General features: G+C 33.2%; 1 non-coding gene across 1 annotated transcript; it reads right to left on the bottom strand.

Moving 5' to 3' along the window:
* Positions 1-18,398: 18,398 nt before the first annotated feature.
* Positions 18,399-18,505, bottom strand: LOC139879141 (small nucleolar RNA R71). The gene has a single exon (XR_011769994.1). It is a non-coding gene; the product is annotated as a small nucleolar RNA R71 (small nucleolar RNA).
* Positions 18,506-60,948: the final 42,443 nt, after the last annotated feature.

The raw sequence follows: 60,948 nt of genomic DNA, 5'->3' as shown, positions 1-60,948 counted from the left end.
AACCGATTTGTTTTCTGAAAACCCATTTTCAATGCGTTCATTACCATTGAACGTAAAATCCTAGGAATTCACCTGGAATTCATTAGGTCACCTGAACCAAATCGGGTGTCAACTGTAAGAACGGTGGTTGCATAGCATGGTCAAAGACAGGACATTGTGTCAGACCGAAAAACTATAGGGTGAGCTTTACTATTGCTCCTACAAAGGATAGTAATTGCATCCGACACGTTATAGACCATAATTAAATGCATGTCATTAGACATTGCCTTAACAGTTGCTTGTTCAACGCTTTCCTTTACAACCGGACGGTAGTTTGCCGAAAGGTAGTATACGGGACAAGTAAACTGGACGTGTTGCTTTCCTAATACAAGGTTAGCAAGTGTGTAACTCAAAACCGCAAATGTTGAGCTAAAATTTTCAAATCTGAAACCCACAAAACCCACAAAAAAAATCATTTTGCAAACACCGGTGAAGGGTTATTCCGGAAAACTTATCTAGGGTAAAAGCTAGATTGAATTTTCAAAAGATCAAATGTTTTCATAAAGATCCAATTTCCTTAAGGATCTACATTTTCATAGTCATGTGGGACTGTAAACCGCCTTTCAAATGTGCACTTTGCTTTGGAAACTGAAAGTAAATCGGCTATTTGATTGCAAGTGTCGTTGACCTAAACCCGAGGCAACTATGGATGACACACCCACCTTTAACCATGGTTCTATCATTACTATCATTATTTATTCCGCCATATCAAAATCACTGATGTACAAAGTGTGAAGAATAAAGAAGTGATTCGTATGATGTATTATATTATTTCAAGTTATGCATTGCTTGAGGACAAGCAACGTTCAAGTGTGGGGATATTTAATAGTGCTCCAAATGAACATATATTTAGTAGCAATATCCTCCCAATATGTAAATTATTTAGTTGTAATTGTCCTATTTTAAGTTGTAATCGTTTATATTAAATAAGTGCGAAGACAAAAGGCGAAAACGAAGATTTGAAGACGCAAATGACCAAAAAGCTCAAATGTACAAGATACAATCCAAGTGGTTCAATTTATTGATAAGAAACGTCTAAAAATGACAAAAGTACAAGTTGCGGAACGCAATGCACAAGATATTAAATGATACGAAAGGACGTTCGAAAAACCGGAACCGGGACATGAGTCAACTCTCAACGCTCGACGCAACGGACTAAAAATTACAAGTTAACTATGTATATAAATATAATATAATATATAATTAATTATATATATTATATATATATTATATTTATATAATAAACCGTCGGCAAAGAAGATCCAAACTTGTGTGAGCTGTAAAAGCAAACTCCGTGAGTTGCGGAGTTTGTAGTGCAAAAGTGCCGCGAGTTGCGGAGCAGCCAAATTCGAAAATGCCTATAAAAGGCAACGCATTCTGAACGTTTTAAATATCCATATATCCATCCTCTCTATCTATATACGTAAATATATATATATATATATATATATATATATATATATATATATATATATATATATATATATATATATAATTTATATTTTAATTTTAATTTTAATTTAAATTTCTAATAATAAGGGTATGTTAGCGAATGTTGTAAGGGTGTAAGTCGAAATTATGTCCGTGTAACGCTACGCTATTTTTAATCATTGTAAGTTATGTTCAAAAAAAAATGATAGTTTGTTAATTTTAATATAAAGATTTATAATTGGACTTTGTACCATAATTGGGGTTTGGACAAAAGAACGACACTTGTGGAAATTAGACTATGGGCTATTAATGGGCTTTATATTTGTTTAACTAAATGATAGTTTGTTAATTTTAATATAAAGATTTACAATTGGACGTCCCTATAAATAACCATATACACTCGATCGGACACGATGGGCGGGGTATTTATATGTACGAATAATAGTTCATTTAACCGGACACGGGAATGGATTAATAGTCACTAGAATTATTAAAACAGGGGTGAAATTATGTACAAGGACACTTGGCATAATTGATAACAAAGTATTAAAACCTTGGGTTACACGCAGTCGACATCCTGGTGTAATTATTAAACAAAGTATTAAAACCTTGTTACAGTTTAAGTCCCCAATTAGTTGGAATATTTGACTTCGGGTATAAGGATAATTTGACGAGGACACTCGCACTTTAAATTTATGACCGATGGACTGTTATGGACAAAAACCAGACGGACATATTAAATAATCCAGGACAAAGGACAATTAACCCATGGGAATAAACTAAAAATCAACACGTCAAACATCATGATTACGGAAGTTTAAATAAGCATAATATATTTTATTTCATATTTCCTCGTACTTTAATTTATTGTCATTTTAATTATTGTTATTTATTTTATATTGTTATTTAAATATCGTCATTTACTATACACTTCGCTTAAAATATAAATCGACAAACCGATCATTAAACGGTAAACCCCCTTTTATATATTATTATATATAATTATATATATTTTGTACAAATATAGTTGTTTAAAAATATAGTGTGCAATAAGCCCGCTCCCTGTGGAACGAACCCGACTTACTAAAAACTATACTACTCTACGATTAGGTACACTGCCTATAGTGTTGTAGCAAGGTTTAGGTATATCCCATTTGTAAATAAATAATTAAAACTTGTCATATTTTGTGTAAAATTGTATCGTATTTAATAGTATTCCTTGTAAAAATATATAGCTATTTCATATATTTGTCAAATGTGGTCCTCCACACTGCTCACAACTAATTCGTATTGAGCTAACAATGGAACAAAGAGAGAATATTTCATACATAAACCAAAGGCCTGGAAATAATTATCAGAATAATTATCAACCGCCAAGACCGATTTACAATCAAAACCAGAATTATAACCGAAATGTTCCATACAACAACCAATAAGGTCCTAGCAATCAACAAGTATCCAACAATACTTACAACCAGCAAAGACCTAATTTTCAAAACAAATCACCACAAACCGATAATAAAAAGCCAAATTTAGAAGATATGATGATGAAGCTAGTTGAAACCCAAACGCAGTTTTTCACATCTCAGAAACAAACCAATGAACAAAATGCTCAAGCATTTAGAAATCAACAAGCTTCTATTCAAAATTTGGAACAAGAAGTAAGTAACCTAGCAAGGTTAATAGGAGAAAGAAAACCGGGAAGTCTACCTAGTGATACAAATGCTAACCCCCGGAATGAAACAGCTAAAGCCATTACCACAAGAAGTGGTACAACACTTAAACCACCCGAAATAGCTGTAATTTTTGATGAAGCTATTCCTACTCCACAAGAACCACAACCTGAACAAGATAAGGAAAAAGAACCGGTAGTTGAAAAGGTTAATAAAGATAACACAGTTAAGGCTAAACCTTATGTTAAACCATACCAACCACCACTTCCTTACCCGAGTAAAATGAAAAAAGAAAGACTTGAAGCCAAGCAATCTAAATTTTTGGATATGTTTAAACAGATAAATGTAAATCTTCCTTTCATTGATGTGATTTCAGGAATGCCTAGATATGCTAAATTTCTGAAAGATCTAATATCGAATAGAAAGAAAATGGAAGAACTCTCGGCCGTTACTATGAATGCTAATTGTTCAGCAGTGCTGTTGAATAAGATACCAGACAAATTATCTAATCCAGGAAGTTTCACAATTCCATGTTTTCTGGGTAGTCTTAGTTCAATAGAAGCATTGGCAGACTTAGGTGCTAGTATAAATTTAATGCCATATTCACTATACACTAAACTAGACCTTGGAGAATTGAAACCAACACGAATAAGTATACAACTAGCCGATCGATCAATAAAATATCCTAGAGGGATAATGAAGAACATGCTAGTTAAAGTTGGTACTTTAGGATTTCCAGTAGATTTTGTTGTTCTTGACATTGAAGAAGATTCTCAAGTTCCTCTCATATTAGGAAGACCATTCTTAAACACGGCTAAAGCAATGATAGACGTGTTCGGTAAGAAATTGACCCTAAGTATAGAGGACGAGAGTGTTACCTTTTCAGTTGATAGAGCAATGCAACAACCGCAATCTGCAGATGATACATGTTATTATATTCAAACTATAGATTCACATGCAGAATTGTTAGAAGAATTTCCAGAATTACAAGGAACAGGAGAATGTTCTTTAGGAGAAGGTACTGAACCAATTGATGAAACTGAAATGTTAGCTACACTAATGGCTAATGTATATGAACTAACAACAGAAGAAATTCAAATGCTAAAAGAAAAAGACAGATATCGATATAAATCATCGATAGAAGAACCACCAACATTAGAGTTAAAGCCACTTCCAAACCATTTGGAATACGCTTATTTACATGGTGAATCTGAATTACCTGTAATAATATCGTCTTCTCTTACTGAAAATGAGAAATCACAACTCATTTCTGTGTTGAAAGCTCATAAACCAGCCATTGCATGGAAGATTCATGATATTAAAGGAATAAGTCCTTCGTATTGCACACATAAAATCCTTATGGAAGAAGGTCATAAAACGTATGTGCAACGCCAACGAAGACTTAATCCTAATATGCAAGATGTTGTTAAAAAAGAAATTATTAAACTGCTAGATGCAGGTTTAATTTATCCAATTTCTGATAATCCATGGGTAAGCCCAGTTCAATGCGTGCCTAAGAAGGGTGGCATGACTGTTATTACAAATGAGAAAAATGAGCTTATTCCTACTAGGACTGTAACAGGATGGCGTGTATGTATTGATTATAGAAAATTAAATGATGCCACCAAAAAAGATCACTTTCCCTTACCTTTCATTGATCAAATGTTGGAAAGGTTAGCCGGAAACAGTTACTATTGTTTTGTAGATGGTTTTTCCGGATATTTTCAAATTCCAATTGCACCCGAAGACCAAGAGAAAACCACATTCACATGCCCTTATGGTACTTTTGCTTACAAACGCATGCCATTTGGACTTTGCAACGCCCCTGCAACCTTTCAAAGGTGCATGATGGCGATTTTTCACGACATGATAGAAGAATGCATGGAAGTTTTCATGGATGACTTTTCAGTCTTCGGTGATACATTTGAATCATGTCTAGTTAATCTGGAACGAATGCTTATTAGATGCGAACAATCAAATCTAGTTCTTAATTGTGAGAAATGCCATTTCATGGTTAAAGAAGGCATCGTTCTTGGTCATAAAATTTCAAAGGAAGGAATTGAAGTGGATAGAGCTAAAGTAGATGTAATTGCTAAACTTCCACATCCCACCAATGTTAGAGGAGTTAGGAGTTTTCTAGGGCATGCCGGTTTTTATCGACGTTTCATAAAAGATTTTTCTAAAATTGCCACTCCTATGAATAAACTCCTAGAAAAGGATGCTCCATTCATCTTTTCAGATGAATGCATCAAATCTTTTAATATTCTTAAAGAGAAACTCACTAATGCGCCGATCATGATAACACCAAATTGGAATCTACCGTTTGAACTTATGTGCGATGCAAGTGATTTTGCAATGGGAGCCGTTTTAGGACAAAGGATTGAAAAACGATTTCAACCTATTTATTACGCTAGTAAGATGTTACAAGGAGCACAAACAAATTACACAAATACTGGAAAAGAACTCCTTGCTATTTTCTTTGCTTTTGACAAATTTTGATCATATATCGTTCTAGCTAAAACGGTGGTCTATACCGACCATTCTGCTCTTAGATACCTATTTTCGAAACAAGATGCTAAACCAAGATTAATCCGTTAGATCTTACTCTTACAAGAGTTCGATATTGAAATCCGAGATAAAAGAGGAGCAGAAAATCTCGCAGCCGATCATCTTTCTCGTCTTGAAAATCCTGAATTAGAAGTTCTAAATGAATCGGCCATACAAGACAACTTTCCTGATGAATATCTATTAAAGATAGATTATAATGAAATTCCATGGTTTGCAGAATATGCAAACTACTTAGTTTGTGGATTCTTTGAAAAAGGATTATCGTACCAAAAATGAAAGAAATTCTTTAGTGATATAAAACACTATTTCTGGGAAGATCCACATCTGTTTAAAAGTTTTCCCGATGGAATAATACGCCGATGTGTATTCGGAGATGAAGCTAGTAAAATTTAAACCATTGTCACACAGGACCAACAGGAGGGCATTATGGGCTTCAACTAACAGCAAGAAAAGTTTATGATGCTGGATTCTATTGGCCTATAATTTACAAAGACGCACAGCTTCTTTGCAAATCATGTGATGCTTGTCAAAGGGCCGGAAAAATAAGTCAATGTGATGAAATGCCACAAAATGTCATTCAAGTATGTGAAGTATTTGACATTTGGGGTATTGACTTTATGGGTCCATTTCCAAAATCTCATAATAATCTCTATATTCTCGTAGCCATTGATTATGTATCTAAATGGGCAGAATCACAAGCTCTCCCAACTAACGATGCACGAGTTGCAGTCAACTTTTTAAAACGTCTTTTTCAAGGTTTGGAACACCAAAAGCTTTAATAAGTGATCGGGGTACTCATTTTTGTAATAATCAACATGAGAAAGTTCTTAAAAGATATGGAGTAACTCATAAAATCTCCACTGCATATCATCCACAAACAAGTGGACAAGTTGAAAATACCAACCGAGCTTTAAAACGTATTCTAGAGAAAACCGTTGGATCAAATCCGAAGGAATGGTCCACAAAATTGGAGGATGCACTCTGGGCTTTTAGAACAGCCTACAAAACTCCAATTGGAACCACACCTTTCAGACTCGTTTACGGAAAAGCATGTCATCTTCCAGTAGAAATTAAACACAAAGCATTTTGGGCTTTGAAGACATGTAATCTTGACTTACATGAAGCTGGACGTCTACGGTTAAGTCAATTAAACGAATTAGAAGAATTAAGACATGAAGCATACGAAAATTCGTTAATCTATAAGGAAAGAACGAAGAAATGGCATGATAAAAGAATCAGAAGTTCAAAAGAATTTAAAGAAGGAGACATAGTTCTTCTTTTCAATTCACGATTCAAGCTATTTCCTGGAAAATTGAAATCAAGATGGTCTGGACCATTCATAGTCAAAAGAGTTTTCCTATACGGAACAGTAGAATTAATAAATTCAAATGTGATTGAATTTAAAGTTAATGGTCACAGAGTTAAACATTACATACATGGTCCGATGGAAGTTGACAATGAAGTTAATCATAATTTCATCACCCAAGAAAACCTTCAAAATGAAAACATAAATATGTTATCAACAACATATGAAAAATCAAAATTGGAATATAGGGAGGAGTCAAATTTGAGTGATGAAAGAAGAATTCTTATACAAACCTCCCATTCCAAGAAACGAAGAAAAATGTGAACAAGAAGTTCAAATAGAAGTGAAAGAACCAAGAAAAGAACACCCGAAAAAGGTTTACAAACCAACTCGACTTACTAAAGCAGGAGACCCGGGTGAATTTATCATTTCTTGCTTGCTTAATGATGGTGCTGTATATAATGGACTCGCAGATTTAGGAGCAAATGCAAATATTATGCCTCTTTCCTTATGCAAAAGATTAGGCATGGGTAAATTAAAACCAACCAAAATAGGTGTTCAATCATTTGACCAAACCATTAAACACCCGGTTAGAATAGCAAATAATTTACTTGTTAACGTGGGAAGTTTGACCTTTGTTGCAAACTTCATAGTGATTAATATGGAGGAAAACCTTGATATTCCTCTAATTCTAGGTCGCCCATTTTTAGCAACCACCGAGGCATTCATTGATGTAAGAGAAGGTAGAATGACACTTAGGGATGGTGATACATCGATCACCTTTGTGAACCGAATGTTTAGATCTCCACCAACTAAAACTGTTAGACCAATAAAAACGCATAAGTGTGGGGAAGATGAAGAAACACTTAATGATGATCCAATCACAAAGAATGCCGTTGATGATACGAAATTAGATGAACCCATTTTTAACAGTTCAACGAAGAAACTTTATAAACGGATTCACGATGCTAAGATTAAAGGAAACTTTAAGTTATGTAACTGATTAGTATCCAATTTATCGCCAAAAGAAAAGGCGATGTTAGTTGAATTTGTGAAAGTTACGGAGGAAATCAACAAATGGATTGAAGTAAAAGTCAAAGATATACAAGTTGTTGATGATTCAATTGAGAATAATGTTAATCACAATTTCAACTAAGTGTAGGGAGGTTTATGTATTTCTGTTAGAGTTAGATTTTCTGTTTTCGTGTAGTTCTCGAAAATGGAACCCGAATGGTCTTTCCCTAGCAGACCCTAAAGAACTAGTCTTCTCCCCCCATTCTGAATTTTTATTTTTTTAGGATTTACTAGATGAAGAATTCCTGCGAACTAAACCATGGTCTAATGCTACACGCTTTGATCACTAAACGTAATAATGACACACTTCCAAGTGAAATAGTATCATTAATCAGAGGTAAATTGGACGGAGTAAGAAAAGAATCCAGATGCGAAGATAATAAGTTACAATTTGGTAAATAAAAATCAAAATCCGCAGCAAAAAGAAGAGCACGACACCTTGAAAAATGTCACAAATGCGGAAAATGGTCACACGAAGGTAAATGTTCAAATAATCAAACCTATTCAAATACCGAATTTGTTACTTTATGCAAAGACGGACCGTTCATATGTTTAGAAGAAAAAACATTAAATGCTTGAGGTTACGCCTATGTAGCCATGGAAAACCAATTAGTCCGACTATCTTATGAGTGGACTAGAGCATATCACTAAGAAATATATTTCACAGGTAAGTTTGTACAGTTTTCATTTTTTTAACCTTTTCATAATAAACGCTAATTTATTCGCTATAAAGTATTAAATTGGTATTCAATAAAATTAGGTCTTGCGACCGAAATTATTGATATCATACAAAAATTTATTACATCACTGCGAAATTTACCGTTTATTCTTAAGGTATAAATATCTTTAATCAATCAACCCAAAATATTTCAAAAATTCGTCATGAGTTAAATTAGGTAATGGAACAGAAATTACTTTACCGAAAAGAGGGGCGCATATTTTTGATAATATTTGATTGATTAAAGTGGGATAAAAGCCAAAAAGATTTTTAATTTTAGTTTTACCATGTTTTTAAAAAAATTAATAAATTAATATTAAATAAATATTGTAAACTTTTAAAATTGTAAATATTTGGAAAATTAATATTTATAATATAAGTTTGTATGTATAAAAACAAAAATATAATATAAGTTTGGTGTAAATTTATAATATGAATTTTTAATTAAGTTTGGTGTGAATTTTTAATTTTATGCATTTTAAATTTAAAGTTTGGTGTGAATTTAAAAACAAAAATTTACTTTATTTCGTTAAGTTAAAAATATGACTTTTAAAATTCGTCGTGAGTTGAAGACTAGGTCGTTGAACCGAAATTGCTTTACCCGAGGGAGGGACGAGAAATTTTATTATCATTATTTTTAATCTTATTAAATTAAAGTATGCCAAAAACATTAAAAAAAAACCAAAAATCTTTGCTTTTAAAACCGCGCTTTAAATTGACAAATTTTAAAATTTTGTCGAGGGACGGACTAGGACATTGTTCCGAAACGACCTCGTCCTAAACAACAAGGGAAACAAAATTTTAAAATTAATTAATTCATTGTTTTATAAGTTAAGGGTTTTATATAAAAAAAAAAAAAAGGAACTCCGCGACTCGCGGAGTTAGAAGAGGAAATATACCGCGACTCGCGGAGCTTTCAAAATCCAGAAAAAAAAATAAAAGGGATCGAGACAGACTAGTAACCAACACAAAACACCCAAAAACTGCGAAAAACACCCAAAAAAACACACACAAATTCGCAATTTTTGGCCATTTTTTATCAAATCTTTCACAAAATCATGTTGAGAAGGATGCTATCAAGGAATTACTCAAGGAAAACGGTAAATTTCTACACCAAAACACCATTTAATTCGAAAATTAGTGTTCTTGAACAAATTTATACCCAATTCGATTTTGATGCTTTTTAGTGTAATTATGCTTAAATTGCTTATGTATTATGCTTGTATAACCTAGATTGATGCTATTTAACATGATTAGAAGCCTTAAACTTCAAATTTTGAGTAAACTAGGGTTTGTGTTCTTGAGCAATTTGGGGCTTTTTGATATAAACAGGTTATGGCTGATTTTTTTCATGAATTATTGCTAAATTAAGTAGTGTAACATGTTTAGGTAGTTAATTGATCCAAACTTTGAGCCTAAACATGATTTTTGCGAATTAAAGTGGACTTTTTCAAGTTTAAAATTCATGAACTTGATTTTTGAGAGATAATGCCATTTGAAACTTGTTTAACTGCTAATAATGATTATTTTGACATGTTATTTGAGTTGAATGCTTATGAACTTGGCGAACATTTTCGTATATGCTTATTTGAAAAAGTGTAGATTTGATAAAAATATGAAAATGAGCATAAGTTTGATATAAATTGAACATGTCATTGTAATTATTTTGATTGATGATTTTTCTGACACTAATGCATATTTGGATGCATAAAAATTGTGTTTGATGTGTTTTGCAGACTGAAAGGGGTGAATCTTCATCCCAAGCTCGCATTGCTCCTCCTGAAAATGCGGAACAACAGGATGTTGATAGCTATTACAAACAAGATATACCTCATCCAGTTATGACATTTTCAGATATGCACATGAAAGATTTGCACCCGAACTTGAGATTAGACAGACGTTGGATAGATTATCCAAAATACCAAAGGAGCTTGCACACTCTTCATTCTAAAGCTGTTGAAGTACCTAGGGTAATAGAATGGGAACCGTTAGAAGCCGTAGGATTGGCCGAACGGATTAGAGAATTACTTACACAGAGGTATGGTAATTCTACTTTTAACGATTGGGTACGATTATTCAACATGCATAGACCTGTATATAAAGTATGGTGTGAAGAATTATTGTGTAGTATAGAAATAAATGATCGGGTAGCTAGTTTAACCGATCGAACTTTTATTAGATTTTTATTAGGAGGTTCGATGCGCCACATGTCTCTACTAGACATGGCTCAGGCCTTACGTATATATACGCCTGAGGAGCTAGCATCTGCAGATTGTCGACGGTTGATATTAAATGGTAGGAAGATTGATGAAAATTTTGATAAGCATGGTGTATGGAGTCAAATGACTAGCCATCACCGATTTAAAGGGAGAAATTACTCTTATTTGGATATAGATAGAGCTGAGTTAAGAGTAATTCACAGGTTTTTAGCGAACTCGAATACACAGCGAGGTAAAAATAAGGAAAAGGTAAATGAGCAAGATTTATTTTACCACATGTGTATTCGAGACCCACAAAGTGCTGTAAGTATACCTTATTGTGTGGGTTATTATTTATCAGCTATGGTTAGGGGGATGAGACCGCACAGTATAATAGGAGGTGGTATATTTATTACATTAATTGCTGAGTATCTCGATGTGGATATAAGTCGGGGGGGATTATTAATCAAAGAACCAGAATCCCACGATACAATTGGTTTAAATGTATATCATGGTGCTAAGGTTTTGAACAGGCGAAATAACGCCGCAGTAGCATATAATGGAAGACATCCACGGGTTGAAAGAAATCAACAGCCAGGTAATGTGGGAGGGGGAAATGAAATGACAGAAATGCAAAGGTTTATAGCTTCACAAGAGTCTGAAAATGCTAGACATCGAGCATTTGAATATTGGCAAGTTCATCAAAACTACATCATAGCTCATTGCCAACATATAGGTAGAAACTATATTCCTACTCCAAAGCCCGTATTTCCTCCCTGGTCTATAGATATCCAACCACCGTATCCTACTTATAACCCAGCTGAAGCATTTTATAACACATACGGTTATGCATGGAACCCCTACTGGTATCAGTATCAACCCTAGTTTATTTAGTTTTATTTATTTTATTTTTGTAATGTTACTACATTTAACACTTATATTGATATTGTAATAGTTTTTATAATTTTCTAACTTTTATTATTAGATTTTAATAATTTTTGAATGTGGGGTAATATACCAAACTTCAAAAATATGTATATATGTTTGTAGTTTATCTTATGTACACAACAGGGTAAAACAACGCATTTTCAAAGACTGGCATTAAGTTCAGCAAAAGCAACTAATTTTGACGACAAGATGCAAAATATATGTGAAATAACAACAAGACGGAATGAACAAATGATGTGCACCATTTATCATTCAACACAAACAACAATATGTTTGGAAACTTTGGTAAAATTTAATCATTTTTCTACGCTAATCACCCTCAATAATTTAAATTGTTACTGATTTCTTGCAAATGAGGGCATTGCAAGATCTTAAGTGTGGGAAGGGGTTAAATTCTTTCGAATTTTAAAATTTTTACTTTATACACTTGGTTACCATTAGAAATACTAGTAAAGCAGTAGTTGTATTAGAATCTAGTGCTCTCTGATAATAAAGAACAGCCCTAGTCTTATATACTGACTACCCAATTCTAGTAAAAAAATTTCAAAATTTTCAATTAAATGAACTCAAAATCATGTTTATACATATTTATGAAGATAAAACTATGTGTTAACACCGAAATTATTGTTACCTCAGAAAGGACATAAATTGAGAAACAAACCAAAATGTTAGAATTCATTTAAAATAGAATAGAGGAGAACAAAAAGGAAAAATAAAAGCCAAGTGTGGGAAAATTCACCAAGTTATTTTAAAACATATGTCACATATTTCTGTAACAAATAACTGAAAATACTTTTGTTTTGGACTAAACTAAACAGTTTTATCCGATTTACTGTAAAAAAGATGGATCTACACGATGAATCAATTCCATCATTTAAAGAAAATAAAGTCTTCCGAAAGAGAAACACGCTTCTTGATTTAGGTCATGACGTTGTCGTCCAGACCAGCTGTAGGTTGACGAAAAATCTAGAAAAGTCATCACTAAAATCAGCAGGAAATGCACGGACCTCAGCATCAAACAGGGTCGCCAAGTGGTCAGACTTATCCTAACCATGAGAGGATTTGTCTCGTAAAATGGGGAGGACGCCGTGCAAATTAGCTTGATAAGACTAATGAATCAGATCCCCAGAAAGGATAATCTCCTAAAAGATCAAAAATCAGCTTTTAAGACTGATATTACTCAATCCTAGAGATTAACCTTAAAGATTGAGAATTATAAACTCATGGAATTCAATGATATCTAAACTCGAGCTTGAACGAGAAAATATTTTGATCAAAAATTACAAACCGATTTGTTTTCTAAAACCCATTTTCAATGCGTTCATTACTATTAAACGTAAAATCCTAGGAATTCACCTGGAATTCATTAGGTCACCTGAACCAAATCGGGTGTCAACCGTAAGAACGGTGGTTGCATAGCATGGTCGAAGACAGGACCTTGTGCCAGACCAAAAAATTATAAGGGTGAGCTTTACTATTGCTCCTACAAAGGATAGTAATTGCGTCCGACATGTTATAGACCATAATTAAAAGCATATCAGGGGACATTGCCTTAACAGTTGCTTGTTCAACGCTTTCCTTTACAACCGGACACTAGTTTATTGAAAGGTAATATACGGAGCAAGTATACTGGACGTGTTGCTTTCCTAATACAAGGTTAGCAAGTGGGTGACACAAAACCATAAGTTTTGAGCTAAAATTTTCAAATCTGAAACCCACCAAACCCACAAAAAGAATTTGCAAACACCGGTGAAGGGTTATTCCGGAAAACTTATCTAGGGTAAAAACTATATTTAATTTTCAAAAGATCAAATGTTTTCATAAAGATCCAATTTCCTTAACGGATCTAAATTTTTATAGTCATGTGGGACTGTAAACCACATCGTTACTACCATTGTTTATACCGCCGTATAGAAATCACTGATGTACAAAGTGTGAAGAATAAAGAAGTGATTCTAGTATATTTCAAGACTATATTGCTTGAGGACAAGCAACGCTCAAGTGTGGGAATATTTGATAATGCTAAAAACGAACATATATTTCATAGAATTATTCCTCAAGAAAGATAAGCTTTTAGTTGCAATTGTTCTATTTATAAGTGATATTCGTTTAAATATTAAAAGGTGAAGACAAAAGACAGATTCGACGAATTGAAGACGCAAACGACCAAAAAGCTCAAAAGTACAAAATACAATCAAAGAGGTTCCAATTATTGATAAGAAACGTCTCGAAATTACAAGAGTACAAGATTCAAAACGCAAAGTACAAGATATTAAATTGTACGCAAGGACGTTCGAAAATTCAGAACCGGGACATGAGTCAACTCTCAACGCTCGACGCAACGGACTTAAAATTACAAGTTAACTATGTATATAAATATAATATAATATATAATTAATTATATAAATTATATATATATTATATTTATATAATAAACCGTCGGCAAAGAAGATCCAAACTTGTGTGAGCTGTAAAAGCAAACTCCGCGAGTTGCGGAGTTTGTAGTGCAAAAGTGCCGCGAGTTGCGGAGCAGCCAAATTCGAAAATGCCTATAAAAGGCAACGCATTCTGAACGTTTTAAATATCCATATATCCATCCTCTCTATCTATATACGTAAATATATATATATAATTTATATTTTAATTTTAATTTCTAATAATAAGGGTATGTTAGCGAATGTTGTAAGGGTGTAAGTCGAAATTCTGTCCGTGTAACGCTACGCTATTTTTAATCATTGTAAGTTATGTTCAACCTTTTTAATTTAATGTCTCGTAGCTAAGTTATTATTATGCTTATTTAATACCGAAGTAACCATGATGTTGGGCTAAAAATATTAAAATTGGGTAATTGGGCTTTGTACCATAATTGGGGTTTGGATAAAAGAACGACACTTGTGGAAATTAGACTATGGGCTATTAATGGATTTTATATTAACTAAACAATACCTTGTTAATTTAATATACAAACTTATAATTTGACGTATTTATATATAACCACATACGCTTGACTGGGTACGGGGGCGGGATATCTATAAATACCAATAATTATTCATTTTACCGGACACGGAACTGGATTAATAGTTAATAGACTTGTTGAAACAGGGGTGAATTACATTCAAGGGTAATTGGTGTAATTGTTAACAAAGTAGTAAAACCTTGGTTTACACGCAGTCGATAACCTGGTGTATTCATTAAACAAAGTATTAAAACCGTGTTACAATTCGAATCCCCAATTAGTTGGAATATTTGACTTCGGGAATAAGAATAATTTGACGAAGGCTTTCGCTCTTTATATTTATGACTGATGGACTATTATGGACAAATCCATATGGATATATCGAATAATCCAGGACAAAGAACAATTAACCCATGGGAATAAACTAAAATCAACACGTCAAACATCATGATTACGGAAGTTTAAATAAGCATAATTCCTTTATTTTCATATTTAATTGCACTTCTAATTATCGCACTTTTATTTATTGTTATTGTATTTAATTGCACTTTTATTTATCGTCTTTGTATTTAATTGCACTTTTAATTTTCGTACTTTTTAATTATCGCAATTTTATTTTATCGCACTTTTATTTATCGCAATTTCATTATCGTTATTTACTTTACGCTTTAAATTAAGTTATATTTATTTTTATTATTTTACATTAGGTTTTAACTGCGACTAAAGTTTTTAAAATCGATAAACCGATCATTAAACGGTAAAAATCCCCCCTTTTATAATAATAATATTACTTATATATATTTTTATTTTTATAATATAAAACTAATATAGCGTTAAGCTTTGTTTAAAAGATCCCTGTGGAACGAACCGGACTTACTAAAAACTACACTACTGTACGATTAGGTACACTGCCTATAAGTGTTGTAGCAAGGTTTAGGTATATCCATTCTATAAATAAATAAATATCTTGTGTAAAATTGTATCGTAATTAATAGTATTTTCTTATAAATATAACTATTTCGTATACACTTCGCATAACATCAAGTATTTTTGGCGCCGCTGCCGGGGACTTAAAATCTAGCTTAAAAGCCGGAAGCGCAACGCTATATAAAAAAAAATTTATTTTTAGTTTACTTTTATAAAAATACGCTTTTGTAAAAATACGTTTTAAATATTCGAAAACATAAAAAGAAAACAAAAATATAAATATTTTTAAGAATTTGTTAAATATTTAAGTTTTATAAAGTTTCTTTATTTTTATTTTATAAAAATATAAGTCTTATTTAAATATTTTGTTTTTATATATATAAAAAATTATTAAAACCTAAATATATATATATATATATATATATATATATATATATATATATATATATATATATATATATATATATATATATATATATATATATATATATATATATATATATATATAAATTTTTAAGATTTTTATAAAAATTATAAAGTATTTCTATTTTTAATTTAGTTTTTAAAATATAAGTTTTTATTTAATTTTTATATTTTATTTAATTATTAAAACAGAAAATTAAAAACAGAAAAATAAAATAAAAATAAAATAAAATAAAACTGAACCTGTCAAACGATTTTGACCTGCACCCCCTGTTGAACCTGCTATCTCCGCGACTTGCGGAGAATTTGAACTAGGGTAACCGCGACTAGCGGAGCCGCCCTGACCTGCACGCCCAGAACCCTATTTCGGCATTAATTACGGAATAATATTAATTATTATTATTTTAAAACCCTAATTAGGTTTAATTAATTTAATATTTAATTTTTAGTTTTAATTAAATTTGTAATAATTACTTTTAATTAGTTTTATTATATATAAAAATTAATACTTTTATAAAATAAATAATATAAAAATAGTATTTTTATAAAAATTGTACTTTTTACAACTTTTAGTTTATTTTTATATTTTGTCCCTTTTTATTCGTTTTTAGCGTAATTTTTGTATTTTTCGCTCGTATTTAGTTTTAAATATAGTTTTTGCTATAGTTATTTTTACTTCTAGATTTTTAGGCTTTGCCGTAAAATCCCTTAAGTGCTTTTTCTTTAGACTAAGATTTAGGTGCTTTAGAATTTTGCGACGCCTTTTTAAGTTTTAGTACCTTTTTAAGATATTGTCATTTGGGATATAGTTTTTCTTTTAAGCTTTAATATTTTTAGACGCAACTTTTAATTTTTTAGTTTTTAGTTCTTTTTTAAGTTTTAACGCACTACTTTCTTATTTTTATTTTTCGACGCCTTTTACCTATGTATCAATTATCACTCCAATTAGTAATCTCAATTTGTAATTTTAATTTTAAGTTAGTGATAGTAATAAGGTTGGGTTAGTCGAGTGTTTTAAAGTTTTATAAGTCACTCTTTTTCTTTCTTATTTTTCGACGCCTTTTATTTTTCAACCCTTTTCTTTTTCGACCTTTTTCGACGCGCTCTTTTTCTTTCTTATTTCTCGTCATTCTAGTTTTTAGGACTTAGAATTTTCTCTATTTCTTATCTAAAACTTCTTAAAATTACGAAAATTTATTTTAAGTGGTTAAATTGATAGACTTCAAAATTTTCTGGTTCGTAGTAATAGTTGGATTTGTACGTGGACCGGGTTATTGGAGCCAAACAGTACTCAATTATATTGAGACCAAACGAATCCTGCCCCTCTGCTGCATCTTTTGGCTATTCGAAACGTGGGCAAAATCAAAAAAGTCTATTAATTGGATAACTTATATAATTTTTCTTTCCTTTTAAAAACTAATAGGATATTCAATGAATGCACCGAGCAACACGTTCACCACCTTTTGTACGTTCAACACCTGTAACTCGATCAAGACATCTAACAAATATTGCCGCCGTTGATTTTTCTTTAGAATCGTCATCCAGTCGACCAAGTACTCCAATTCAAATTTCCGATAATCCATTTTTTGAACCCGATCTCACAATTGAGAATCCGGAGAATATTTAGGGACGATTCATAGATCCTGAACCATTAATTTTTCCTCCGGAACCACCAATCATTCAAACAGAGATTGTTGAGGAACGAACCATTAAATCAGAATCCTCTAGTGATTCAGATTCAACACATTCAATTATGAAAAATCTGGAACCTCTAAGTATGGAAGACCGAATGAGAGCTAAACACACTGGCCAAGGTCACGCAATTACTCATCCAGACATTAATGCGCCAGATTATGAAATCAAAGGACAAATTCTACATATGGTGACTAATCAATGCCAATTTAGTGGTGCGCCGAAGGAAGATCCAAATGAACATCTTCGTACCTTTAATAGGATCTGCACACTATTTAAAATCCGAGAAGTTGAGGATGAACAGATATATCTCATGTTATTTCTCTGGACTTTAAAGGGAGAAGCCAAAGATTGGTTGGAATCGTTACCTGAAGGGGCGATTGATACATGGGACGTTTTAGTTGAAAAATTTCTTAAACAATTCTTTCCGGCATCTAAAGCCGTGAGACTTCAAGGAGAAATTGTTACGTTCACACAGAAACCAAATGAAACTCTATATGAGGCATGGACCAGATTTGAAAAGTTATTGAGAGGATGTCCGCAACATGGTTTAGACACCTGTCAAATAGTACAAATATTCTATCAAGGATGCGACATCACTACAAGGAAAGACATCGATATAGCAGCTGGTGGTTCTATTATGAAGAAAACCGAAACTGATGCTTACAAAATTATTGATAACACTGCTTCCCACTCACATGAGTGGCACCAAGAAAAAGATATCATTAGATCATCTAAAGCAGCTAGAGCCGATTCTAGCCATGACTTAGATTCCATTTCCGCAAAGATAGATGCTGTCGAGAGACGAATGGAAAAGATGACTAAAGATATTCACTCAATACGAAATAGTTATATATTTATAAGAAAATACTATTAAATACGATACAATTTTACACAAGATATTTATTTATTTATAGAATGGATATACCTAAACCTTGCTACAACACTTATAGGCAGTGTACCTAATCGTACAGTAGTGTAGTTTTTAGTAAGTCCGGTTCGTTCCACAGGGATCTTTTAAACAAAGCTTAACGCTATATTAGTTTTATTTTATAAAAATACAAATATATATAAGTAATATTATTATTATAAAATGGGGGATTTTTACCGTTTAATGACCGGTTTATCGATTTTAAAAACTTTAGTCGCAGTTAAAACCTAATGTAAAATAATAAAAATAAATATAAATTAATTTAAAGCGTAAAGTAAATAACGATAATGAAATTGTGATAAAAAAAAAGTGCGATAAAATAAAATTGCAATAATTAAAAAGTACGAAAATTAAAAGTGCAATTAAATACAAAGACAATAAATAAAAGTGCAATTAAATAAAATAACAATAAATAAAAGTGCGATAATTAGAAGTGCAATTAAATATGAAAATAAAGGAATTATGCTTATTTAAACTTCAGTAATCATGATGTTTGACGTGTTGATTTTAGTTTATTCCCATGGGTTAATTGTTCTTTGTCCTGGATTATTTAATATGTCCATACGGATTTGTCCATAATAGTCCATCAGTCATAAATATAAAGAGCGAAAGCCTTCGTCAAATTATTCTTATTTCCGAAGTCAAATATTCCAACTAATTGGGGATTCTAATTGTAACAAGGTTTTAATACTTTGTTTAATGAATACACCAGGTTATCGACTGCGTGTAAACCAAGGTTTTACTACTTTGTTAACAATTACACCAGTTAAAAACATCAAGAACACAAAATTTGGTGATTTTAGAAAGTTACCCAAATGTAATGAAATCGGTATGCAATCGAAGAGGAAGTTGCGAGGATTCCAAAAATGCAATTTGTTTTGATGGACACTTGCTAGAACGAAAATAGATGATGAATCTTTGTATTTGGGTGTTGAGAGAAAATGGAGGAAGTAACAAAGAAGGAGAAGATGAAGTGAATGGATGAGAAGAGTGTTGGGATTTAACAAGTTCAAAACACTTAAACCATTTTAAGAATCAAATTTAAAGCGGAAGCATGTGAATATTACCATTTTAAACTTGCTAATCTTTAACCAAATAAAGTTAAATCCCAATTAGGATCAAGTTATGAAGTATGCTTACAAACTACAAGCAAGTAAAGAGTTTATACCTACTCCAAGCTTGTAAGTGTATGATGAAGATGATGATGAAGAATGGAGCCTCAAATGGATGAAACCTCAAGTAGTTATACCCCAAGCTAACCACCAACACCTTGTACTTTGGTTAGGATTTAAATTACACTTGAAAATAAGCTTGCAAAAATGAAAATGTACTCCCTTTTACCCTTGGAAGCTCCCAGACTGCCCAAAAGAGTGCAGAATTTTTTTTCTATTTTGCTAGTTACTTGAAGTGTAGATGCATGTGTCTTTTCTAAGTCAAGGAGCATGCATGTATATGGAAATGAAAAAGCATAGGAATCTCTAGCATGCCTACTACACTTCCAATGCCACTTCCATGTTAATAAAATAGTTTTATAAGACTTGACATTATTTATAAACTTGCATATTTTATAAACTTGATTTTATAAAATTATATTTTATAAAATAAATTTTATAAACTTGCATTTTATAAATTATGTATACTTATTTATAAAACTCATTTTATTAATTCCATATTATTTGTTATGTTTATTTTATAAAACCAATTTTATAACATGTAACATAACTTTATTAATTATTAAACCTATAAATAATTAAGTCTTAATTTTATAAATTATTCCATAATTTATATACACATCAATTAATATAATTTTAGAAACCATTTTCTAAAATTCAAGTGTCGCGTATTTAATCAACGATCCAATCGCTAAGATCAAATAAGAATAAGGTCTCGATAAGCTTGTTATTAGGTATGACCCGACTTGGATCAAAACATATTAGCCACGTTAATTTAATATGTCTCTCGGGCATACGAAATACCTTCAATCTCCCACTTGCACGAGAAACATAAGAAATTAATGCAAGTGATGGATACCACCTAACGACTGTCCATCACCCCCAATATGTTATGACTTTGTGCCATTCAATAACATCATCCCTTTCGAGTTCCCATCTCGAATATGAATAGGTGAATCTTTCATTATTTCTTTTCGTCCTATATGTCATGTTAAATCCAAGAGACACAGAGTGATCACTCTCTTCTAGATTTAACTTTGTCAAACCTTAGACATCTGACTCTTAACGTATAAGCGGGAAAAATTCCATCTTGACTACATACGTCCTAAATATATACCTTGCATTATACCTGAGCTCTTCCTTATGAACTACCATATTTCAGAATAGCGAAGGAAAGAATCAAGGCACAATACTTGGTAAATATCCGAACCCAATATGTATCTCAGGTCAAAGGATACAATGATATTCGCCTTTACTCAAGACTACATGTGATCAACCACAAAGGCTCCATTTAGTAAATCTTGAGGGCGGGTCTTCCAATATTTGTATCCCACAAATATCTATGAACCTTGGTTGCAACATTGCCCCACATTCATCCCGTGAATGTATACCAATCCAAGTTCATAATAGTCTAAACCTCACACTTGTTCCCACAAATATGATCGACTACGGAATTTAGATTAATTATTTATTCATGGATAAAATATGCAAAATAGGAACATAACTCAAAATAAATTAATACCATAATTATATTAATGAGTTTGAACAATTTCGTTCCATTAAAATACTTAAAACAGATCATGACCAATCACTAGAATATCGAAACCCTAATGCACAAACATGTCCTGCATGTTTTCATCCATGTAGGGGCTTCGTGAGAGGATCCGCTATATTAAGATCTTTATGGACTTTGCGAATACATATGTTTCCCTTTTCAACTTCATCCCTTATGTAGTTGAATCTCCGCTCAATATGACGGGTCTTTTGGTGAGCACGAAGTTCCTTGATTTGAGCAATCGCACCCTCGTTGTCACAAAAGATCTCAAGAGGGTCCTGAATGGAAGGGACTACTCCTAAGTCGTCGATGAATTTCTTCATCAATGCAGCTTCCTGAGCTACCAATGAGGCGGCAATGTACTCTGAATCTGTAGTGGATAAGGCAACAACATCCTGTTTTGAACTCTTCCAAGAGACCGCACCTCCATTTAATGTGATGACATAACCGGATTGTGATCGAGAATCATCTCGATCAGTTTGGAAACTCGCATCCACATAACCTTTTACAGCGAGTTCCTCCTCACCAGACCCATATATTAGAAACATATCCTTAGTCCTCCTAAGGTATTTCAATATACTTTTAACAACAATCCAATGACTGTTCCCTGGGTTATTCTGGTATCTACTTGTCAGGCTAAGAGCGCATGACGCATCCGGTCTAGTGCATATCATTGCATACATGATTGAACCAATTGCAGATGCGTACGGGACTTTCTTCATTCTCTCTTGTTCATCTTTCATGGTAGGACACTGAGATGAACTAAGAAGCATTCCTCTTTGAATAGGTACCAAACCTTTCTTAGAGTTCTCCATCTTGAACCTTTTCAAGATCTTTTCAATGTATGCACTTTGATTCAAACCTATCAGTTTCTTGGATCTATCCCTGTAGATCCCAATCCCCAAAATGTATTGTGCTTCTCCAAGATCCTTAATGGAGAAGCATTTACTTAGCCAAGTTTTAACACCTTGCATTTCCAGAATATCATTTTCAAATAACAATATATCATCCACATATAGTACAAGGAACATGATAGTGCTCCCACTAGCTTTCTTGTATACACAAGCTTCTTCACCATTTTTAATGAAGCCAAATTTCTTGGCCTCCTCATTAAAACGATGATTCCACATTCTAGATGCTTGTTTCAATCCGTAGATTGACTTATTTAACTTGCATACCTTTTTAGGATATTTCGGATCAACAAAACCTTCAAGCTGAACCATATAAACATCTTCCTCAAGATGTCCATTTAGGAAAGCGGTCTTGATATCCATTTGCCATATTTCATAATCATAATGAGCAGCAATGGCAAGTAATATCCTAATAGACATTAGCATTGCCACAGGCGAAAAAGTTTCATCATAGTCAACCCCTTGAGTTTGAGTGAAACCTTTTGCTACAAGTCTAGCTTTACATGTATCCAAGTTTCCATGTATATCAGTTTTTATTTTGAAAAGCCATTTACAATCAACTAGCTTTGAGCCAGTAGGTTGTTCAACAAGTTCCTAAACTTGGTTATCATACATGGATTGCATCTCAGCGTTCATGGCTTCCTGCCATTTATCCTTATCAATCCTTGATAAAGCATCTTGGTAGTTTGTTGGTTCATCCAAATCAACCACATAGCAACCATCCATGAGAAACCCATATCTCTCAGGAGGATTACTAATCCTAACGAATCTGCGAACGTCTTGTGTATTTTGATCATCCATTTGATCACTCTCAACATTTTCATGTTGAGTGCTAATGTCAACCAATTGTGTATCATCTACTTGATCGTGAACCTCTTTAAGATCTATCTTCATTTCACTATTTCCTTCCATTAGGAACTTAGTTTCAAGAAATTCAGCCTTTCGAGCAACAAATACATTTTGCTCGGTTGGATCATAGAAATAGTATCCCATATCATCCTTGGGATATCCTATTAAGATACACTTCGTGGATCGAGCATTCAACTTATTAGGGACATAACGCTTAGGATAAGCTTCACATCCCCATACCTTTAAGTATGATAGAGATGGAGGTTTTCCAAACCACATCTCATGAGGAGTTCGTTCTACTTTCTTGGTTGGGGCCATATTTAGAATACGAGCCGCGGAGCATAGACAATAACCCCAAAATGATAGAGGCAACGAGCTTCTAGCCATCATAGATCGAACCATATCCATTTGGGTTCGGTTCCTCCTTTCGGAAACTCCATTAAGTTGGGGTGTTCCAGGAGGAGTGAGTTGCGAGATAATCCCACAACTTTTAAGATGATCTTGGAAAGCATCGCTTAGGTATTCACCTCCTCTATCGGTATGAAGTAGCTTGATTGTCTTATTGAGTTGATTTTGTATTTCGCTTTGATATTCCTTGAATGCTTCAAAAGTTTCGTCCTTATGTCTTAACAAGTAGACATATCCGAAACGACTAAAGTTATCAATGAAAGTGACGAAGTATCTTTCACCTTTCCTAGTCATGGGCTTAAAGGGTCCACATACATCCGAATGTATTAATCCCAATAAGTCTTTAGCCCTTTCATAGGTCCCTTTGAAAGGTGATTTAGTCATTTTGCCTTGTAAACAAGATTCACATACATCAAACGAGTCTAGTTCATTCGATTTCAAAATTCTATTCTTTTGAAGTGTATGCATTCGATTCTTGTTTATGTGACCAAGGCGACAATGCCATAAGTAGGAATCACTCAAATCCCTTTTGAGTTTCTTGGTGTTTGCATGGAACATTGAGCTATTGAATGATGTGTCATCATGAACCAATTCATAAATACCATTCAAAGGTGAAGCCTTAAAATAGAACACATTATCTAAATAAACATGGATATCATCATTAATGAAATTAAGATTAAAACCATATTGTTTCAAACGGGATACAGAAATAATGTTTCGTGATAAATCGGGTGCTTACAAAACATTTTTCAAAATAAGCTCCAAACCACTTGGAAGCTTTAAAACAAAGTCTCCTTGAGCTTTCACTTGCACCCTTGCTCCATTTCCCATGAAGAGACTTGTTGTTCCCGCATCTTGATTACTTCTTTTGAACCCCTGCAAAGAATTGCAAATATGAGTTCCACATCCTGTGTCTAATACCCATGTATTAGAAGAAGTAATACTAAGCTCAACGTATACCATATATATATTACCTAAGGTTTGCCCCGCATCCCTCTTTTCCTTCAACTCCTTAAGGTAGACCGAGCAGTTGCATTTCGAGTGACCCATTTCACCGCAACCAAAGCACGGATCTTCCTTGGGGTTAGCTTTTCCAGAAACCTTTTGCTTCTTGTTGTTGTTGGTTAGGGTAACCATCTTCTCTTTTCCCTTGCCCTTGCCTTGGTAGGCGGGTCCTTTCCTCTTAGCCACCTTTGGCTTAGAAGTGTTACTGGTTTTAGACCCGCCTTCATTGATCATAAACATGGGTGAAGCCCTTTTACCCATGCTCGCTTCGGCCATCTTAAGTATGGCATGTAATTCGCCAATGCTCTTATCCCAACCATTCATATTGTAATTCATTACAAATGTGTCAAACCTTTTTGACAATGAGTTGAGAATGAGGTCCGTGGCAAATTCATTAGACATGTTGCAATTTAGACGGTTCGATCGACAATAAGGCTTTTCATCTTAAGGACATAAGATGAAACGGATTGGGAGTCGTCCATCCGACATGCATGAAGCGCTCAAACCGTTTCGAAGCGCTCAACACGAGCTTCTTGAAGGAATATCTCCTTCAACTGTGTGATCATGTCATATGCACTATGATGCTCAAAATCCTTTTGGAGTTCGGGTATCATAGTCCCAAGCATGAGGCAAGAAACTTGCACCGAATCGGTGCAATATTTCTCCCAATAAGCCATGCCTTCCGTATCATCCTCGTCCGGTTGATTGGGAATGGGGTCTTCCAACACATACGCCCTATCCTCTAGTTTGAGGACAATTCTTAGATTGCGGAACCAATCCATGAAGTTCGTATGGTTGAGTTTTTCCTTTTCGAGGATTGACCTCAACGATAGGTTGTTAAAGTTAATTGGTGCGTTTGGAATGTTGTTGTTATTAGCGGCCATCTACAAAATTTAACAAAGTTGTTTAAGTATTAATTTTAATTTAACAATCAATACCCTTTAAATCCAATTGATATTTATTAAATTTTAGAATCCAACGGTAAACCAAATTTCGGTTAGGTGACCTTTATCCAGTCATTTGATTTAGCTAGGTAGTCATTATATGACAATTGCAATCCTTTTGCAACTTCCAAGTTATGGGATCATGCAATCCTTTTGCATGGCATATTTATCCCATCAACGCCTATTTGTTCCTCATGCTTCGGTGACCCTAAGTTCATGATTCTCAAATCAAGTCGTCCTACTTGTGTAAACTTGTAAATTTAACATACAAGTGGTTAGGTGACCTTTATCCCACAAGCATGAGAAATTCACCTTAATTATATTAGTTTGATCATAACGGTTAGGTGACCTTTATCCCATCATGAGTTCCCTAATATACCTAAGTGTCACACAATAAGGATGGCGTTTAACTTGTTTGCCTTGTTAATAAGGGATTTTCAGTTTTCATTAATTCTAGTTTAAGAAAACTTTTATGCCATACACCAACATGCATTTAGTGTATGGTACTTATGAAAAACCATTTTCATGTTTTGTAATTAAGCCAATTACTTGATATAAACCATTTTATATATATGATCCTTTTCATGTTCTTAATAGCCGTTTATTAATGTTCTTTTGCCACTTTTAATTTAACCAATTAAATTGTCGTTTTGCATGCCGATAATAATGTCTAATTTAACCAATTAAATTGCCATTTTAGTTTGTTGTTAACTTGTGATAATCTTGTAGCAACCAAACATACAAACACAATAAACAACCATGCATGCAAAACAAATATGTTCACAATCAAGCCAATTTGGTAGACATTTGTTTAGCCGAAAACAAATGCCACCGGCTAAGGGGTTATAACACAAAGTAAGAGATTTCAAAATCTCTCACTTAATCTTGCATCCTTCCTTGTGTTCTTCATAGTCACCTTCTTGTATCTTCATTTTTACAAAATATATCCTAATACATTTTTCTATAACAAATGAAAATACAACCTAATCTATTTTACATGCCAAATATAAAATAAATTACATGACTAAATGAATAATATTACAAACCAATTGAATAAATATTATTACAAAACAAATTGAATGAATAACAAATCAACCAAACATACAACCAAACACAAGGCCAAGGCTTAGATTGTAAACATTAACATACAACCAAAATATGACCAAATGGAAGAACCGAAAAACCCATTTTGGGTCTCCTAAAATTTGGCCAAAAAAATAAACCCACCCAAAACCTTTAAATTTTGCATTTTACTTTCATGCATGTACATAAAATGCAAAATATATAGTGAGTCTAATAACCATCTCGAAGCATATTTCAACAACTTCGGCTCTAGATATCATTGTTAGGATTTAACAAGTTCAAAACACTTAAACCATTTTAAGAATCAAATTTAAAGCGGAAGCATGTGAATATTACCATTTTAAACTTGTTAATCTTTAACCAAATAAAGTTAAATCCCAATTAGGATCAAGTTATGAAGTATGCTTACAAACTACAAGCAAGTAAAGAGTTTATACCTACTCCAAGCTTGTAAGTGTATGATGAAGATGATGATTGAAGAATGGAGCCTCAAATGGATGAAACCTCAAGTAGTTATACCCCAAGCTAACCACCAACACCTTGTACTTTGGTTAGGATTTAAATTACACTTGAAAATAAGCTTGTAAAAATGAAAATGAACTCCCTTTTACCCTTGGAAGCTCACGGCCAGACTGCCCAAAAGAGTGCAGAATTTTTTTTCTATTTTGCTAGTTACTTGAAGTGTAGATGCATGTGTCTTTTCTAAGTCAAGGAGCATGCATGTATATGGAAATGGAAAAGCATAGGAATCTTTAGCATGCCTACTACACTTCCAATGCCACTTCCATGTTAATAAAATAGTTTTATAAGACTTGACATTATTTATAAACTTGCATATTTTATAAACTTGATTTTATAAAATTAGATTTTATAAAACAAATTTTATAAACTTGCATTTTATAAATTATGTATACTTATTTATAAAACTCATTTTATTAATTCCATATTATTTGTTATGTTTATTTTATAAAACCAATTTTATAAAATGTAACATAACTTTATTAATTATTTAACCTATAAATAATTAAGTCTTAATTTTATAAATTATTCCATACTTTATATACACATCAAGTAATATAATTTTAGAAACCATTTTCTAAAATTCAAGTGTCGCGTATTTAATCAACGATCCAATCGCTAAGATCAAATACGAATAAGGTGTCGGTAAGCTTGTTATTGGGTATGACCCGACTTGGATCAACACATATTAGCCACGTTAATTTAATATGTCTCTCGGGCATATGAAATACCTTCAAGGAGTTTGACTCCTTTGACATAGTCACCATTTTGGCATTTTAGCAAGTTTAGTCCCTCAAGTTTCTTTCGGGTGCGTGAATTACCTAAACGAGATAATTTAAAACGCGTATCAACGGGAGATGTTATAATTATATAACAGACTTTAAAATGAATAAACGGAAAGTAAATGAAAAAAGGCGGGATGTTACATTACCTACTCCTTAAAAGAAATTTCGTCTCGAAATTTAAGTAGGCGTAGTAGTCGTTGTTTCTTCCTCGAGATCTTGCGTTTCAGAATTCACGAATAGATGAGGATACTTCCTTTGCATTTGATCTTGTCTTTCACAAGTAAACCCGGGTCCCCTTTGGCGTTCCAACGGACCTTAACAATTGGAATTTGGCTTTGTTTTAACGTTTTGACGGAGGTGTCCACAATTTCAACTTGTTCCTCCACGAAATGAAGTGTGTCATCAATGGTAAGCTCCTCGAGAGGGATGACGATATCGGGTTCAGCAAGGCACTTTTTCAAGTTGGATACATGGACAGTAGGATGAACGGAGCTCAATTGAGGCGGAAGATCTAAATGATAAGCAACGGTTCCGACACGCTCCAAGATTTCGAAAGGACCAATATACTGCAGATTTAGCTTCCCGTGTTTCCCAAAATGGATTACACCTTTCCAAGGTGCGACTTTTAACATTACGCGATCACCGACTTGAAATTCAAGGTCGTTGCGTCGTTTGTTGGTATAGCTCTTTTGACGACTCCGGCCGTCCTAAGCCTATCTCGGATTTGAACGATATTCTCGGTTGTTTCATGAATGACTTCGGGTCCGGTGATTTGTGTGTCGCCTACTTCGGCCCAACAAAGAGGTGAACGACATTTTCGGCCATATAATACTTCGAATGGTGCGGCGTTAATACTCGCGTGATAACTATTATTGTAGGAGAATTCGGCGAGAGGCAAGTGCTTGTCGCAAGCTTTTCCAAAGTCGATAACGTAAGCTCGTAGCATGTCTTCCAAGGTTTGAATTGTGTGTTCGCTTTGTCCGTCGGTTTGCGGTTGGTATGCGGTGCTCATGTCTAAACGCGTTCCCAACGCTTCTTGTAAAGTACGCCAAAATCTAGAAACAAAACGGCCATCTCGGTCGGAGATAATTGACAAGGGTACACCGTGTCGGGCTACGATTTTTTTAATGTAAAGTTGTGCGAGTTTCTCCATGTTGTCAGTTTCCTTCATGGCTAGGAAGTGCGCGGATTTGGTGAGACGGTCAACAATAACCCAAATAGTATCATAACCGCCAACCGTCTTTGGTAGTTTGGTGATAAAATCTATCGTTATCCTTTCCCACTTCCATTGCGGGATTTCGGGTTGTTGAAGTAGTCCGGACGGTCTTTGATGTTCGGCTTTGACTTTGGAGCAAGTTAGGCATTTTCCAACATAAGTAGCGACGTCCCTTTTAATGTTCGGCCACCAATATTGTTCTTTGAGGTCGTGGTACATCTTATTGGCACCGGGGTGAATCGAATACCTTGACTTATGGGCCTCGTCTAAAATAAGGCTTCGCAAGTCCCCATAACTAGGCACCCAAATTCTTCCGGCGAAATATTGGAGTCCGGTTTCTTTAACTTCGAATCGAGAGGTGAGGACGTTCAAGTGTTCGGGAGAGATGTTTTCATCCTTGAGAGCCTCGTCTTGGGCTACACGAATTTGACTATTGAGGTTGGTGTGAATGGTGATGTTTAAAGCTCGGACACGAAGAGGCACCGCTCTTTCCTTTCGACTTAAGGCATCGGCTACTACGTTTGCCTTCCCGGGATGGTAACGAAGCTCACAATCATAATCGTTCAAAGTTTCAATCCACCGTCGTTGTCTCATGTTTAGTTGCTTTTGATCAAAGGTGTGTTGGAGGCTTTTGTGATCGGTGAAAATGGAACTTTTGGTTCCATAAAGATAGTGTCTCAATACACACCCAAACCATGTTTCGAGGCATCGTAATATACAATAAAATCATCATTGCCTTCGGGAAGTGACAAGATAGGAGCGGTGGTTAACTTTGTTTTCAAGATTTGAAATGCGGATTCTTGTTCGGTTGACCAAGTGAATTTCTTTCCCTTGTGAGTTAACGCGGTTAGAGGACGAGCAACCTAAGAGAAATCCTTGATGAATCTACGATAGTATCCGGCGAGAACCAAAAATTGACGAATGTGAGTAGGAGTAGTAGGAGTCTCCCATTTACTAATGGCTTCAATTTTTGTTTGATCGACTTTAATACCTTGATCACTTACAACATGACCAAGAAATTGAACTTCCTTCAACCAAAATTCACACTTGGAGAATTTGGCATAGAGTCGTTCTTGTCTCAAGAGTTCAAGCACAAGTCGGAGATGTTGTTCGTGCTCTTCTTCGCTTTTAGAATAGACCAAGATGTCATCGATGAACACAATACCGAATTTATCGAGATACGGTTTGCACACGCGGTTCATAAGATCCATGAACATTGTCGGTGCATTAGTGAGACCAAATGGCATAACAAGAAATTCATAACTACCATAACGAGTTCGGAAAGTGGTTTTGGAGACATCTTCCCCTTAACCCTTAATTAATGATAACCCGAGAGGAGATCGATTTTCGAATATACACAAGACCCTTGTAGTTGATCAAAGAGGTCATCGATGCGAGGAAGAGGATATCGGTTCTTAACCGTCAATTTATTTAGTTCACGATAATCAATGCACATTCGTAGGGATCCGTCTTTCTTCTTAACGAACAAAATCGGAGCACCCCATGGTGAATGGCTAGGTTGGATAAAATCACGGTCAAGTAGTTCTTAGATTTGACTTTGCAATTCTTGCATTTCGGATGGAGCAAGTCTATATGGTGCACGTGCTACAGGTGTAGCTCCCGGAATAAGATCGATTTGGAATTCTACCGGTCGATGAGGTGGGAGACCCGGCAATTCGTCGGGAAATACATCGGAAAAGTCACTAACAATTGGCGCATCATCGATATGCTTCTCATCGAACTCGACTTTCTTAACGTGGGCAAGGATCGTAAAACAATCCTTACGGTGTAGTTTTCTAACTTTAAGGCACGAAACGAGGTTGAGTCCGGTGCAACTCTTATCGCCATAAACAATCAAAGGTTCACCATTCTCGATAGGAATTCGGATTGCGTTAAGATCACAAAGGATGTGAGATTTAATTTTGTCTAACTAATTCATACCGATTATTACATCGAAGCTTCCTAGTTCCATGGGTATCAAGTCAATTTCAAACTCATTACCCAAAATGTTCAACGTACACCCCCGATAATATGTGTCGGCACTCAATAGTTTCCCATTGGCCACTTCAATGGTATAAGTGGTATCTAATGGAAGTGGGGGAGTGCTAAAAGAATGAGTCAAAGTCTTGGATACAAAACTCTTATCGGCACCCTAATCGAATAAACAAGTAACGTAAGTATTGTTGAGAAGAAACGTACCCGTGACTAATTCATTGTCATCTCGGGCTTCCTCGGTGTTGATGTTGAAAGCTCGGCTGCGCGTATTGGGGTTATCTTTCTTCTTTGGGCATGCATTTCTATAATGGACCGTTTGGCCACATTCGTAACAAGTGCCCGTCTTTGGTGCATTGGGCCCATTTCGAGCGATGGGGGTGACACTTTTACATTCGTTGGCCTTATGACCAACTCCTTGGCACCGATGACAAATTAGCTTGCCACATTCACCAAAGTGATGCTTGTTGCATTTGTTGCAAAGAGGTAAGTTTCTGGCATAACCCTTTTTGCCTTCGGAGGTGAAAGGCTTCTTGGCAAAGTTGTTGTTGCTTGATTGGGGGGCTTCCCATTTTCTTTTGTTGTTACCCGACTTATCCTCGGCTTTAGGTTCCGGCACTACAATTTTGTCCACCATTTCTATCAATTTGTGGGCCATGTTTAAAGCTTCTTGATGATTAGTGGGTTTGGATGACATTACTCCGTGTTTGATGCTCTTTGGAAGACCATCCATGTAAAGTTCAACCCTTAAAGATTCGGGGTTCACAAGGTTTGGGCACATCAAGGCTAGTTCGGAAAATCGTTGATTATAGGCCTTGAGATCGTTTCCGACCGCCTTTAAAGTCCTTAGCTCTTGTTCAAGCCTTCGGGTTTCTTCACGAGGGAAATATTCAACGATCATCTTTTCCCTTAAGTCGGCCCAAGAGAGGGCATGAGCTTCATCGGTACCCACTGATTGTACATAGGTGTTCCACCATGTGAGTGCGATACCGGCAAAAGTGTGAGTGGAGTATTTGACCTTATCTTAGTCCCGACAACCGCTTATGCTAAAAACGGCCTCCGTTTGTTCGAACCATCGAGTGAGAGTAACCGGTCCCCCGGTCCCATTAAAAGTATGAGGTTTGTACCCCATGAAGGCTTTGTAGGAGCACCCTTCGCTTGAGTTATCGGCCCCTTAATTGTTGTTGTTGTGGTCGTTGTTATTGTTGTTGTTGGAGGAGTGACCGGCCATAGCCGCATCCACGGCGGGGGCTATCATCCGTTGAAGGTCTTGTTCGGGAGTCTCATGGCATGGCACACGACGAGGAGGCATTGTTCCTTCAAAACACAAGAATACCGTTGATTAGTATTTTCAATAATACTAATCATGATATGGAATAAGGATAGAGAGAAAATTTTCCTTGACTCGCCTTAAATTCTATATGTCATAATGTCGGAACGTTCATATGACTCACCGTAATATAATCTCGGCAATTATATTACCCTAATTCATATGTACATTCGACATTATTTCATATAGTCAAGGTGGCGTGTCAATCAAATTAAGCTACGTACGATTAAGATGAATTAAGAGTTAGATATGAATAGAGAGTTCGAGTATAAATGCACAAGTAGTCAATTAATTCCTACTTCAAGTCTGTATGCCGGTTGTAGTCTAGACTCACTAATGTACCCTATGACTCGGGGTTGACACTAATGAACTCTAAATCCCTACAACCAACACTCTGATACCATCTGTAGCGACCCGACAAAATCGTCATTAACGGCGCCGTCTACTTAGGTTCCGTTATGTGGTCATAAGTCTTTAAAACAACGTTTGACCAAAGGTATGTCGCATTCATTTCAAAAGTAAAGATGTTTCAAGGTTTACAAAGTAGTTCGACAACTAGTTACGTTACAAAGTTTAAAGTACAATTGAAACATATGCGACACAATTTAAAAGTAGCCAAAAGACGCTCCACGTATGCATGTATACTCGACATCCAAGCACGTATCAAAAGTAATGAGCGGAAGCATGTATCACAAAACGTTCAAGGACCTGAGAAAAACATAGAAATCTGTCAACGAAAACGTTGGTGAAATCATAGGTTTAAGTAAGTAAGTACAAGTGAACCACAAGATTTGTAACATTGATATAATAGTAATACATTCTAAAAGTTAATATTCACGAGCACCCAATTATCAATGCTTAACATTCCTTCCATAGAACCCCATCACAATAGTGTTAGAACATACAATGTTTCTCGAAAGTATATTTCATTCATAAACGGTAGCGAACCGTCTGAATGAGGGTTTGTCAAACCCATATGGATCCATACAACATAAGTTCTCGCTTACACCCGGCAAGTGTAACTAATGATAATCAATTGAGGATTTTGTTCTAAACTCGTATGTAGAATGTTTGTTTTCCTGTACTTGTGTTCACTTAGTAAAAAGAAATGTTTATGTTTTCTCATCCCAATTGCAAGTTCAAAAGAGTAAAAGAGGGACTATGATCTCACCTTGAGTGCACGTATGTAAAAGTACTTCAACAAGTAAACGTGTGCAAGAACGAATGCTAGTCTTGACCTAAACAATTAGGTTTGTATCAATATCGGTAAACACGGTCGGTCAAAGTGTTCAATTAGTCCTATGGCTCGTTACGACTCGATTACTATAGCATGTGAGTCAAATTGTCACGTCTCATGCAAGATACAAGTATAAAAGCATGATAGAACGATTGCACAAACATTTGGTTAAGTTTGATTAAAAGTCAACTTGGGTCGGGTCATAGTCAACGAAAAAGTCAACATGTTCGGGTCGGGTCTCGAACTATTTTTCTGAGGTTTTTAATCATATATGAGCATGTTAGAACAAGTTACATGTGAGTCGGAGGTGCGTAGCATAGCAAACATTTTTCGTAAAATGGTAAAACAAAACAGTCACTGGCAGTGCAACTGGACGGCGTCCAGATTTGCTGGACGACGTCCAGCATTGAAGGCCTGGACGGCGTCCAATAATCTGGATGGCGTCCAGATCAGTAATCAGATACTGTTTTGCTGCAACACACAAATGCACGAACCAAACTTCAAACATTCACAATTTATGACCCGCAAACAACCAAAACATGTATCTTATATCATCGGAAAGGTATTTTGACGAGGAAAACAACTAAACACATTTCAACAAACAATTCAATACTTGCAACTACCCAAATCACATTCAATGCTCATCATTTAATGCATTCAAGTTTATAAATGCAATTTAATGATTCGGGTAACCAATTTACACGAATGATATGCCGTTTCGAAGATAATTAAACATAAAATACAACTAAGCACTTACTAATAACATCTCATGTCATTCAAAGCATAAAAAGTTCATTTCAAGTTCATTAAACCCTAACCCAAATCCACCAAAATCAATAATCAAGTTTATGAAGTTTTCTAAAGCAACCTACACATCAAATTGAAGCTAGTGATACTAGGAACACATTTAATACTTGTACTTTATCATAACAACAACATTAAATCATCCAAAACTCAAAATCAAACACACACTTTTCATGTTCATGCTAGTTACACTAAAACAACGAGATCGAGCATATAAATCATATATTCATGTTAGACTTGAGCCATAGACACTAATTAACAACTTTATAAGTTAAAAACATCAAGAACACAAAATTTAGAGATTTTAGAAAGTTACCCAAATGTAATGAAATCGATATATAATCGAAGAGGAAGTTGCAAGGATTTCAAAAATGCAATTTGTTTTGATGGACACTTGCTAGAACGAAAATAGATGATGAATCTTTGTATTTGGGTGTTGAGAGAAAATGGAGGAACTAACAAAGAAGGAGAAGATGAAGTGAATGGATGAGAGGAGTTTGACTCCTTTGACCTAGTCACCATTTTGGTATTTTGGCAAGTTTAGTCCCTCAAGTTTCATTCGGGTGTGTGAATTACCTAAACGAGATAATTTAAAACGCGTATCAACGGTAGATGTTATAATTATATAACGAACTTTAAAATGAATAAACGGAAAGTAAACGGAAAAATGTGGGATGTTACATAAATTAGGTCTTAAGTATCATCATCATTCATCATTAATCAAAAAGGGTAAAGTAAGTTTCAATCAAGAATAGAGTTTGAAATAAAGGCTGACTTCGTTCAGTCGCCACGACCTCTATACAAACGGAAATGAGGTGAGACCAGTGAACATGGCTCCGTATATGAGTCCCCTAGTTGCTGACCAATTTACAGAACCAAACTCGTCTTTGTTTGACCGTGGCGATGGTTTAAGTGCGAGTAGGTCAGAAATTTCAGCACAACGTTAAAAGGATGTAGTGACTTTCGAAAGGCCATAAATCCTAAACCGTAATCGGATTAAGACGAGGCCTAAAAGAAAAATAATCTAATCGAACTTAACTAACTAGAAATCAACTTTCCAGTAGCCCAGGTAGTCTGATCAGACCCAGAAAACAGTAAATAAAGTGCTCTGGTGGGTTCTTGGTGCTTGATACTCATCACGGTTCTCATCCTTGATGCTTATAGCTTCAAGTGTACAACTCGTTGATGTGTTTACATCATCTTTACCAAGTTTTGACCGTCATGACACTAGTGTAAGTCTAAGATATGTAGCACAACTCACTTAAGAGTTGTATGAAGGTTGATGAACCAAAGTTATATCAAGATCTTAGATCCGACACATACATGAGTTCTAATAGTACTATTAAGCTACAAACTTGAAAGTAAACTAAGTAAAGAAGATCTTAAGTTGTAGAACTTAGATCTTAGTTAGATCTTAAAGATCCTAGACTAAAAAGTCTAGATCTAGTGTTCTTAAGTTAAACCCTAAGTTATAGAACTTGGATCTTCACTTTAATGAAACCATAAGTCATGAAACTTAGATTTTTTCTTGTAATATGTATGTAAGCTCATAAGCTCTCGTTTTAGACAAAATTAGAAGACCATAAGCTATAGAAACTTAGATCCAACATAAGTGTATGAAGTTACAACTAGAAAGTTATACTTCCATGTTCTTGAACTTACAAAGTTTAACTTTAGTTTCAAGATGAATGAGATCAAGTTTAACTAGTAATACTTGATCAAAGTAATAATTAAAATACTTACAAAAGAAAGAAAATAAAATAAAGTTACAAGTATTATGTTCATGTTTGTTTCATACTTAAGAAGATTCAAATCAAAGTTTGGATCTTAAGGAAATAAACTTCAAGTCTACAAAACATGAACACAAGTAAGCTCTCAGGGCTTATGAGTTTTAGATCTTTATAACATCTTAATTGTAGAACCATAAGTTATAGAACTTAGATCCTTGTTCTTGTTTTCTCATCAAACAAAGATGGAAGTAACAAGATTACATGAAGATACAACTTAGAGAACTTGATCTTTAACAACAACAAACAACAAGTAACTAGTAAATGATGATGATGGAACTCGAATTCAAAGGAAAGAAAAGAAAGAAAATAAGTTTATTACTTACAAAGTTTGAGAGAAACAGATGAGAGAAAAGAGTAGTGAAAGTATGTATGTGTGGAAAATGAAATGATACTTGCAAATAAGTAACAAAAAAATTGAAAAATGGAGCTCTCCTCCCATGCTACACAAACCGTCACTTTTGGGGGTTAAAAAGGGAAGTCAAAAGCTCACTTTCAAGTATTGGATGATGGTGTATGCTAGAATGAGTAATAAGTTAAATGTATGGGAAGTTGATACTAGCATGCATGCATATTTTGTCTCCTCATTAACTTAATTAATCCATGTTTACCTTAATAAATCACTAGTAATAAAAGTGGGCTTACTAGTCCATTAAGAAAGTAGGGTGGGCTTCCAAGTTCAAGTCCAAGTAACCAACAAATAAATAAAAAGCCCAAGTAATTAACCACTTACATTAGTTAATTAAAAATGATTAATAATAATTAATCATGAATGCAAATAATATTCTAAATATTATTCGTGGAAAGTTCGTGTATCACAAAGACAAGTCGGGACATGGAAAGTCGATTACGGTAACAAGTAAAATGTATAAGCATACATTTAATAAACTGCAAGTATTAATAACAAATATTAATAATTATATGTTGGAAAATCCAGGGTCGTTACATTCGACCCCGATTTTTTTTTTGTTCGCCCGCTCAATTGAGTTCTCAGGGTTCTCACCAAATTGGAGTTCTAAGGGGAGCATCTCCCTATATATATATATATATATATATATATATATATATATATATATATATATATATATATATATATATATATACACACTAGGTTTTTGATCCCGTGCGTTGCAAAAGTGTATAAAAAATTGTGTAAAAAATGTAATTTGCAGTTTATATTGGTATGTAAATAGCGATACTAAAAAAATAGGAAAAAAATAAGAAATATTTAAGAGCCCGTAGTGTTGACAAATTTTAAAAATTCCTTAGATTTTAAGAGTCCATGGTATTGATAAATTTTAAAAATTCCTTTTGAGTTTAAGATCCTGTGGTGTTGACGAATTTTAAAAGTTCTTTCGAGTTTAAGAGCGTGTGGTGTTGACAAATATAAAAGTGGTTTTGGGTAGTGTTACTAATTAATGTCTACAATTTATTTTTTTTCTCACCGTTAATATCTTTTTAATATATAAATTATATACCGTGTAATTTTTAGTGAAATGTCCCGTTCATATTGATTATAAACGTTCCATATTAATTGATTTTGTTGCGATGTTTTGACCTCTATATGAGACGTTTTTCAAAGACTGCATTCGTTTTTAAAACAAACCATAACCTTTATTTTATCGACAAGGTTAAAAGGACACCACCTAGATTATCCAGAAATGATAATCTAAAAATATCACACTTACACACTACCAATACATATTGGTTTACAATATTAATATGTTACAACAAAGTAAATCTCGAATGCAGTTTTAAACAATATTATACAAACATGCTGACACCAAATCTTGACCATATTTTAGCATGCAACGGCGGAAGCTCTTAATAATCACCTGAGAATAAACATGCTTTAAACGTCAATAAAAATGTTGGTGAGTTATAGGTTTAACCTATATATTTATCAAATCGTAATAATAGACCACAAGATTTCATATTTCAATATACATCCCATACATAGAGATAAAAATCATTCATATGGTGAACACCTGGTAACCGACATTAACAAGATGCATATAGAATATCCCCATCATTCCGGGACACCCATCGGACATGATAAACTCGAAGTACTAAAGCATTCCAAATTCCAGAATGGGGGTTGTTAGTTCCCGTAGATCTACCTTTAGGATTCGCGTCAATTAGGGGCCAGTTCCCTAATTCTTAGGCTACCAAGCTAAAAATGGCATATTCGATTTCGATCATTCAACAATAAAATGTAGTTTTACGTACTTGTGTCTATTTTGTAAAACATTTATAAAACTGCATGTATTCTCATCCCAAAAATATTAGATTTTAAAAGTGGGACTATAACTCACTTTCACAGATTTTTACTTCGTCGAGAAATAAGACTTGACCACTGGTCGATTCACGAACCTACAACAAATATGTACATATATATCAAAGTATGTTCAAAATATATTTATAACATTTTTAATACATTTTAATGTTTTTAAGTTTATTAAGTCAGTTGTCCTCGTTAGTAACTTACAACTAGTTGTCCACAGTTAGATGTACAGAAATAAATCGATATATATTATCTTGAATCAATCCACGACCCAGTGTATACACGTCTCAGGCTAGATCACAACTCAAAGTATATATATTTTTAGAATCAACCTCAACCCTGTATAGCTAACTCAAACATTACTGCATATAGAGTGTCTATGGTTGTTCCAAATAATATATATACATGGGTCGATATGATATGTCAAAACATTTGCATACGTGTCTATGGTATCCCAAGATTACATAATATATTAGAATACATGTATAATACAATATGAGTTAGCTAGGATATGATTAATATAGATTTGTTACCAATTTTCACGTAGCTACAACAAGTAAAATTATCCAATCTTGTTTTATCCATAACTTCTTCGTTTTAAATCCGTTTTGAGTGATTCAAGTTGCTATGATTTCATATTGAAATTAAGTTTATGAATCTAAACAGAAAAAGTATAAGTTTATAGTCGGAAATACAGGTTACAAGTCATTTTTGTAAAGGTAGTCATTTCAGTCAAAAGAACGACGTCTAGATGACCATTTTGGAAAACATACTTCCACTTTGAGTTTAACCATGATTTTTGGATATAGTTTCATGTTCATAAGAAAAATTATTTTCCCAGAAGAACAACTTTTAAATCAAAGTTTATCATAGTTTTTAGTTAACTAACCCAAAACAGCCTGCGGTGTTACTACGACGGCGTATATCCGGTTTTACGGTGTTTTCGTGTTTTTAGGTTTTAAATCATTAAGTTAGCATATCATATAGATATAGAACATGTGTTTAGTTGATTTTAAAAGTCAAGTTAGAAGGATTAACTTTTGTTTGCGAACAAGTTTAGAGTTAACTAAACTATGTTCTAGTGATTACAACTTTAAACCTTCGAATAAGGTAGTTTTATATATATGAATTGAATGATGTTATGAACATCATTACTACCTCAGGTTTTGTGGATAAACTTACTGAAAATGAGAAAAATAGATCTAGCTTCAAAGGATCCTTGGATGGCTTGAAAGTTCTTGAAGTAAAATCATGACACGAAAACAAGTTAAAGTAAGATTTTCACTCGAAATAAGATTGTTATAGTTATAGAAATTGAATCAAAGTTTGAATATGAGTATTACCTTGTATTAGAAAGATATATTATTGTAAATAAGAAAGATTTCTTGAGGTTGGATGATCACTCAAAGTGAATTTGCAAGATTGGAAGTAAGCTAGCAAACTTGGAAGTGTTGTTGGTGTGTTCTTGAGTAGTTGTTTTGTAACTTGGTTTATGTATGGATTTATGAACTAGATTGAGCTAGATTTTGATGAAGATGATGAAGAACACTCAGACAATGTAAGAACACTTGAGAGAGTAATTTGATTCAAGAAAATTGAAATGGAAATGTGTTTATGAGTCTCCTAGTTCACGTGAACTTAAGCATCCATAAAGGCTCCATTAGTTTGTTGTTTTGTTAGATATTTCTTGCTAGATGTTAAATGATGGTTCCCACATATGTTAGGTGACTCACAAGGGCTTCTAAGAGCTGATCATTAGAGTGTATATACCAATAGTAAATACATTTAGAAGCTGGGAATTGTATGAGTACGAATACGGGTGCATACGAGTAGAATTGTTGATGAAAATGAACGAGGATGTAATTGTAAGCATTTTTGTTAAGTAGAAGTACTTTGTTAAGTGTCTTGAAGTCTTTCAAAATTTTATGAATACATATTAAAACACTACATGTATATACATTTTAACTGAGTCGTTAAGTCATCGTTAGTCGTTACATGTAAGTGTTGCTTTAAAACCTTTAGGTTAACGATTCTTGTTAAATGTTGTTAACCCATTGTTTATTATATCTAATGAGATGTTAAATTATTACATTATCATGATATTATGATGTATTAATATATCTTAATATGATATATATATACATTTAAATGTCGTTACAACGATAATCGTTACATATATGTCTCGTTTCGAAATTCTTAAGTTAGTAGTCTTGTTTATACATATGTAGTCCATTGTTAATACACTTAATGATATGTTTACTTATCAATTATCATATTTAAACATAGTGTAACAATATCTTAATATGATTCATATGTATATAGTAAGATGTTGTTATAACGATAATCGTTATATATATCGTTTCGAGTTTCTTAATTCAATAAACTCATTTTTATGTATATCATTCATTGTTAATATACCTAGTGAGATACTTACTTATCATACTATCATGTTATATATATATATATATATATATATATATATATATATATATATATATATATATATATATATATATATATATATATATATATATATATATATATATATGTCATAATATAGTTCTTACAAGTTTTAACGTTCGTGAATCACTGGTCAACTTGGGTGGTCAATTGTCTATATGAAACCTATTTCAATTAATCAAGTCTTTACAAGTTTGATTGCTTAACATGTTGGAAACACTTAATCATGTAAATAACAATTTCATTTAATATATATAAACATGGAAAAGTTCGGGTCACTACAGTACCTACCCGTTAAATAAATTTGGTCCTGAAATTTTAAGCAGTTGGAGGTGTTGACGTATCTTCTAGAAATAAGTGCGGGTACTTCTTCTTCATCTGATCTTCTCATTCCCAGGTGAAATTGGGTCCTCTACGAGTATTTCATCAAACCTTAACAATTGGTATCTTGTTTTGCTTAAGTCTTTTAACCTCACGATCCATTATTTCGACGGGTTCTTCAATGAATTGAAGTTTTTTGTTGATTTGGATTTCGTCTAATAGAATAGTGAGATCTTCTTTAGCAAAACATTTCTTCAAATTCGAGACGTGAAAAGTGTTATGTACAGCCGCGAGTTGTTGAGGTAATTCAAGTCGGTAAGCTACTGGTCCGACACGATCAATAATCTTGAATGGTCCAATATACCTTGGATTTAATTTTCCTCATTTACCAAATCGAACAACGCCTTTCCAAGGTGCAACTTTAAGCATGACCATCTCTCCAATTTCAAATTCTATATCTTTTCTTTTAATGTCAGCGTAGCTCTTTTGTCGACTTTGGGCGGTTTTCAACCGTTGTTGAATTTGGATGATCTTCTCGGTAGTTTCTTGTATTATCTCCGGACCCGTAATCTGTCTATCCCCATTTCACTCCAACAAATCGGAGACCTGCACTTTCTACCATAAAGTGCTTCAAATGGCGTCATTTCAATGCTTGAATGGTAGCTATTGTTGTAGGAAAATTCTGCTAACGGAAGGTGTCTATCCCAACTGTTTCCGAAATCAGTAACACATGCTCGTAGCATGTCTTCAAGTGTTTGTATCGTCCTTTCGCTCTGCCCATCAGTTTGTGGATGATAAGCAGTACTCATGTCTAGACGAGTTCCTAATGCTTGCTGTAATGTCTGCCAGAATCTTGAAATAAATCTGTCATCCCTATCAGAGATAATAGAGATTGGTATTCCATGTCTGGAGACGACTTCCTTCAAATACAGTCGTGCTAACTTCTCCATCTTGTCATCTTCTCTTATTGGCATGAAGTGTGCTGATTTGGTGAGACGATCAACTATTACCCAAATAGTATCAAAACCACTTGCAGTCCTTGGCAATTTAGTGATGAAATCCATGGTAATGTTTTCCCATTTCCATTCCAGGATTTCGGGTTGTTGAAGTAGACCTGATGGTTTCTGATGCTCCGCTTTGACCTTAGAACACGTCAAACATTCCCCTACGTATTTAGCAACATCGGCTTTCATACCTGGCCACCAAAAATAATTCTTGAGATCCTTGTACATATTCCCCGTTCCAGGATGTATTGAGTATCTGGTTTTATGAGCTTCTCTAAGTACCATTTCTCTCATATCTCCAAATTTTGGTACCCAAATTCTTTCAGCCCTATACCGGGTTCCGTCTTCTCGAATATTAAGATGCTTCTTCGATCCTTTGGGTATTTCATCCTTTAAGTTTCCCTCTTTTAAAACTCCTTGTTGCGCCTCCTTTATTTGAGTAGTAAGGTTAGTGTGAATCATTATATTCTTAGCTTTTACTCGAATGGGTTCTCTGTCCTTTCTGCTCAAGGCGTCGGCTACCACATTTGCCTTCCCCGGGTGGTAACGAATCTCAAAGTCGTAATCATTCAACAATTCAAACCATCTGCGCTGCCTCATGTTCAGTTGTTTCTGATTAAATATGTTTTGAAGACTTTTGTGGTCGGTATATATAATACTTTTGACCCCATATAAGTAGTGCCTCCAAGTCTTTAATGCAAAAACAACCGCGCCTAATTCCAAATCATGCGTCATATAATTCTGCTCGTGAATCTTCAATTGTCTAGACGCATAAGCAATTACTTTCGTTCGTTGCATTAATACACAACCGAGACCTTGCTTTTAGGCATCACAATATATCACAAAATCATCATTCCCTTCAGGTAATGACAATATAGGTGTCGTAGTTAACTTTTTCTTCAACAATTGAAATGCTTTCTCTTGTTCATCCTTCCATTCAAATTTCTCCCCTTTATGCGTTAATGCAGTCAAGGGTTTTGCTATTTTGGAAAAATCTTGGATGAATCTCCTGTAATAACCAGCTAGCCCTAAAAATTGGAGTATGCGTTTCGGAGTTTTCGGGGTTTTCCACTTTTCAACGGTTTCAATCTTTGCTGGATCCACCTGAATACCTTCTTTATTCACTATATGACCGAGGAATTGAACTTCTTTCAACCAAAATGCACACTTTGAAAACTTAGCGTACAGGTTTTCTTTCCTTAACAACTCTAGCACTTTTCTCAAATATTCTTCGTGCTCTTGGTCATTCTTTGAGTAAATAAGTATGTCATCGATGAAAACAATGACAAACTTGTCAAAGTATGGTCCACACACTCGGTTTATGAGGTCCATGAACACAGCTGGTGCATTAGTCAACCCAAACGACATAACCATAAACTCGTAATGACCGTAACGCGTCATAAAAGCAGTCTTTGTAATATCATCCTCCTTCACCCACATTTGATGATACACAGAACGTAAATCAATCTTCGAATAAACCGAAGAGCCTTGTAGTTGATCAAATAAGTCATTGATTCTCGGTAGTTGGTAGCGGTTCTTGATGGTAAGTTTGTTCAACTCTCGGTAGTCGATACGCAACCTAAATGTACCATCCTTCTTCTTGACAAACAAAACAGGAGCTCCCCATGGTGATGTGCTTGTTCGAATGAAAGCACGCTCTAAAAGTTCCTGTAACTGACTTTGTAATTCTTTCATTTCGCTGGGTGTGAGTCTGTATGGAGCACGAGCTATTGGTGCAACTCCTGGTATAAGGTCTATTTGAAATTCAACGGATCGATGTGGGGGTAATCCCGGTAATTCTTTCGGAAATACATCGGGAAATTCTTTTGCGACGAGAACATCACTGATGTTCTTTTCTTTAGGTTTAACTTCCTTGATGTGTGCTAGAATGACGGAACAACCTTTTCTTATTAGTTTTTTGTAGTGACCCGAACTTTTTCATGTTTATATATATATATATTAAATGAAATTGTTATTTACATGATTAAGTGTTTCCAACATGTTAAGCAATCAAACTTGTTAAGACTTGATTAATTGAAATAGGTTTCATATAGACAATTGACCACCCAAGTTGACCGGTGATTCACGAACGTTAAAACTTGAAAAAACTATACGATGACATATATATGGTTATATATATAGTTAACATGATTTTATTATAAGTATGTATCTCATTAGGTATTTTAACAATGAGTTATATACATAAAAATGAGACTATTAATTTAAGAAACTCGAAAATGATATATATAACGATTATCGTTATAACAACGTCTTACTAGGTACATATGAATCATATTAAGATATTGATACACTTGGTTAATTATGTTAAATAATAAGTAAATATATTATTAAGTGTATTAACAATGAAATACATATGTAAAAATAAGACTACTAACTTAATGATTTCGAAACGAGACATATATGTAACGATTATCGTTGTAACGACATTTAACAGTATATACATCATACTAAGATATATTATATATCATAATATCATGATAATATAATAATTTAACATCTCATTTGTTATAATAAACAATGGGTTAACAACATTCAACAAGATCGTTAACCTAAAGGTTTCAAAACAACATTTACATGTAACGACTAACGATGACTTAACGACTCAGTTAAAATGTATATACATGTAGTGTTTTAATATGTATTCATACACTTTTGAAAGACTTCAAGACACTTATCAAAATACTTCTACTTAACAAAAATGCTTACAATTACATCCTCGTTCAGTTTCATCAACAATTCTACTCGTATGCACCCGTATTCGTACTCGTACAATACACAGCTTTTAGATGTATGTACTATTGATATATACACTCCAATGATCAGCGCTTAGTAGCCCATGTGAGTCACCTAAAACATTTGGGAACCATCATTTGGTAACTAGCATGAAATATCTCATAAAATTACAAAAATATGAGTAATCATTCATGACTTATTTACATGAAAACAAAATTACATATCCTTTATATCTAATCCATACACCAACGACCAAAAACACCTACAAACACTTTCATTCTTCAATTTTCTTCATCTAATTGATCTCTCTCAAGTTCTATCTTCAAGTTCTAAGTGTTCTTCATAAATTCCAAAAGTTCTAGTTTCATAAAATCAAGAATACTTCCAAGATTGCAAGTTTACTTCCAAGTTTTCTAAATCCATTCCAAGTAATCATCCAAGATCAAAAAACCTTTGTTATTTATAGTAGGTTATCTTTCTAATACAAGGTAATAATCATATTCAAACTTTAATTCAATTTCTATAACTATAACAATCTTATTTCGAGTGGAAATCTTACTTGAAATTGTTTTCGTGTCATGATTCTGCTTCAAGAACTTTCAAGCCATCCAAGGATCCTTTGAAGCTAGATCTATTTTTTTCATTTCCAGTAGGTTTATCCAAGGAACTTGAGGTAGTAATGATGTTCATAACATCATTCGATTCATACATATAAAGCTATCTTATTCGAAGGTTTAAACTTGTAATCACTAGAACATAGTTTAGTTAATTCTAAACTTGTTCGCAAATAAAAGTTAATCCTTCTAACTTGACTTTTAAAATCAACTAAACACATGTTCTATATCTATATGATATGCTAACCTAATGATTTAAAACCCGGAAACACGAAAAACACCGTAAAATCGGATTTACGCCGTCGTAGTAACACCGCGGGCTGTTTTGGGTTAGTTAATTAAAAACTATGATAAACTTTGATTTAAAAGTTGTTATTCTAAGAAAATGATTTTTATTATGAACATGAAACTATATCCAAAAATTATGGTTAAACTCAAAGTGGAAGTATGTTTTCTAAAATGGTCATCTAGACGTCGTTCTTTCGACTGAAATGACTACCTTTACAAAAATGACTTGTAACTTATTTTTCCGACTATAAACCTATACTTTTTCTGTTTAGATTCATAAAATAGAGTTCAATATGAAACCAAAGCAATTTGATTCACTCAAAACGGATTTAAAATGAAGAAGTTATGGGTAAAACAAGATTGGATAATTTTTCTCATTTTAGCTACGTGAAAATTGGTAACAAATCTATTCCAACCATAACTTAATCAACTTGTATTGTATATTATGTAATCCTGAGATACCATAGACACGTATACAATGTTTCGACGTATCATGTCGACACATCTATATATATTTCGGAACAACCATAGACACTCTATATGTGAATGTTGGAGTTAGCTATACAGGGTTGAGGTTGATTCCAAAATATATATAGTTTGAGTTGTGATCAATACTGAGATACGTATACACTGGGTCGTGGATTGATTCAAGATAATATTTATCGATTTATTTCTGTACATCTAACTGTGGACAACTAGTGGTAGGTTACTAACGAGGACACCTGACTTAATAAACTTAAAACATCAAAATATATTAAAAGTGTTGTAAATATATTTTGAACATACTTTGATATATATGTATATATTGTTATAGGTTCGTGAATCAACCAGTGGCCAAGTCTTACTTCCCGACGAAGTAAAAATCTGTGAAAGTGAGTTATAGTCCCACTTTTAAAATCTAATATTTTTGAGATGAGAATACATGCAGGTTTTATAAATGATTTACAAAATAGACACAAGTACGTGAAACTACATTCTATGGTTGAATTATCGAAATGAATATGCCCCTTTTTATTAAGTCTGGTAATCTAAGAATTAGGGAACAGACACCCTAATTGACGCGAATCCTAAAGATAGATCTATTGGGCCTAACAAACCCCATCCAAAGTACCAGATGCTTTAGTACTTCGAAATTTATATCATATCCGAAGGGTGTCCCGGAATGATGGGGATATTCTTATATATGCATCTTGTTAATGTCGGTTACCAGGTGTTCACCATATGAATGATTTTTATCTCTATGTATGGGATGTGTATTGAAATATGAAATCTTGTGGTCTATTGTTACGATTTGATATATATAGGTTAAACCTATAACTCACCAACATTTTTGTTGACGTTTAAAGCATGTTTATTCTCAGGTGAATACTAAGAGCTTCCGCTGTTGCATATTAAAATAAGGACAAGATTTGGAGTCCATGTTTGTATGATATTGTGTAAAAACTACATTCAAGAAACTGATTTCGATGTAACATATTTGTATTGTAAACCATTATGTAATGGTCGTGTGTAAACAGGATATTTTAGATTATCATTATTTGATAATCTACGTAAAGCTTTTTAAACCTTTATTTATGAAATAAAGGTTATGGTTTGTTTTAAAAATGAATGCAGTCTTTGAAAAACGTCTCATATAGAGGTCAAAACCTCGCAACGAAATCAATTAATATGGAACGTTTTTAATCAATAAGAACGGGACATTTTATTTTTGCACCTTCAAACTACTACTAAGATTTAATTTTGCGTTGTTCTTTTCTCCGTACACCATTAATGGTTTTCCTTTTTCACGCATAATGCGAATCGCATTTTTGTAACAAACGACCTCTGCTCTCACCTTTTTCAACCAGTCCATGCCAATTATTACATCAAAACTCCCTAACTCGACTGGTATTAAATCAATTTTAAACGTTTCATCCCCAGTTTAATTTCTCTATCCCGACATATATTATCTGCTGAAATTAATCTACCGTTTGCTAATTCGAGTAAAAATTTACTATCCAAATGCATCAATGGGCAACTTAATTTAGCACAAAAATCTCTACTCATATAGCTTCTATTCGCACCCGAATCAAATAAAACGTAAGCAGATTTATTGTCAATAAGAAACGTACCCGTAACAAGCTCCGGGTCTTCCTGCGCTTCTACCGTATTAATATTGAAAACTCTTCCGCGGCCCTGCCCATTAGTATTCCCCTGATTCGGACAATTACTTCTAATGTGGCCCGGTTTTCCACATCCATAACAAACAAAGGCGGCATTACTTGTTTCGACATTATCTGTTCTTTTATTTCAGTTATTCATTGGGCTGTAGACCTCACACTTTCTCGCACCATGGCCAGTTCTTTTACACTTGGTGCAAAATGTTGTGCAGAACTCATTCTGGTGGTACTCTTCACACCTTTGGTATTTTTGGTTTTTATTGCCATTGTTGTTATTGAGATTGTTGTTGAGATTTTTATTGTTATTAAAACGATTGTTGTAGTTGTTGTTGTTGTTGGGACGTTTGTAGTTATTGTTAGAATTACGATTATTGTTGCGGTTGTTATGATTGTTATTGTGATTATGGTTGTGATTGTTGTTGTTGTTGTATTGGTGACCCTTGTCACTGGTTTCTTCCCACTTTCTCTTGAGTTATTTCGTATTGGCTTCTTCGGCCGCCTGCTCTTTAATTCTTCCCTCAATCTGATTTATGAGTTTATGAGCCATTCGACTTGCCTTTTGTATGGAAGCGGGCTCGTATGAACTCACATCTTCTTGAATCCTTACTGGTAACCCTTTTACAAACATGTTGATCTTCTCTTCTTCATCTTCGAACGCTCCCGGACACAATAGGCACAACTCTGTGAATCGTCGTTCATATGTGGTAATGTCGAACCCTTGTGTTCGTAACTCTCTAAGTTCTACCTTGAGCTTATTGACTTCGTTTCTAGGACAGTACTGCTCGTTCATCAATTGCTTGAATGCCGACAAAGGTAGTGCGTAAGCAGTATTTTGTCCTACCTGTTCAAGATAGGTGTTCTACCACGTTAACGCAGTACCTGTGAAGGTATGCGTAGCGTACTTAACTTTGTCCTCTTCAGTACACTTACTTATGGCAAACACCGATTCGACTTTCTCTGTCCACCGTTTCAATCCAATTGGTCCTTCGGTTCCATCATATTCTAAAGGTTTGCAGGCAGTGAATTCTTTGTAGGAGCATCCTACATAATTTCTTGTGGAATTAGTTCCACTGCAAGATCCAGAGTTATTGTTATTTTGCATCACAGCCTGTACTGCGGCTATGTTCACAGCAAGGAAAACACGAAAATCTTCCTCACTCATGTTCAAGTTCTGACGAGTCGTTGGTGCCATTTCCTTCAAAAATAGCCAAAAGAATTGAGTTAATCATATAGAATTTAAGAGTAGTCAATAGTATTTCGTAGAATTATATGAACTTATTTATAAAAGCTTTTTCTTCATATTAGCATTTTATAGTTTTAATTCGGGTAGTACCTACCCGTTAAGTTCATACTTACTAGCTACTATACAACTCAACTACTACGCTTCTATATGAAAAACTTATTACAATAATATTTCGCGTTCAAACTTTATACAAAATATTACAAACTTACAATACCACTATTATACATATAGGATGAAATATAACACATAATAACTTTGCTACTCGGCAGCTATAAAGGCAATTCTAGTTAATACGCAAGTTGTTCAGCAAAAGAAATAAATACACGTAATTCATAAGTCCAGAAACAAGTCATGCATTCTGGTTTTACTAAGATGACTTCCCATCCTTGGTCTTGTGGAAAGTAACCGTTATGACCATTGGCTAGGCAGCATGTTGTAATGTCGTCAAAAGGACGAGAGTTTCGTAATGTCCAACAGCCCCGTAATAATCTAAAAACCTTGTTTCTCACCCCAACTACTGAATCCGTCACTTGTGGGAAGGTTTTATTTAAAAGTTGTAATCTGATGTTCTTTTTCTCATTTTTGTAAGAAGCGAACATCACTAACCCATAAGCATACCATGCTTCTTTATGTTGCATGTTAGAAGCTCTTTCTAACTCACGAAATCCTATGTTGGGATATGTTGAGTCAAAATAGGTTCTTAACCCATAGTGTAAAATTGCATTTGGGTTGCCCGCATTTAACGCTTTAAAGAAAACACGGCGTAACTTACAGTCTCCCCAATGTGATAAACCCCACCTATCAAAGGAAAGCCTTTTATAAACTAAGGCATTTCTGGAAAGTCTTTCAAATGTTTGACAAGTTAATTTCGCCATAACTAAATGTGTTGATGAATTCTGACCGACTCTAGACAAGATTTCCTCAATCATATCCTCTGGTAGGTCTTCTAAAATATTTGGTTGTCTACCCTTAACGTCCATTTTGTTTTTATACTGTAAAATAGACAAGGATTAGATTCGTAAAAAAAAATTAACAAACAATACAAGCAATTTTTACATAGAACATAAAAGTACAAGTACACTACAATACATATAATACACAACATGATTACAACCCTCTAATCTGAATCACTGGTTTCTTCTTCTTCGGACTTGGTTCATTTTCCTAATTTTCTAGGGATATATGGTGTTCCTCTAATACGAGCCGTCGTTTTCCACAATGGTTTAGAAAAACCTGGTGGTTTAGAGGTTCCCGGGTTATTGTGACAAATTAGGAAATACGGATGTTGCCGATACATATAAAGTTCATCGGGGTTGGAATCAGGTTTCTCTATTTTTATACCTTTTCCCTTATTATATTCTTTTGCTTTATTAAATTGGGTCGAGGTAATTTCCATAACATCATCGGAATCCTCATCGGGATCCGATTCATTGGAAAATTGGTAATCTTCCCAATATTTTGCTTCCTCGGCGGAAACACCATTGACCATTTTTAAGTTTGGTCTGTTGGTTGAGGGTTTTCTTTTATTTACTCGATTTACTGTAGGTATCAATATTTCTTCATCCGGAACCTCTTCTTCTACTTCTTCCGGTTCCTCTTCTTTCGGTTCCTCCTCTTCCGGTTCCTCCTCTTCCGGTTCCTCTTCGGAAATTTGTGAATCTTCCCAAAATATATTCGACTCTTCATTATTATTAGGTGAGTCGATGAGATTTGTACTAGAGGTAGACATCTATCACACAATATCAAACACATTAAGAGGTTAATATATCACATAATATTTACATGTTAATAATATATAGTTTCCAACAAAAGTGTTAAGCAATCATTTTTAAAGAAAACACGGTCGAAGTCCAGACTCACTAATGTATCCTAACAAACTTGATAAGACACACTAATGCAAATTCCTAGTTCTCTAGGACCAACGCTCGGATACCAACTGAAATATCCCGTTCATATTGATTATAAACGTTCCATATTAATTGATTTTGTTGCGAGGTTTTGACCTCTATATGAGATGTTTTTCAAAGACTGCATTCGTTTTTAAAACAAACCATAACCTTTATTTTATCGACAAGGTTAAGGACACCACCTAGATTATCCAGAAATGATAATCTAAAAATATCACACTTACACACTACCAATACATATTGGTTTACAATATTAATATGTTACAACAAAGTAAATCTCGAATGCAGTTTTAAACAATATTATACAAACATGCTGACACCAAATCTTGACCATATTTTAGCATGCAACGGCGGAAGCTCTTAATAATCACCTGAGAATAAACATGCTTTAAACGTCAACAAAAATGTTGGTGAGTTATAGGTTTAACCTATATATTTATCAAATCGTAATAATAGACCTCGTGATTTCATATTTCAATATACATTCCATACATAGAGATAAAAATCATTCATATGGTGAACACCTGGTAACCGACATTAACAAGATGCATATAGAATATCCCCATCATTCCGGGACACCCATCGGACATGATAAACTCGAAGTACTAAAGCATTCCAAATTCCAGAATGGGGGTTGTTAGTTCCCGTAGATCTACCTTTAGGATTCGCGTCAATTAGGGGCCAGTTCCCAAATTCTTAGGCTACCAAGCTAAAAGGGGCATATTCGATTTCGATCATTCAACCATAAAATGTAGTTTCACGTACTTGTGTCTATTTTGTAAAACATTTATAAAACTGCATGTATTCTCATCCCAAAAATATTAGATTTTAAAAGTGGGACTATAACTCACTTTCACAGATTTTTACTTCGTCGGGAAGTAAGACTTGGCCACTGGTCGATTCACGAACCTATAACAAATATGTACATATATATTAAAGTATGTTCAAAATATATTTACAACATTTTTAATACGTTTTAATGTTTTTAAGTTTATTAAGTCAGCTGTCCTCGTTAGTAACCTACAACTAGTTGTCCACAGTTAGATGTACAGAAATAAATCGATATATATTATCTTGAATCAATCCACGACCCAGTGTATACATGTCTCAGGCTAGATCACAACTCAAAGTATATATATTTTTGGAATCAACCTCAACTCTGTATAGCTAACTCAAACATTACTGCATATAGAGTGTCTATGGTTGTTCCAAATAATATATATACATGGGTCGATATGATATGTCAAAACATTTGCATACATGTCTATGGTATCCCAAGATTACATAATATATTAGAATACATGTATAATACAATATGAGTTAGCTAGGATATGATTAATCTAGATTTGTTACCAATTTTCACGTAGCTACAACAAGCAAAATTATCCAATCTTGTTTTATCCATAACTTCTCCGTTTTAAATCCGTTTTGAGTGATTCAAGTTGCTATGGTTTCATATTGAACTTAAGTTTATGAATCTAAACAGAAAAAGTATAAGTTTATTGTCAGAAATACAGGTTACAAGTCATTTTTATAAAAGGTAGTCATTTCAGTCGAAAGAACGACGTCTAGATGACCATTTTGGAAAACATACTTCCACTTTGAGTTTTACCATGATTTTTGGATATAGTTTCATGTTCATAAGAAAAATAATTTTCCCAGAAGAAAAACTTTTAAATCAAAGTTTATCATAGTTTTTAATTAACTAACCTAAAACAGCCCGCGGTGTTACTACGACGGCGTATATCCGGTTTTACGGTGTTTTTCATGTTTTCAGGTTTTAAATCATTAAGTTAGCATATCATATAGATATAGAATATGTTTTTAGTTGATTTTAAAAGTCAAGTTAGAAGGATTAACTTTTATTTGCGAACAAGTTTAGAATTAACTAAACTATGTTCTAGTGATTACAAGTTTAAACCTTCGAATAAGGTAGTTTTATATATATGAATCGAATGATGTTATGAACATCATTACTATGTCAGGTTTTGTGGATAAACCTACTGGAAATGAGAAAAATAGATCTAGCTTCAAAGGATCCTTAGATGGCTTGAAAGTTCTTGAAGTAGAATCATGACACGAAAACAAGTTCAAGTAACATTTTCGCTCAAAATAAGATTGTTATAGTTATAGAAATTGAATCAAAGTTTGAATATGAGTATTACCTTGTATTAGAAAGATATCTTACTGTAAATAAGAAAGATTTCTTGAGGTTGGATGATCACTCAAAGTGGATTTGCAAGATTGGAAGTAAGCTAGCAAACTTAGAAGTGTTGTTGGTGTGTTCTTGAGTAGTTGTTTTGTAACTTGGTTTATGTATGGATTTATGAACTAGATTGAGCTAGATTTTGATGAAGATGATGAAGAACACTTAGAACAATGTAAAAACACTTGAGAGAGAGTAATTTGATTCAATAAAATTGAAATGGAAATGTGTTTGTGAGTCTCCTAGTTCACGTGAACTTAAGCATCCATAAAGGCTCCATTAGTTTGTTGTTTTGTTAGATATTTCTTGCTAGATGTTAAATGATGGTTCCCATATGTGTTAGGTGACTCACAAGGGCTGCTAAGAGCTGATCTTTGGAGTGTATATACCAATAGTAAATACATTTAGAAGCTGGGTATTGTACGAGTACGAATACGGGTGCATACGAGCAGAATTGTTGATGGAAATGAACGAGGATGTAATTGTAGGAATTTTTGTTAAGTAGAAGTACTTTGATAAGTGTCTTGAAGTCTTTCAAAAGTGTATGAATACATATTAAAACACTACATGTATATACATTTTAACTGACTCGTTAAGTAATCGTTAATCTTTACCTGTAAGTGTTGTTTTGAAACCTTTAGGTTAACGATTCTTGTTAAATGTTGTTAACCCATTGTTTATTATATCTAATGAGATGTTAAATTAATACATTATCATGATATTATGATGTATTAATATATCTTAATATGATATATATACATTTAAATGTCGTTACAACGATAATCGTTACATATATGTCTCGTTTCGAAATCCTTAAGTTAGTAGTCTTGTTTATACATATGTAGTTCATTGTTAATACACTTAATGATATGTTTACTTATCAATTATCATATTTAAACACAGTGTAACAATATCTTAATATGATTCATATGTATTTAGTAAGACGTTGTTATAACGATAATTGTTATATATATCGTTTCGAGTTTCTTAATTCAATAAACTCATTTTTATGTATATCACTCATTGTTAATATACCTAGTGAGATACTTATTTATCATACTATCATGTTAACTATATATATATATATATATATATATATATATATATATATATATATATATATATATATATATATATATATATATATATATATATATATATATATGTCATCATATAGTTCTTACAAGTTTTAACGTTCGTGAATCGCTGGTCAACTTGGGTGGTCAATTGTCTATATGAAACCTATTTCAATTAATCAAGTCTTAACAAGTTTGATTGCTTAACATGTTGGAAACACTTAATCATGTAAATAACAATTTCATTTAATATATATAAACATGGAAAAGTTCGGGTCACTACATTTAGACTGCATTGAAAATTTATCATGGAACGTAACATTAGTAAAGTATAAGGTATATTATTTTATAATTATTATATACAATTATTTTTTGAATAAAAGTGTAACCCGCGAGTTTAATTTTAGAAAAGTTGTTAGTTATTTCAGCAAAATAATAGTATTGGGGTGAGTCGTCATGTATAATTAATATTATAATAGTTATATTTGCGTGTTCATAATTACTTTAAGGACTTAAACTGTAAATTCAAATCATCTCCATATTTATTGCTAAAAAGAAATGCTTCGTTGGTAGTGCATTGAAGCTCCGTTTCAAATATAATTTAGTGCGTTTTGTTCGTAAAATTATTTCGAGTTGAACGGTGATGGTGATGGAATCTAACTCGCGGCGAACAGAAAGATAAATCCATTAAAAAATTGATGGATTTTGTTTGGTGGTTTTATATTAAATAGTGAATTTAGCTTTTATACCTCTCAAATTATCTTTTATACCCCTAATAAATTACAATTAGTATCCAAGTGTGAGAGGTGTAAATTGTAAATTTGAATGAAAAGACAAAAAAAAGGAAGGAAAATGTCGATATATATGTATAGATAGATGGATATTCAATATTTTTTTTCGAAAAGCAGAATTAAATTAAACTCGGCAGGGCTAAAAATGGAGGATATTCAATATTTAATATAGTTAAATTTAATTCTAATAAAGGAAAATATATTTTATAAATATATTTCGTGATATTTTCATGGCCATATGAAGCTTGGCATTAATCATGCATTATGTGCCGTTATTTTCTTTTTATATATTAATTAATTAATATTAATATATATGTTATATAATAATAATAAAAATAATAATAATTATTACTATTATAGATATATTATAGATATATATATATATCCATAAATAACTTTCAACCACAAGCTTCGAAAACATTGTGTTATATATATATCTATACTAGGTTTTTTGAGCCTGCGTTGCACGGGTGTGTAAAAATCCGTGTAAAAATGTAATTTGCAGTTCATATTGATATGGAAATAGCAATACCAAAAAAAATAGAAAAAGTATAATAATTATTTAAGAGCACGTGGTGTTGACAAATTTTAAAAATTGTGCGTTGCACGGTGGGTAAAGTAATCGTGCAAAATTAATTAATTTTTCCAAACAATTATTTTTTTGATTTTAAGAGCCCATGGTGTTGACAAATTTTAAAAGTGCCTTTTGGTGGTGTTAGTAACTTAATGTCTACATTGAAATTTGTCATGAAACTTAACGTTAGTAAAGTCTAAGTTATATTATTTTAAAATTATTATTTACAATTATTTTTTGAATAAAAGTATAACCCGCGGGTTTAATTTTAGAAAAGTTGTTAGTCATTTCAACAAAATAATGATACTTAAGGGAGTCGTCATGTATAATTAATATTATAATAGTTATATGTGCGGTGTTCTCAAATATTTTAAAAACTTAAACTATAAATTCAAATCACTTCCACATCTATTGCTAAAAAGAAATGCTCCGTGAGTAGTGGTAGGATTGTTATAAATTCAAATGCATACATGATTATTAAGTAGTAGTATTGGTCATGAACACTGTCTATCATATTTTTATTGCTAAAAGTGATTTTGAGTGATGTTAAACATAACTTAATCAGATGGTGCCAACTAAGCAAGGTACAATGTGAAAAAAAATTTAATTTGCAATTCATAGTCGTATGTAAATAGCGATACTAAAAAATAAAAAAAAAATATAAGAATTATTTAAGAGCCCGTTATGTTGATAAATTTTGAAAATTCTTTTGTTTTTTAGAGCATGACAAATTTTATCATCTAACATTGAAAAAAAAAAAAGTCAAATCCAAATAAACCACCAATATATAACATATGTTAAGGGATTAAAACTCAAACAAAATTTAATTTAGCTAATTTGTTTTATAATAATTATAGTTATTATAAATTATAATGTATATGATTATAATAATTTGTTTTATAAAAACCGAAAATAAATACACATTTACCTAAAGTATACACAACTTGCAAACGCAATTGCAATTGCAATTGCACTTTACTCGTATATGGTCATCACAAAAGCGAAGCATATACGGAGTATCTAATAATTTAATATTAATTAATATATATTTTAGATAATAATAATATATATATATATATATATATATATATATATATATATATATATATATATATATGTGTGTGTGTGTGTGTGTGTGTGTGTGTGTGTGTGTGTGTTCATAAATAAGTTTCAACCACAAGCTTCGAAAACTTTTTGTTTTATATATATATAACTAGGTTTTTGAGCCCGTGCGTTGCACGGGTGTGTAAAAAATTGTGCAAAAAATGTAATTTGCAGTTCATATTGTTATGTAAATAGTGATATTAAAAATTTAGAAAAAATATAAAAATTATTTAAGAGCCCGTAGTGTTGACAAATTTGAAAAATGCTTTAAGTTTAAGAGCCCGTGGTGTTAACAAATTTTAAAAATTCTTTTTGAGTTTAAGAGCCCGTAGTGTTGACGATTTTTAAAAGTTCTTTAGAGTTTAAGTTGAGCCCGTGTGTTGCACGGGTGTGTAAGCCCGTAGTGTTGACGATTTTTTAAAGTTCTTTAAGTTTAAGTTGAGCCCGTGTGTTGCATAGGTGCATAATACTAAAAAAAAATATGAATAAAAGATGATATTGGTAAAAGTTAATCACGTGGTAAGATTAAAAATAATGGGTTGAATTCAAAATTTTACGGCCTTACTGATAAAGTGTTGGTAAAATTACGTGCATGTATGTTAATCAAGGTAAGTTAGTACATACGTAAGATTTATTATTAATCATATAATGGTGGTTGTATACATTCCTATTACAAAGTAATAATCAGTGACGGAGCTTGAACAATTTCACAAAAGGGTCCGAAGTTGTATATTTTCAAGGCCGAACTTGAATATTCACATGTTAAAGAGTCAGTATATTATTTATTAATTAGTAAATCTTTACAATATTATGAAACTTTACTGTCAAGTTAAATACTCGTAGAATGTAATTAAATTTACTTAAAAAGCTTTTATATTTATATGAAAACTATAGGTAAACGGATAAATATTTAGATTATACTCCGTAATAGTATAAAAGTAAACACGGGTTCACCATTAGATGGATAATACTATATTTTTTTCCCGCTAGATGTTTGGCTATTTGAGTATTGGGACGGCCAAAAAGATAAAAGTAGTAAATTTGTTCAAAAATTCCTAAACTTTTATACTATTGGTCGATATTCCTGGGGTGGCCTCAGCCCCATCAAAACATTACTATGCTCTGTATATATAATGTATATTTATATATATGTAAATTTATATAGATACAAACATCCATAAATAACTTTCAACCACAATCAAGAATAACTTTTCTTTTTATATATATATGTATAGATATATATATATACACGTATTATAATGAATATTATAAAAGATGTGGCTAGAAAATTGTAGATTTTAATAGGAATCACAAAAACATAGATGGAAAATCGTGTAATACCGGAGTATATCTTAATATTAATATTAATTATAGGAAATACATGTATATTTAACTATTTTTTTAATATAATATTTAACTTTTAACAGATTCGTAAAGTAGATAATTGTTAATAACGTTTACATAAAAGGTGAAAAATGCCTTTATTGAATTTTAAGATGAGTAGTGTGTGTGAAAAAAAAAAAAGCTACCTTAAAAGTCGGTTTCCCTTATTTTAACGATCAAACAAAAATAATAATTCTACCTTTTAAATGTTATTAACACACACATATATATACATATATATTATTTATGTTTATATATTAATATTATATATGCTAAATTTAAGAATTCAGTTTAATAAGAAAAAAAAATACTTTGTATACAAACGTTTTTCATTTACATACGAATAAGCTCAATAATAACGAAAAACATAAAAATACTAGCAACGCTTAACCCAACAATTGCATAAAAAGTAATAGGGTTAAGGCTACTCAAGGGCCATATACTTTTTATTTTATCCCGATGTAGTCCATATATCCAAAAAAATACTATTATAGGCCATAAACTTTAAAAAAAATGTGTTAATGTAAACCGCTGACCTGATAAATGAGGTTGATCGATTTTGTAGGTTGATCTTCAAAAAAGTATAATTTTTTTTGTTCCAATGTAAGCTTTATACAAAAAAAAAGTACTAATGTAGTTCACATACTTTCAAAAAGTGTATCGATGTAGGTCACATATTTTTAAAAAGTGTATCGATGTAAATAAAATGTGACCTGTTTAGCTGGTAACAGGTTACCTTTTGTTTACATCGATACACTTTTTCAAAGTTTATGGTCTATAATAGTATTTTTTTTTTTTTTGGGTATATGGACTATATCGGGACAAAACAAAAAGTATATGGCCCTTGAGTAGCCTTAACCCAAAGCAATATCAAACATATAATGTATCTAATCTTATGTTAAGTTGTAGTTCATGTGGTAGTGGGTCATTCTTCTCTTAGTGAAATGTAATGAGTTCGACTACGTGATGTACAACATTGTACATAAAGTTGTCCTTTAACCCTTGAATTTCACCAAAGATGCGTGGAACGCATCCCGTTTAAAAAGAAATAATGGATAAATTTTGATATAACTAGATATAATGGATGGATAAATTTCACGTTTGTTCAATAAATGATAAATGGGCCATAAATATACATTGTTATTTTTAGGCCCATTTAAATTTTGGAATAATAGTTATTTATTAAATATTGAGTTTAGAGGAAAAATAATAATAATAATAATTGAACTATAATTTTATTCTATCGCATATTTTCGTACTAGTGAAGTCTTCATCAAAATCTAAAATTGATGTCGTAGCACCAAAATATCACCAAAATGTTATAGAACGGATTGTAAATTGATAATCCTGATTGATTCTTGAATTGTGAAACACTTTCATAATTAAGTATATCGATCCATACAAGCCTTGGGTTACATGAAATCATAGTTGGAATAAGAAAAGAACGCAGTTTGAATGTAGACAATAACAATTCAAACAATAGTATTAGTGAAAATGTGATAATGTCTCTGTAGGTGTTCGTATGAAAAAGCAACATGTTTCCCTGGAAAGAAAACAATACAATTCACTTAAAAACGAAAGGGCACAACCCTTCGTTTTGGCAAAAAAATCGGTAGGCGAAAAGTTATATCTTTTGGCAGGAAAAATCGTTTGGAAGGCAGCTTTTCGATATAAAGTATAGTGCCTTTTCGATTGAGATTTCGGGGCGCTTCCCGAGAACCGCGAGGAGCGTAAAGGAATTAGTATTCAAATTAATTCATAATTCTTCCTCAATAGGTACACGTACATATACAGTAAAAAGGAATTATAAAAGAAAACTATACAACTGTATTCCTAAATTAAGGGGACTAAAATAATAGGAGAATATACGACTGAGAGGAAATCATGCACTTTCCTATATTACCCCTCAAGTTGGCGCATGTAAGTTTCGAATGCCCAACTTGTCAAGTAAGGTTCGTAAGTGATTAAAAACATGAGGCTTGGTGAGTAAATAAGCAATTTGCTGCTTAGAGTCAATACTTAGGGGTTTAATTTCTTTCTTTTTAATACGTTCGAAAACAAATTAACAATCCATCTCGACCTTTGGGCCCATAACCCACAGGTCCCAGGATCGTAACATGCTCTGATACCATAAAGGAATTTGTATTCAAACTAAGTCATAATTCTTCCTCAATAGGTACACGTACATACAATAAAAAGAAATTCCAAAGGAAAATATACAACTGTATTCCTAAATTAAGGGGACTAAAATAATAGGAGCATATACGATTGAGAGGAAATCATGCACTTTCCTATAGGG

The sequence above is a fragment of the Rutidosis leptorrhynchoides genome, chromosome 11, assembly GCF_046630445.1.
Source record: "Rutidosis leptorrhynchoides isolate AG116_Rl617_1_P2 chromosome 11, CSIRO_AGI_Rlap_v1, whole genome shotgun sequence".
In the NCBI taxonomy this organism is placed as follows: domain Eukaryota; kingdom Viridiplantae; phylum Streptophyta; class Magnoliopsida; order Asterales; family Asteraceae; genus Rutidosis; species Rutidosis leptorrhynchoides.
The sequence above is the reverse complement of the archived record's forward strand: the minus strand, read 5'-3'. Positions and strand labels throughout refer to the sequence as shown.